This window comes from Dioscorea cayenensis, unplaced genomic scaffold (genome assembly GCF_009730915.1).
Source record: "Dioscorea cayenensis subsp. rotundata cultivar TDr96_F1 unplaced genomic scaffold, TDr96_F1_v2_PseudoChromosome.rev07_lg8_w22 25.fasta BLBR01000230.1, whole genome shotgun sequence".
Classification (NCBI taxonomy): Eukaryota; Viridiplantae; Streptophyta; class Magnoliopsida; order Dioscoreales; family Dioscoreaceae; genus Dioscorea; species Dioscorea cayenensis.
The window spans coordinates 153504-225592 of NW_024086621.1; the positions used below are offsets into that span (position 1 = coordinate 153504).

The 72089-nt window shown below is 39.2% G+C and overlaps 1 protein-coding gene and 2 non-coding genes across 3 annotated transcripts; 1 reads left to right on the top strand and 2 right to left on the bottom strand.

The window, feature by feature from the left end:
- The first annotated feature begins 26295 nt into the window (after window positions 1–26295).
- On the top strand, window positions 26296–30372 carry LOC120253862. Its single transcript, XM_039262077.1, has 3 exons — window positions 26296–27094; window positions 29081–29319; window positions 29476–30372. The coding sequence occupies exons 1-3, from the start codon at window positions 26296–26298 to the stop codon at window positions 30370–30372; spliced, it is 1935 nt and encodes a 644-aa protein (XP_039118011.1).
- Window positions 26677–26783, bottom strand: LOC120253870. Its single transcript, XR_005534445.1, has one exon. It is a non-coding gene; the product is annotated as a small nucleolar RNA R71 (small nucleolar RNA).
- Window positions 30373–39045: 8673 nt separating the features above from the next.
- LOC120253868 lies at window positions 39046–39152 on the bottom strand. The gene has a single exon (XR_005534443.1). It is a non-coding gene; the product is annotated as a small nucleolar RNA R71 (small nucleolar RNA).
- Window positions 39153–72089: the final 32937 nt, after the last annotated feature.

Consider the following 72089-nt stretch of genomic DNA (forward strand, 5'->3'; position numbering starts at 1 on the left):
TATTATTACTTCGATAAACCCGTGCACTTATGGTTTACATGCAAAAAGGCATTGTCCAGTTTTTGGCGCCGTTGCCGGGGAATAGGCATTTTAGAAACACTTTGCACTTTGCTATTTTAGCTATTCATCATTTACTCTATTTCACATTTTCTTATTCTTCCATCATTCTGATTTGATTTTCTTTCTTTGGTTACAGCTCCAGGTTATAACCCAAGGGAACCCTTCGACATTGGTTAAAGGAGATCCTAAACTTGAACGAACACTTCGTAGAAGGGGAAAAGAACCTATGCAAGAAAAGTCAAATCAAGCTGAGGTAGAAGGTGAAGGGTCAGAAAATATGGCAGAACAGAATGAACAACAAAGGACACTATCAGATTATGCCAGACCCGCAATTCTGGGCACACAGTCTATTATTATACAGCCATCGATTACAACTCAAAACTTTGAATTAAAGCCAGCATTCATCCAGATGATACAGAGGTCGCCACAATTTAATGGTTCGGCCGATGAGGATTTGAACAACCACATCAAGAATTTCTTGGAAGTGTGTGACATGCTTAAGATTAACGGAGTTATGAATAATCGTATCAGATTAAGGGCCTTCCCATTTTCCTTAAAGGGAGAGCAAAGTAGTGGCTACATTTATTACCTAGAGCATCGATTACTACTTGGGAGGAGATGGTAGAAGCTTTTCTTGCCCGATATGGGTTCCCCGAGTGGATGATCATTCAGACTTTCTATAATGGGTTGAACCCGAGCACAAGACAGTTACTTGATGCTGCAGTAGGAGATACCTTACAAAGCAAGACCCCTAAAGAAGCCCGACATCTCATTGAAGAAATGGCTATGAATTGTTATCAGTTGAACACACGAGACAGAAAAAAGGTAGCTAGACTTCATGAGATCGATGCAGTTACTTCATTGGCGGCCCAAGTTGAGTCATTGAGCAAGAAGTTAAATACTCTAACTTCTCCTAAAGTGGCAGCCTTGACTAGTTGCACTAGGTATGGGGGAGGACATGCTTCGTCTGATTGCCCAATTTCTATTCGTGGTACATCCTTAGTTTAACAAGTGGATTTTGTGGGTAATATAATGAGAAGCCAAGGTAATCCATATAGCAATACCAACAATCAGGGTTGGAGGAGCCACCCGAATCTTTCATGGAATAATCAAGGGCAACAAAAGGCCATGACACCACTGGGTTTCCAACAACAGCAACAACAAGCCCCAAACATGAAAAATCGAGTTTCAGGCTTGGAGACGAGGATGACGGATCTGGAGAAAGCTTTGACCAAGTTCATCCAATCGTCAAATACAAGGTTTCAGTCGGTCGAAGCTACACTTCACAACCACACCGCTTCATTGCACAATTTAGAGAATCAAGTGGGGTAAATTGCGAAGTCGTTATCGGAGAGACCTCAAGGAAGCTTGCCTAGTAACACCAAAACTAATCCGAGAGAACATGTGAAGGCAATCACTTTGAGACGTGGTCGTCAGGTTGAGAATAGGCTTCCGAGTGAGAAGACCGATGTTGATGCACCTGAGGTCGTGGTGGTTAAGGAGAGAACTAAAGGAAAGGAGGTGGCACCCCCATCTTACGAGCCAAAAATCCCTTATCCTTCAAGGTTGAAGAACGACCAATACAAGAAGTTCTTGGGTCTATTCAAACAGTTGCACATCAACATCCCATTTGTGTACTCGTTGTCTCAAATGCCTCGGTATGCAAAGTTTCAGAAGGACCCCTTGACCAACAAGCGGAAGTTCGAGGAAAGCGCATCTGTGATTTTAGATGCTTCATGTTCGGTGGTATTGTAAAAGAATATGCTGAACAAGATGAAGGACCCCGGAAGCTTCATCATCCCGTGCAATATCCAAAATTTGGGTGAAGAGAAGGCATTGGCAGACTCAGGGGCTAGCATTAACATCATGCCTTATACATTATTCAAAAAGCTAGGCTTGTGAGAGCCTAGGCCGACTCGGATGATATTATAATTGGCAGACCGAATGGTTAGACATCCGAGGGGCATCATTGAAGACGTACTTATGAAGGTTGACAAGTATATATTTTCTGTAGACTTCGTAGTGTTGGATGTTGATGAGGATGCCAATGTCCCATTGATACTTGGAAGGACCTTCTTGCATACTTCCAAAGCTCTTATTGACATGGACAGCGGGGAATTGACTCTACGAGTTGGGGATGACAAGCTCACATACCGCCTCGCCGAAACCAGGAGACATTCTCTAGACTTTGATGATACTCATTACTTTCTTGACACTACCGATGCACTAATAGATGAATATGTGCAGAAAATGATGAATCCGGACCCATATGAAGGGGTGCTAGATCAAAGAATGGTGAATGAAGAAGTCTTAATGCTTGGTCTAAAGGACAAGGTGCAACCTACCCCGGGGATCATAAAGAAGATGATCCAAAAAATAAAGCGAGCAAGGAAACACCATAAGAAATACCCTAAGGCTACTGGGGGTGTGCACGAATGGAGTAAGGGTGACGGATACTCATGTGGTAACATGCTCTATAACTCATCCTCTACCCTCAAAAGATTATGCTCATCATGCTTTCAGGTTATGGGTAAGAAGGAAACCTTCATCCATGAACCCCCGTGTGGTAAGAAGAGGTACATCAAGCTAAGTGACGTTAAACAAGCGCTTCTTGGGAGGCAACCCAAGTCTTTACTATTTTTCTAGGTTTTAGTTTAGTACTTACATGAATAACGCTTTGAGTGTTGGTGTCTTGATTTTTTCATGCAATTGCTGTGTTTTTCTTGTGGATTATCAGAGTATTCGTGTACTTAATTGTGATTGACAAAGTTCTTGGTTGTTTGAGTGTGTTTTTCATGATTCTCTAATTACATTTGCATAATATAGGAAGGCTTTGAATAGATGTAAATTCTTCAAAAATTTTCTGTGAAGTCTGTAATTTTTCTAAGTCATCCAGAGAAGACACACGGCAGTGTGGAAATTCCACACAGGTGTGTGTTTTCGTTCAGAGCTCATCCCGAGAGGACACAGAGACCGTGCTGCTTTCACGCCCTGTGAATCCACATGGGCGTGTGTTATTTCCACACGACCATGTGGATTTTTGTAGTATTATCCTGTGAGTTTATTTGATCGATTCTAATTTTAATTTTTGTAGGTATGACTCCTAGAACAAAAAAAGCGGCAAGCAAGCGTCTTAGAGAGCATTTTCTTGACCCAAAACACATAGAGTTTGTTGTTCCCGAGCATTAGGCTCGCTTCGAGCGTTTGTCCAAGCTGAAGTTTGGACAATCACGTTTTCCAAATGTGAGCGCGCTGAGAGAGGTTCAGCAAGGCGATGAGATAGCCGATGAGATTGAGGAGCTGTCGGCCGTGGGAAGCTGGAGGTGGTTATTATCGATTCATGAGCCAGTTATTCGCACATTGACGCTGGAGATATTAGCCTCTTTTGAGTTCAACCAATCATATTCAAGATTTGACAGTGTTAATGCCATATAGTTCAGAGCATTTGGGCATCATTACAGTATGAGCGTCACATAGTTTTCAGTGCAGCTTGGATTATATGACTTGCCTTTTACTGACACTAAGGAGTATGAGCGACTGCCTACCGATTATCTTGGCAACTTGACTCCTTAGAGAGCATATAGGGTCTTAAGTGGTCATGGTCAGTATGAGCCAGGAGTGTCGAAGGCCACTTGCCTTTCCCGTATAAGCTATAGATACGTCCACGCGGTCCTAAGAAGATCAGTGAGCGGCCGCAGTGACAGTACCAGAGTTCTGAACCGGCTGGAGTTACTTTATCTATATTCCATGGTATAAAGCGAGCCACTGCATTTGGGACACATTGTGGCAGATTATTTGAGGCACCAGGGCCAGTACGATAAAGTAGAAGCATTGTTCTAAAGCCCATATATCACCAGACTCATCATAGGAATAGGTATGATAGACGCCATTCGAGGGGCCGAGAAGACAATAATTTCATCTCCACTCGGCATAGGTACAGGCCGGGCATCTACGTTATGGTCATGTCCCCACCAGAGTCAGTAGAGGCCGAGGGAGATGCAATAGAGAGCTCATAGCCAGCGTTAGAGCCACATCATGAGCAGGTGCATACAGAGGCACCCCTCCATAGCATAGTAGCCATCTCTAGTGGGGATCATTTCACTGACTCGAGACCATGATCACTTTGAGAGGCTCGAGAGTGCCGTAGGGGTACTCTTGTCTGATTTAGCTGAGGTTCACGCTACACAGGCTGCGAACCACATAGAGGTTATGGCGTGTCTCAATATCTTATAGCAGATCCTAGTGTGAGACAAGACATCTACCTTTGTGATGAGACCCCGTACTCCTCAGGCATCTCCAGCACCACCATCATCAGGTTCACCGACACCATTTGATCTAGCACCAGCAATAGCAGAATCAACCACACACGACACTAACGCCTGATGCATCTTTACTTTTTTTTGTTCTTATTTTTCATATTTTATTTTCGTATTTTGGACTTGTATTACTCAGAAAAGATCTTCCTTTTTAATTTATCTTTTATTTTTATTTTGTCTTTAGTTGTATTTCATTGCTTTATCTTTATATACTCGAGCTTTATTTTGTTTTTGTTGGACTTCACTGAACCTCCTTGTGTATACGTGCAGATGGTCTTCTGAGTATGGAATTTGAGGACTAATCATAGACACGGTCAGTGTGATTTTCACATGGTGAGTGTGATTTTCACACTCAACTCTTAAATGTGTGTGTGTGTGGGGTGGGGGAGTTCACATTACACATGTTCTTTATACAAGTTTTGACTGAACATACATGCTCATGTAGCCAATGGTGATTTGACAAGATCCCCTTGCGTATATCCCGCAAGTGCATGAGTTTGTCGAAGTAATAATCCCGGATGAGCGGGTATCAAATCTACAGGGAATAGGGAATAAAAATACTTAATTCGATTCTTTGCTATGTGAAAGATCAATGATGATAAGTGTGACAATGATTCAATTCTCAACAATAAAAACAACAAGTAAGAGAGCAAAAGTAAAGAAGGGGGTAAAGCAATCAATAAAGATGGGGTACCCAGATAATGCTCCGCCTACAATAATTGTTTCAAGTGCAAGAACCCTCTATTATGCTTCCTAATCAATGCAATGGTGAGTCGTGGAAATCCTTAACTACATAGTACCAAATCTAAGGTCAACTAAGCCTAACTCTATACATGTCCCGGAGGAGAGATTAGATAACCTCTCAACCTCGCACTCGCATAGAGTTGCAATGAACTCTAGGGATTCCAAGTGATAAATCTCTTCCTAATTATAGACCTAACCCTTTGGTCCAGGTGGAAGATCCCTAACCACGATTAAGCCCTAGATACTAAGATCACCTCAATGCTTCACTTTGTTGCATGCGCAACTAAGCCCCAGCGGAAGTTCATCCCTTAGACCATTCACTCTATTATGGCCATAAACAACTCGAGGAACGGAGGTAGAATCTATCACGTCGGAGGGGAAAGGGGACGCTCCTGTAACTCTCGACTCACCCTCTCAACCCTCTCCAACCTAGCTTTGTCTAACGCTTGTGGTGTGTTACTCACTCACAAGGTTACCAACGAGAACTCTCAACCCTAGTGTCACTCTAGGGGAAATGTTCATACAATAAAGCATTCATGGTTGGAACTCACAATAAACATCAATTAATTGAAAGCATAATAAAGTGATTCAAAGAAACGAATACATCCTAGGGTTCACAAATACCCGAGTACCCACTAGGGGTTTAGCTCTCCATGGAGCTAAGTACAATCAAAGAAATAGAATGTAAAAGCAATGAATCCATAAAGAAAGCCCCTCGATAGTCATGTCGATGGTCTTGTGGAAAGTCCTCTACTCGTCGTCCAAGGATTCCCTCGTCCGGTATAGGATACACATCGACAGAAGCTCCCCTACCAACCTTTTTCCTAAGGAATGATGATATCGGAGCCATAGAACCTCTCCAAAACCTTGGCCAATACCCCTCAAAACCCTAGTCGAAGCCCTCTCTCAAGTTGGAGAAAAGATGGAGAAAAGAATAGTAAAATCGGGGCTGATTCGGCTTTAAATAGGGCTGTAATCGGGCGACTACACGGGCGTGGATGCTTCACGTGCCCATACAGAATTTCCACACGGGTGTGGATAATTTCGACACGCCCGTGTGGATTCTCTGAACTCCTGTTTCCTCGGCCGGCTATGAACAGTAATACTATAGTACTTGCTACATTGCTCTGCTACAGTATCCGGCCTGAATAGCATCCCGAATCCAAACTTTCATCGGAGTAACGCAAACGGGCATATGTTCACGTCGTGGATCACTTGCTTCTTCAATGATAGGCAAGTTGGTGGAGCTCTTGTTCTATGTGCATAAGTCGGAATGCTCGAGTGTGACTTCCTTTGTGCCCCTCCAAATGGATGTGCCAAACTTGAAGACGAGGAGGTTGGCACACACTTTAGCATCTCACATCCGACCTATGTCTTCGCGTTTGAACCTTAGCAAGATTTCCTCCAAAATCGGTGCATTGTGATCCACATTGGCTTCTTTCCTTCATACTCGGCCTCACAACCCTACCTACACGAAAGTAACCTAAAAACACACATATTAGTGTAAAAACCTGAGAAAAGTAATGCTCAACATAAGGAATGAACGCTTCTCATTCATATCGCACAAGCACTTATCACGATTCATCTTAGTTGTAATGGATGTATTCTTCACTTTAGGAGAAGATTCAACATTGAATGTTCTCATGCTCTAGTTTTTACTTGAATTTCTAAGAAATTTTCCGATTGACATTTGTTGTACTACTCGCTCATTAAACCTTTTTTGGAAACTCAAGTTTGATGTTTAAGGGACTAGTTAATTTTGATTCTTGTGTTAATTTTACGGAAAAAATGAAGAAAAATAAAAATATATACTTGTTTTGGTTGTCATTTGGGGTGGAAAGGGCAATCATGTATGAAGTATGAAGCTATTCTCATAAGTCAGGTACTAGTTATGCCCTAATGAGAGAACAAGCTATCTCATGGGATGAGTGAAAGCTACTACCCCGGTAGAAAGAGTTACCAGCTCGAAAGTGTGAAAGCCACCTTAGCGGCCGCTTCAGAAAGGACTACCTTAGAGGATGTATGCAGGTACTACCATCTCTTTGTTTCATTTTGTTTTGTATATAAATAAGTCCTTTATACTTACAACTTTGAGGAGTATACGTTGGGTTGACTTGAGTGAGTTTACACACACTTATATGATTTCGAGTTTGTTGTCCATTTTAATTCGAGTTTTTAGCTAGAGCAATGATTTTTCGTATTTAGTATTATATTTTTCCTTGCTTGTCGATTGCTTCCCTTGCATGCTTTTGGTGAACCTAAGGCCAAGCACTTTCAATATTTCCTTCTTTTATGCTTCAATGTTTTATTTTTGCTTGAGGGCAAGAAAAACCATAAGTGTAGGAGAGTTTGATAATTGCTTGTGTATTATTAATATGAAGTATTCTTTTCTTATTATGAGCAATAATTTTCTCAGATTTTATCGGTCATTCATGTGTATTTGCGTTCTTTTGTGCATGTAGGGTTGTAGAGACAAATATAGAAGAAAAAAGCCAAAGTAGATTGCGAGTGAACTTGGTTGATGAAATCTTGGAGTGAAGAAACGAGAAGGCACAAGTTGTGCTCAAAGACATGTGAGTGTGTGCCAACCTTCGGCTGTTATGTTCAAGGAAATATGTAAATTGGAGGGGAACAAAGGCAGTTACACTCATGTGTTCGGACTTGCGAAAAGCTATCAAGATTGTCGTCAAATGTGTTTTATTTGAAGATGCAACACAATCTATAGCATAGACGTGTGTCCGTTTATGTTGCCTTGATGAAAGTGTGGATTCTGGAGTAGTTTGGTGGAGTATTGTAGCAGATACTGTAGCAAATCACTGTAACAATTTAATGTAGTATTTACTGTTTAAAGGCCACTGAAAATTGAATTTCTGCAGATTCACATGGGTGTGTGGAAATTCCACAAGGCCGTGCGGATACCTGATTCCAGCTTATTTAAAGCCGCGATTTTAGCCGATTTGGGGATCTTTCTTTCCATCCTTTCTTCATCTTTTCCCCCATCTTTGGAGGCACCCGCTACTAGGGTTTAGAGAGTCATTAGCAAGGTTTTTGGAGTGGTTTTATGGATTTCAACGCTGCGTTCCCTCAGAAGAGAGTTATTAGGGTAGCTTTCATCGGTATTGATTCGGCGAGGTGTACCCTAGGCTTGATGAGGGAACCTTTGAAGAAGATGAGGCTGCTCCACAAGACCATCGACATGAACACCAAGGGGGTTTTATTCATGGATTGCATATCTTTACTTTTGATTTCATTATTGATTGTATTGTGCTTCATGAAGAGCTAAACCCCTAGAGGGTACTTCAACTTGTAAACCCTAGGATGTTATTCTTTCATTGACCTTTTATTATGCTTTTTTTATTGATGTCTTTAATTGAGTTCCAATCTTGAATGCTTGTTGAATTGATTTTCCCTTAGAGTGACACTAGGGTTGAGAATCCATTTTACTAACCTTTGTGGATGAGTGACACACCATGACGGTTAGACAATACTAGATTGGAGAGAGTTGAGAGGATGAGTCGAGAGGTAGCAGAACGTCCCCTTTCCCCTCCATGTGATTTATCCTACCTCCACGTTCCAAAGGCTTTTTGCGGTCACAATAGAGTGAAATGCTAAGAGACGACCTCCGTTGGGGCTTAGTTACACATGCAACAGAGTGAAACGTTAAAGTGATCCTTAGTATATGGGGCTTAATTGTGATTAGAGATCTTTTGCCTGGACCAAAGGGTTAGATTTATATTAGGGAATAGGGTTATTACTTATAGTCCCTGGAGCTTATTACAACTTTGCACAGTGTGAGGTGTTGAGACTGAGTGATTTCTCCGCCAGGATATAGTGTAGAGCTAGTCATGGTTGACCTTAGGTTTGGGACCGTGTATTTTAGGATTTCCCCGACTCATGAAGCATCAGTTAGGAGACATAATGGCTAGTCTTCCACTTGAAGCAATTGTCCTAGGGGGAGCAATGTCCGGGTACCCCAATTTCTATCAATTTCCTTTCCTCTCATTTTTATAGCATCTCTCTTTCGTCTTCTTTCTTTATTTCCATTTTTATTGACTTTGTTCACACTATTATCAATTCATCTTCATTCTAGTTAAATAGCAATCTTGGTATTTCTGATCACTATTCCTTGTGAATAATACTACCCACTCACCAGGGTATTATTACTTCAACAAACCCGTGCACTTGTGGTTCACAAGCAAAAGGGCATTGTCAATTATCCATTATTTTATCTTGATTAATTGTGAAAATATAATAAAACCCTTGTGTGGAAAAATTATAACATCAATAACAATTAATCACATCTTGCTACATGAAAAAACTAGTGAATAGTTAATTTTTTTAACACTTATGGGTGACTTAAGAAATAAAAGTATCATAGTTTTAACTATTCAAGATTGCACCGAGGAGTTTGTAGAGAGACCTGCCCCTTTTGGCATGTTAGGGTTTCCCCTTGTTCCTAACAAGGCTTTCATCTCCTTATTTTGTTGGAGTTCCGCATCTTCTAGTATGGACTTCCTCTAGAGAACTTATCAATTATTGATGATGAAGAAAGAAGGTTAGACTTAGGTAAGGATGTCTCAGATGCCCCCTCATTTGATCTATAACTTTGTGTGGTGGGGAAATTTTTGATAGATAAACTCATCAACTTCAATGCCATGAAGAACACTCTTACTTCACTATGGAAACCTGTCAAAGGAGTATGTGAAGGAGCTCGGTCCAAACCTATTTCATTTTCTATTCTTTCACTTGTTAGTTCTATAATGGATGCTTGAAGGAGGGCCTTGGACAATTGATAATCATCTCTTGCTAATGAAACATTTGGAGGAAAATGACCAACCAACCAAGGTACCCCTGCTGCATGCTCTGTTTTGGATTCAAGTTAATGACATACCTGTGGTATTAATGTTTTAGTGTGTAGCAAAAAACATAGGCAATTTCATAGGAGAGTTTTCAAATTCTTATAAATCTAATTTCGATGAAGTATGGCAAAATTATATCCGTATTAGAGTCCTAGAGGATATTCATATACCACTTAAACACCAAATGAATATTAAGAAAAATGGAGGGAATGGTGTTGTATAACCTTCAAATATGAGAAATTACCCACCTTTTGCTTCATGTGTGGCAAGTTGGGACATGGGGAGCATTCTTGTGAAGTAAGGACTGAGAATCCAAATAGTGATATTGAGAAAACCTACGGACTATGGATGAGTGCCCTAGACAGAGACAACGTCTTCAAATTGGGGCAAAATGGCTATGAGATGAAGAGTTACTAATCTCTAATGTAGCTGACAGTGTTGGTGATAGGTTGCAACTTGATATGGAAAGGGCGGGTTATAAGGAAAGCACTAAGCTCATAACAAGTAAGGGGGGAGGATAGTAGTGGATGTTGTGGCATTATAAGCAAGAATTAGAAATTACTTGAAGAAGGGAAGGCTATAGAAATAAACCACCAAGCAATGAGTAAGTGTGATCGACTTGATGAAAAAGGAGATGAGCTTATAATAGCTAAGATGAAGCGATGTTAGATGAATATTGAAGAGCCTAGTACTTCTATGGATAAGAAGCTATTAGAATATTCAGATGATCAAGTATATAGTGATAAAAAACTTTTAAATGGTAAGCTCTTGTATCTAGGCTTGCCAAGAGTTATGAATATTCTAAGATGGGGCAGCCATGTGATGGGAAACCCATCTGCCATTTAAGTCCTAAAGGACATAGTACAAGCCCATAAGCCATAATTCAAATTCCTAAATGACCCTATGTACAAGAGCTAGGCTTGAGCAGATGAGGGTCCAATTGTGTTATGAAGGGTTTTCTCTATGGATTGTGTTGGTCATAGAGGATTGGCTTTCTTTTAGAGCTATAAAGTAGGTGCTACTCTTCTTGGATTTTCCACAAATTTTGGGAATTGGAGGCTTACAGGTTTTTATGGTTTCCCATAATGCCATCGATATAAGGAATAGTTATGTTGTCTTCATCATCTTACCTTGATTTCCTCTTTACCATGGCATTGCCTTGGATATTTCATTTGCATACTGCATCCAAATGACGAATTTTGTGGGTCTTTTATCAACAAAAGCCGATACAGGATTTTTAATTAGCTCTATCGGATAGTGTTTTTATAGATCTAGAGATGAAAGGATCTATTTTCACATAGGAGAGAGACAGAGGATGACAAGGTTGGATCCAAAAGAGATTGGTTAACTGGATTTCCATGTTTCAATCATGCCATGTGAAGAACCTAGCAGAGACATCTTTAGATCACACTTCTCTCTTGGTGATCGCTCAAGATAAATCTGGCCTCAAGTAAACAAGCGCTTCAAGTTTCGGGATGCTTGGTTACTTGAGGATTGCTGTACCCAAATTGCAGAGCTTAGTTGGAAGTACTACAGGATAAAATTAATGCTTGTGTGCTTGATCTACATAAGTGAGCTTAACTGCTCCTGGCAGATTCGAAGACAAACTTAATCAATTAAGAAGACGTATGAACTTACTCAAATTGAATACATATATTTCTTGTTTATTTGAGTTTTGAGTTGCTAAAAATGACTATAATGATGTATTACAACAACAACAACAACAACAACAACAACAACAACAACAACAACAACAACAACAACAACGATAACTATGACGACGACAACGACGGCGATTACGACGACGATGACAATAGCGATGACAAAAAGACTTTTGGAAGCAATGGGCCAAAACTTTCTAGTCAATAGAGACTGATACTAATTCCAAATATTTTCATTCGCTAGCTTCAAAGCACAAAAGGCATAATAGTATTTTACAATTAAAAGATGGCCATGATAACTACTGTTCCAGGAGAATGGTATTTATAAGGTTATGGTTTGTTATTTTTTGAACCTGTTCTCTAGTGGCCATATTATGGTTAATGAGGTGAATGATTGTATTAATCCTCATATTTTAGAAGAAACAAACCAATTTCTTTTTGCTGACCTTACTGAGAAGGATGTGAATGAAGTGATTTTTAGCATCCACCCCGATAAGTCCCTAGGATTGGATGGCATGAACCTGATGTTTCTCCAAAGATTTTTAAGTATTATTGGTAAGGGTGTGTCTTTAGTTGTGTTATCATTGATAAAGTGTGGCTAATTTCCTACAGAGATACATGAGACGGTGATTATTATGATCCCTAAGAAGCCTAACTCATGTGTGATGACAAATCTAAGATTCATTGCGTTATGCAATGTTATCTACAAAGTTCTCTTCAAAATGTTAGCAAATATACTAAAGCCTTTTATTTTCTTAATTATCTCTACTATACTCAACCTTCTTTTATTCCAAATCATCTAATATCTGATAACATCTTAGTGGTGGCTGAGATCTTGCATTTCTTAAAGAGGAAAAGACAAGGAAAGATGGGTTATAGTGCTTTGAAAATAGATATCAGCAAGGCATATGACAAAGTTGAGAAGCAATTTTTGAAGATGGATATGCATCGTGTGGGTTTTCATTCTCAATGGATTACTCTTATTATGTTATACATCTACTCTGTGGATTATAAGGTGGTTTTTTATCAAAATATACTTTGTCCTCCTATCTACCTTACTCATGGGTTATGCCATTGAGATCCTCTATCTCCATATTTATTCCTTCTCTTCTCAGATGGTTTGACTATCCTTATTAGTAGGAAAGAGATTGCTAGGCTCCTCCATGATTATAGAGTGGCACGGGCGGCCCCAAGTGTAACCAATGTATTATTCACCGATGATTGCTACATCTTTTTCAAGGCTATAGATAACAAAATAGATTACATCCTTCACATTCTTCATCATTATTCAAAGGCCTTTGGGCAATCTATCAATTTGGAAAATTATGTTGTTATGTTTAGTGCCAATGTTAATGTGGAGTTAAGAAACTCTTTAGGCAACAAGTTGGGTGTATCTCAAGTGGAATCTTAAGACTATTTCCTGGAATTACCTTCTTTTATTGGGAGAAACAAGAAAGTAGTCTTTTATTTTATTAGGGACAAGATAGGGAGAAGGCTTCAAGGATGGAACAGAAAATTTCTATCTCAAGCAAGGAAAGAGATAATACTAAAAATTGTAGCACAAGTAATTCCCACATAGGATATGATTGTTTATCTTCTCTCTCTTAATTCGTGTGACTCAATGGAGAAGATGATGAATTCCTTATAGTGGGGGTCAAAGAGTAACAATAGAGGTGGAATTAATTGGATGTGATAGAGCTGTTTGTGTGTCTATCGAGATTGTGCTGGGATGGATTTTTGGCTGTTAAAGGATTTCGATCTGGCTATACTCGGTAAGCAGCAATAGAGGTTCTTGTCTTCTCCAATCTCTCTAAAATCTAGAGATTTCAAAGCTCGCTACTTCCCTCATAGATCCTTCGTTGATGTAAATCTTGAGAGTAACCCTAGTTTCATTTGGCAAAGCATTTTTACTGAGAAGGACTTGCTAAAACAAGGCTTCTAGTGCCAAGTTGGGCATGGAAAACATATATATAAAAATCTGAACTGAACCATGGATACCAAACCTAATTCATCCATATTTTTCAACTCCTATTTTACAAGGCCTAGAACATCTAACTATGGATAACCTGATTCTTATTGAAACTGATTATTGCAATGTTGATTTTATTTGTACAATATTCAACATGGAGAATCAACTTCTCATCCAAAAAATCCCTCTAAGCATGAATCATATTGGGTATGGATGGATTTCACTTCATGACCATAAAGGAATCTACACTATTGAAAATGGATATAAAGATTGTACAACATCCATAGCTCTTCTCATCCTCCAACCCCTAGCTGTTTATGGTGGAAAATGTAGAGGTTACAAATTCTACATAAAGAGAAAAATCTTATATGCCATGCAATTCATAATTGCCACCCAGTAGAGATTTTCTTCTTCAAAAAAATGTTGGTATTTCTCTCATGTGCCCCGTCTGTGCTTATGCCTCTGAATCTGTGATCCATATTTTTGTGGAGTGCCCTTTTTCCTAAGGAGGTGTGGCATCATTCTTCAATTGGTTATATAAGGGGCATGGCTTCTAAATTTCAAGATTGGATGGACATGATTTTCCATAGTCAATATAGGGATAATTTGTTTGGGTCTTTGGAGCAATCAAAATAATATTGTTTAGAATGGCAGTATTCAATCAACTAATAGATTCTTTATCATGTTTCCCATTACTAGCAAAAATGGTAAAGTGCTCAGGACAAAAAACAATCTCTAACAAATGTTGACTCTCTGACTCAAGCTCAACAAATTGTATGGTGCAAACTTTACTAAGGTTTGGTCAAATTGAACACAGATGTAGAAATTTTTAACACCGAGAAACAGGTAGGTATTTGCTTGATACTTAAAGATGAGAATGTTGTGGTGATTGTAGCAGACCATAAATTTGTTTCAGGCATCAGTGATCTCTTTATTTCTAAAGTGTTGAGTATTTGAGAAGGTTTGAGCTGGATAAAAAGCAAAACTTGGTCTCAGATAGTGATAGAATCGAATGCTTAGGTTGTACTTTGCATAATAAATGGTAAGTCATCTTCACCTGTTATTTAGGTTTACTAGTAAATGATTGTTGACAATTTAATGTTTCTATTCCCTTATTGTCATTTGTGTATGTTAAGAGATCTTCGAATCAGACTGCACATTCCATTACTGGGTGCTTGCTTCAATGTCTAACTCTGTTTTGTGGGAGTTGTATTTACTTTCTTTTATTTCTTATGTTATTTTAATTAACTTGCAGTCTTAATGAATAAAAAACAAAAAAAAAAGTATTTACTATTCTATCCTAACTAATTATGGAAAACATAACAAAATCTCTGCGGGAAAAATTTATTACAATAATCATAACTAATTACCATTTGATAAAACTAATTAAAAATTAAAGTTTCTTAATACATGTGGGTGACTTAAGAAATAAAAATCATTCATTATTTTATCTAAATTAATCATGAAAAATACAATAAAATCCCTATGGGCAAAATTATTATGTCAATCATGATTAATTACAATTTATGTCATTAAATCTTTATGTCATTATATATACACTATTATTGTGTGATTTTACATAATGGTGATAACTCCACAATTAGTCAAATACACACAATGACATGACATCCAACTTTATGTATACATAAGGTTCAATAATTGTGCACAAAATATAAACTTATTTATCGCAGATAAAAATATCTACACATGTTATTAATCTAAATATAATTATGTAGAAACTCTTAATGCATGGTTTTTCACTGTAGCAATTCTGCTGTAGCAGTGTGGGACCCACACGGAGGAGACAGAGAGGTGTGCGGCCGCACACCAGCCCGCACACACACATGTAAAACCCTTGTTTTGAAGTTATATAAGGCAACCTAGGGCATTTTGGAGAAGCTCTTTGGCACCATCTCTTCCACCATTCTCCACCATCTCCTCCATCATTCTTGACCGTTATCGCCATCATTTTCCACCACCATCGCCTGATTGGAAGACGATTTGAAGAGCAAGAACTCAAGGGGAGAAGAAGGTTGTACTCAAGGAACACATCAAAGAGCTCAGCTGCGTGGATCCAGCGAGCCTTCGTCACCACCTTCTTGCCTACATCCGAGGGAGTTTCTTATGAGCATTTTCATTGATTATTTTGTGTATTCTCTCCTTTGATGTGGAACTAGCCTCCTAAGGCCACCGTACTCCTGTGAACCTTGGGAGAGGAACTCATTTGTATGGATGATGATATTTGTTTATAAATGTATGTTGGCATGTATGTTAGTTTCAATCTATTGTTTTGATGTTCAACCTACAATGGATGGATTCCGTATGTTTTGATTCATGAATTGTACATGTTGGCAGGATGCTTGCATGTATTAGGTCATACAATATTTGACGGGGGATTCAATGTACCGGTACACCGGAGATTCTGAGTGCCGCTAGCTCCCAGCGTGCATTATTATAGTTCTAGCCAAGAGCGAGCATTAGAATTACCCTATGCAAGACTCTCTGTTCCCAAAGACATCGTAGGGGTATCTTCCAGATGGAGGAACCTGTATTGGATTAGGACTACACTATGGAGGTTCCGGGGTAGTCGACATTCGAGTCTAGCGGACCAACTCTAACCAGCCTTGTGCTTAAATTTCCATATTCATCCTAACTTGTTCTTCTCCCGAGGGGTTCCTCGTCTGAGGTCTTTAGTTCTTATTGCTATGTGCTCTTTAGATTGCTTGTATGGTGTGCCTTAGTCCATTTTGTTTATAATTCTTTATTTTATTTATTTTCATACTTATGTTTTATAACAACAAAATCCTTGCTTGATTGATTCGATAGTGATACCTAGGAGAAATTAATAGCTGATCTTGGGCCCTTGGGAATACGACCCTCTCATGCTTGCGCAAGATGTTATTACTTGATGACCCGTGCACTTGCGGCAGGGGAGTCGCGTGCTCGCTTTTTAGAGTGTCGTGCACTCGCTCATCAGTTAACAACACAAAATATAAGCTATGTTTAATGCAATCAAAGACTAAACATTAATTACAATTAATAGGAATTTATGTCATTCAATACAGATGTTATCCTATAAGGACACTTTATGAACAATTATTTATAATAATAGGTGTTGCGGTAACTCCATAATCAATGAATATGTATGATCACATGATAGATAATCTTATACACCTTATACACATGAAAAGTTTGACAACATAAACAAATCTTGATGCAAATAAGGTATCGTTATTAATTATAATTAATTACAAGACATATGTCATTAAACCTACATATGATGTTATAAAGCCTTCATGTATAAGCTGCATGATCACGGATGTTGTAATTATTCTAGATCAACCAAGATATACTATCATGTGCATATAACAATATAGATAAACAAATTCATTGTAAATAAAAACAATTAATTACAGTAACTATAATTAACTAATAACTTTATTTATGAAAAATTCATACCAACAAGTAAACATCTTCTATAATGGAATTTAATATCAACATGCAAAATCACAATTACAAATTATCAAGAGTAAATTCAACAAAACCCTCTCTAATTTGTAATAAATTAACAATGACCAATATGTAAGAATATCCTTTAGAAATAAAATAATTTTGCATCATGCAAAACAAAAAGCATATATATTTAATTTATGCATGTATAACTAAGAGTTAATAATTAAAAACTCCCAAAAGGATTTTTGCATATACAAATAAAGGCAAATATGTAAAAACACCCTCTAATTTATTAAAAAGACTAGTCATGCTAAAGTTCTCTCAAAATAAATAATTTGCATAGGCACCCTTGAATTTATGTTATTCTATTTTTTTTCAAAATAGTGAAAAGATTAAATAAAATAAATAAAATAAAAAAATAAAATTAGGTTTCCACCCTAGCTATACTTATGATAACAGTAGTAGGGCCACACCGGCCATTAACTTCTCACGGCCTAAAGCCCGGAGCTTGCACCCCACACAACTCCACTATGCAACGTTATTTGCACAATTCAAATAATGGCATGTTTATGTCTAATATATAAACTAAAAAACAAAAACCCAAATATGATCATACAAAACAAAAACATCATGTAATCATAAAATATGTTTCAACTATAAACAAAGGTATAGATGCTCATGTAGGATTACAACTAACAATCATGATCATGCAATTATACAATATCTATCAATTAAAATAGAATGTCAAATAGGATCATAAAAAATAATGATCTATGATAGGCAAAGGTCAAATAAAGCTCTAGTACTATTAGAAATAACAAAAGAATGGCATATAACACCTAAGCATGTAAATATGTCATATTATAAAAACCAAAGTAAGACATATAATATATCACATTAATTAAATAGTTAATAAACATTTGAAGTAGTATAGCTTACCACCAACCATAGTAAATTTTATAGAACAATGAAGAGATTGTCATCTACAATAAGAAATGGAAGGCTGCACTTGAAGAAACTAAGGGCTCTTCCAATTTATCCGTTCTCTCTACTGATGGAGCTAGGCATTCACAAGAACGTTATATCTCCTTTCCACAAAAATAAGTAACTCCATTTTAAATTTTAATGTAAATCATTAGCCAAAATACCTATTAGGATTAATATAGGATTCAAATGATAATGTATAGATTACTATAGTTATTTAAATCTACTAAATTTAAATTATCACCAAGATAATTTATATCCAAATTAAATTAAAACTACTAGACTTCATTAAATGGGGGTGCTTGTTGCCTATTTATTATAAAAATAAAAGAAAAGAAGAATAGTTAAATTTTAATTAAAAAAACAAGGAAAATAGAGGGTTATTTGATAAACTTTATTTCATTAAGGAGGAGAAAGGTCAAAAAAAAGGAAAGAAAGATATATAATAACATAACTTGCTAATTATATCCTTGTTACCAAATAAAAAATTTACTCATTCTTTTGGTTAAAAGAAAAATCATAGACATAGGAATCTCATCTTTTGAATGAGATTGGCAATGAATGAGATTGGTAGTTCTACACAGTGAACCCTATGGGCTAAAAGAATTGGATTAAGAAGTTTCAAGCGGAAAAGGATGAGAAAAATGATGTTTTTTGTAATTAATTAATGAGGAATTCCTCAAAACATCCTTCCTACTTTCTCAATGCCCATAAAACCCTTTTATTTTTTCATAGGCACACAAAATCATTCCTTTTTTAGGGAATTACCTCTTAGTGCAACGGCTGCTTAATGGCTTAAACCTGGGTAAAATGACTATGTCACCCTCATTTGGATCTCTGATTCTCATGGTTTAAAAATTGGGAAGTTATTAAATAACCATTACATCCCCATCTTCATCTTCTCCCTAGAAAATCCTATTAATTTTACCTTCCTACTTTACAAGAAGAAATTGTTGCCGGCGTTCAAGTTGCTACAACTAAATAGAAGAAGAAGGAAATGGCGATAGCATCCATACCCTCTATGTGCCCTGCCGCAAATAGGTATGAAAGCCAGTTGCATTGGAGGCAAAGACCTTTTACTTATTTTACTTGAGCATTTTTATCTTTTCTTATTGATTGTTATGGAAATTATTGTGTATTGTTTGACAAATTGGATTATCTTTGTGAACAAACCTTGTAATTCCTCTATAAAGACTTGAAATTTCCATGTGCAATTAGTTTGTGCCCTAATTTGACTTGAAATCAATAGAATTGCATGGATTTATGAAAGCTAGTGTCTTTTGTGTGTAGAATCTCTAGTGATGTTGTTGTCATCATATGGAATGTACTTTAGGTTTAGATTTTACAAATGTATTTGATTTCAAATTCTATGTAAACAATCTTGTTACCCATGTAATTGCCTTCTTCTGTTATATATGCTATCCATATATGGTTCTTTCAAAACACATATTTGGTTGGTTCTATTCAATCTTGTTATATATGCTATCCATATATGATTCATTCCTTGTGTGTATCTTTGGTATGTGAGTTCTCTTGGTTGTCTTTTGGTGTTAGGATCCTAGATGTGGTCAAGTAAGTGCAAGAAAGGGGTGGGAGAAACCCATAGAAGTTAGCCCAAGGCCTTGTGGCCTCCCTTGGGGCACAAGGAAACCCACAAAGCCTCTTTGGAAGCTCATGACCTCCCTTGCGGCCTCAAGAGAGCCCTTGAAGGGAACCCGATAGTGGGGTTTCTAAAGCCTTCTAGGGCTTTAAAAAGCCCCTTTTGGCTCTTTCTTTTCCCCTTCTTCTTGTTCTTCTTTCTCCCTTCTCTTCTCCTTTTTAGAGCTTCTTTTTCCCCTCTTTTATTGTCTCTTTTCTTGGCTTGGATTTGGAGTTAGAAGCTTGGAGATCTCATCCCTCCCCTCTTGTGAAGGTGTTTCTTAGAGTTTTGAGGAGCTTGGAGGTATGGTTTTTCTCCTTCTTCTTCCCTTCTCTCTTGTGGTGTTTCTTTGAGGTTCTTTGGTAGAAAATCCTTGGTTTTTGTTGGATCTTGAGTTTGGAGTCTTGATCGGTTGTATTTCCTTGGTTTGGTGAAGGATTGAGAGAGATCTTTCATCTCCTAGATTAGAGTTACTGTAGCACCAGTGAGTTCTCCTTGTTTTCTTGATTTCTTTGGCTTAGAGTAGACCTAATCCTCTAGATCTTCATTAGTAACCTGAGGTTTAGTTTGAGCAAACCCTAAAGTAGATTAGGATTGTTTGGTAGAAGGAACCTAGGGTTTCTTTGCTTGATTTTTGTACTAATTTTTTATGTTGTTTGTTGTGCTTTGGTAAGGAAAAGAAGCGTTGGATCGAGGTATAGGGTTAGCCGAGGATTAGCATGTGAGAAAGCGAAATCATCAATTTTGTGAGTGGGACTAATTAGCATAATTATATTAGAAAAATGCCAATAGCTATATGTATATATTGTGGCTTAAGTAAAGCTTTATTGGTTTATACTTGTTTTGCATCTTGTTGAATGATAGTTATTATTGTTAAAGATCTTGAAGGTATTATTCGGTGTTTGAATGTTCATGTTTGACTTGTAATTGAGACCCTTCAAGGAGTTTGAGGGATCTTTGTATTTGTGTTTGAAGAGTATAGTGTTTCAAAGTGGTTGTTTTGTGAAACTTGGGATTCCTTGTGAAAATATTTGATTTTTGTGAAACATAATTTTGAAACTCATTTTTGGGATATTGAAAGGTAAGGATTTCTAATTTGTTTCTTGTGTTGAAGTTTGTGAAAGATTTGTGGCAAAAGCTTGAGTTTTGCTTGTGCTTTTATCATTTCCTTATGGAAATGGTTGAGATGTTGTTGATTGATTGTTATTGTTGATTATTGTACTTAGTGTGGGGTTATGCTTATTGGTGAGATTTTTTTGTGATATCCTACTCAAGTAGGCAATCTCCAAGACCAGCCTTTTGAGGTGGTGTGTGATAAGTGATTGAGTAGACATATTTTTCTATATGTTTTACATGCATTGAGCATCACTTTTACTATGGTTTATGTCTCATATTGTATATTAGGTGTTCTTTTGTGCAATTAGGTTGTAAATGTCTTGAAGGATTAAAAGGGAGCAAAGATAGGCTATAAAGGCACAATTTTGAGAGTTCTTGTGTAATTCAAAGACGAAGACATGAGAGGAGTTCATGAATGTGAAGATGTGTGCCAACTTCCAAGGAGATTCAAGTCAATTCACTAGTTGGAAGGGCACAAAGGCAGTCACATCTTAATGTTCCTTCTCTTTGTGAAGATTGCAAGATCTCTCGAACACGCATCAATGAACAAAAGTCTGATATCCTACCACATGATCGTGTGCCGTACTATGTGGCCTCATGAGGAGAATGTTTGGACCGCGTGTGTGAAAAGTACTGTAGCAAAGTACTATAACAAAACATTATAGCAATTTTACTGTAACAAAATTGTTGTTCACGTGCCCGCGTCGAAATTCCACGCGCCCACGTGGAAATTTCTACAGCCCATACGGGCTCATGAAAAATCCACATGGACGCGTGGGGGCACGTGACAGACGTGGTTTACGCTTATAAATAGCCCTCTTGCCCTATTCTTTGACATATTTTGTGCGGCTCTTGAGGGGTGAGATGGCTAGGGTTTGGAGAGAAGGTCTTTGATGATTTGTAGGGTGTTCTTCACCAACTTTGATAGTTTCCTTCGCTGTCATAGCACTTGGGAAGCCACCGGCGACCTAGCTTCGGAGAGGAATCCTTCAAGAAGTTGAACTACCCATCAAAGCCAATCATCACGAATTCAAGCGAGTTTTCTCTACAACTTTTGTTGCTTTTCATTGTATTAATTATTATTTTGTAACTTGTCCCATGGAGGGCTAAACCCTAGTAGATTCTTGGGCATGTGAACTCTAAGATCTATTCTTTTGTATTGATTTGCTTTATGTTCCTAGTTAATCCGAGTTGATTTTAGTTTTAACCTTGTGATTTCATTGCTTGCATGTGTTATTAATCTTTGTGATTGATCTACATTGCATGATTTGTTACTTTGATATGAGAGGTCTCCATTATAGTTAGAACTTCAAGGTTAAAGAGGGTTGAGAGGGTGAGTCATGAGATAGTGCAGCGTCCCCTTTCCCTTCCGATTGAGTGTTTCCTATCTCCGTATTCCCTAGACTCTATGCAACCATATTTGGTGCGAGGCATAAGATTGAGAGATTTCTCCACCGGGACCTTGTAGGGGGTTAGGGATCCTTCGCCAGGAATTAGGGTTGGATCTATCTTTAGGAATCGGTTTCACTCTTAGGTATCCCTACAGCTTATTGTGGTCATATAGGGTGTGAGGTGTTGAGATTGAGAGATTTCTCTGCCGGGACATTGTAAGGGACTAGTACCAATTGCTTGGAGGTAAGGACCGATTGTTCTTGGATTATCTTGACTCTTTAGACTCGGTTTAGAAGCATTTATAAAGTCTTGAACTTCATGTTAGATCCTAGGGGAGCATTACTCGGGTACCTTATCTTTATTGATTGAGATCTCCCTCTATTTTACCATCGCATATTCGTCTCCAGTATTTATTTCTTCGGACATTAGATCACCACACCTTTCCATTTATCATTAGGCTACAAAGCAAAGAAGAAGTTAGTACTAGTAGCCCTGTTCCCTATGAATTCGACTACCCGACTCACCGGGTATTTTATTACTTCGACACCCATGCATTTGCGGTTCACACACGCATATTCGGACGTGTCAGTGTGGTAGACCGGCTTATTTTTACAAAGGTCAGTTCAAGTGGGAGCATAGAACCCTGACTTGATATTCATTAGGTAGCCGAAGCCACCATATGTTGAACCAATGGGTCAATGTCAAGGGCATGAGTACCTTGGGGCTCTGGACTTAGACTTGGCCATGACGAGGTTTAGAGAGTTTAGTTGTTCTCTTGCTTTTGAGTTTGAGATTTACAGTATTGTGTTTCTTTGTAGTGTCATCTCAAATTGGTGGTAAGCGGGTAAAGCCCCGTTGTTGCTCTTAGCAGGGCAGTTTCTCATAAATTCGATTTAGCGCTAGTATTATGATTACTTATTATGAAACTTATGCTATTTACTTTGTTATACTTATAATTGGAACTATTTTGATTTACATATTTATGGTGGAAGCTTTGCATCATGTTTAGGCTATTTTCATAATTTGGAACCAATTGTTCAGTATTTTGTGGTTTTGAAGTTGTAAAACCTTAATTGAGGTAGAATGCCTTCTTACTCTATCTTTTTGTTATACTATATTAAAGTTTGATATTATATGTATTCATGCTCTAAACTAGTTATCTTATTAGTTGATAAGTGCTTGTGTATTAGTAATACGAAGTATTCTTTTCTTACGATGAGCATTACTTTTCTCAGATTCTATTGCTAATACATGTGTATTTGTGTTCTTTTGTGCATTTAAGGTTGTAGAAACAAATATAAAAGAAAGAAGCCAAATTAGATTACGAGTGCACTTTGTTGATGAAATCTTGGAGTGAACAAATGAGTAGACACAAGTTGTGCTCAAAGACATGTGAGTATGTGCCAGCCTCCGTGGTTTTCAAAGAAATATGCAAATTGGAGGGGCACAAAGCCAGTCACACTCATGTGTTCCGACTTGTGAAAAGCTATCAAGATTATCGTTAAATGTGGTTTTGTTTGAAGATGCAATGTGATCTATAGCATAGATGTGTGCCCGTTTATGTTGTCTTGATGGAAAGTGTGGATTCAGGAATATTTTGGCGGAGTATCAGTTTCACTGTAGCAATCACTGTAGCAGTACTGTTGACATGCCTCAGAGCATTGATTTCCTAGAGATTCACACGAGCGTGTGGAAATTCCACACACCTGTGTGGATGCCCCATTCTAGCCCTATTTAAGTCGCGATTTCAGTTCAATTTGAAAATCCTCTTTTCCATCTTTTGGCTTTCTTTTCTCTATCTTTGGAGGCCCCCGCGGCTGGGGTTTGGAGAGAGTTGAGAGGGTGAGTTGAGAGGTAGCAGAGTGTGCCCTTTCCCTTCCGACGTGATTTATCCTACCTCCACATTCCAAGAGTTTTTTTTTGCAGTCACAATAGAGTGAAGTGCTAAGAGACGAACTCCACTGGGGCTTAGTTGAGCAAGCGACAGAGTGAAGTGTTGAAGTAATCCTTAGTATCTAGGGCTTAATTGTGACTAGGGGTCTTTCGCCTGGACCAAAGGGTTAGATCCATTTTAGGAAATAGAATTTATCACTTGGAATCCCTAGAGCCTAAACAACCTAGCACAGTGTGAGGTGTCGAGACTGAGAGATTTCTACACCTGGGTATAGTGTAAGGTTAATCATGGTTAATCTTAAGTTTTGCGACCGTGTGTTTAAGGATCTATGATAAGAGCCAAATGTATGTATTTATATGTTGGTTTTGGATATGCTTGCATGCTATTTTAGATTAATTAGTGCTCGTTTTTCGCTTAGATTGGTTATTTTCTTGTTGCAGGCCTCAAAGAAGTTAAATTGTGCTCGAGAATGCAATTGTAGTGAAATCAACACCAAAAATCATGTTCTCGAAGCAAAAACACTGTTGCGGCTATGTAGCAAGGAACCGGGGCCCTACTTGGATTAGGCTGTGAACCTCGCGAGCACTGCGCACCCGCGCACCGCCCGCGTGGGCCGCTGGAGAATTTGGTGCCAGTTACTGCAGATGATTCACTTTAGTAAAAATGCTGTAGCTGGTACTGTAGCTTAGCATTGTAGCACCGACCCGGGTTTTTGCGAGCGGAAAGACAGTGAGCCACGCGGGCGAGATGCGGCCCGCGCGCAGGCCGCGTGACTCGGGGTAGATGATTTTTATGTAAAGATAGGGCTTATTTTGGGGGATCTTCTTCTTTATCCATCATCATATCTCTTTCCAATATTGGAGGCTCTCGGCGGGGGCAACTTTACCGGAGCTAATTGAGGCCACAACCGACGTTCTAGAGAGGGAAAATTGAGGGGAGAAGCGTCATTGGGCAAGATCTTCATCAATTCCACCTATGAGATGCTTGGAGACGACTTGGGAAGCCGCCCCTATTGCGGCGTTCATGGAAGACATCTGCGGCCTTCCTCTTCCTCCTCCTCCTATTGTTCTCATTGTTTGAGGGACTTTTTATATGCATTTGTTAGTTGTTTTCATGAGCCTATCTTGTGTAGTTTCTTATATGGACGGCTAAACCCCCAAAGTCACTAGATGTCGGTGAACCTTGGGGTGAACTTGTGTGTTGAATGCTTTGATTCGGTTAATGCATGTGGTTTGTTCATGGTTTAAGCTTGGTGCACTTTTATGTGTTGATCTTGCATGAGAACTTTGTATTTCAACTTCTAGGTTGTACTCGGTGCGTGACCATCACCCTTGTACTAGACACACCTCGCTTAATGGGGATGTATGTATGAGCACGCCGTGACCATCGGGTGTCTCATACCCCTCCAACCATTAGGGCTACACCTAGGTTGAGTTTCGGCCCTAATTAGAGATTTCCCTGTGTGAATTGCAATCGTAGGAGGATTTGGACGGAAGAGATTCCGTACCAATACTTGTATGGGATTAGGGATCATTACCGTGACCATCGGGATAATCTATCTTTGGATCTCTCTTGGCCTGAACCACCACGTGCTTAGCACTTCTAGCATTCTTCTAATCCTTAGCAACCCCGGGGGGATCCACATTCGTGACCTCCCTCACTTCTTGATTTCCACTTTCTTAATCGGTCTTTCACAATTACTCGCTTAGTTTTATTTTTATCAGTAGCCTTAAGCATCAAGTGATTTGTAGGTTAGATAACGAGTAAAAAGGAAGTAAGGGTAGCTCCTTGGGCCCAGGGAATACGACCCTCTCGTGCTCGCACGAGAGGTATTACTTGACGACCCCGTGCACTTGCGGGACATTCATTAAGTTTTTGGCGCCGTTGCCGGTGACCCACAAGGAATACTCAGAAAACTCGTAGCTTGTTGATTTAACCATTGTTTATTTTATCCTCTTGTTTTCTATCTTTCTCTCTTGTAAATATTTCCATTTGCACACTTTTATCTTTTTACCCTAATCTCATGTTGCTCTTAACCACTGGCTGTTAATTCTGGTGCGAGGTACCTATCTTATGACAAGAGAAAGACCGACAAATCTGGTAGAACCAGACAGTGAGATTGATAGGACTTTCCACAAGAGGTTGAGAGAAGGAGCAGAAAGTTTAGGGCAGTAGGAAGTACAGATTGAACAGAGTGAACCATCAGTTATGGTTGAACCTAGGAAAACCTTGTCTGACTATGAGAGACCGCAATTCACCGGTGATGAGTTTAGCGTACAAGCCCCTACAGTTCCAGCAAACAATTTTGAGATTAAGGCAAGTACAATTGGGATGTTCCAGAACTCTGTTCAATTCGATGGTTTAGCCGATGAGGACCCTCATGCACACCTGTCTCGTTTCCTTCAAATCTGTTCAACTTTTAAGATTAACTCTGTCTCAGATGACGCGATTAGGTTGAGATTGTTTCCGTTTAGTTTACGGGGTGCAGCATACCGTTGGCTCACTTCACTGGCCCCCGGGTCCATCACAACTTGGAAGGATATGGTTAAGAAATTCCTCGCTAGATATTTCCCACCGAGCAAGGCAGCCCGATTGAGACAAGAAATATCTTCTTTCCGACAAGGTGACTCAGAAACTTTGTTTGAAGCTCATGAGAGGTTTAAGGATCTCTTGAGACAATGCCCGCACCATGGTTTTGCATCTTGGATTATAGTGCAGATATTATTTAATGGGCTAAACTATCAAACCCGACAACTCATTGATGCCGCGGAAGGGGGTTCATTGAGCAGTAAATATCCTGAGGATGCAGAGCAGTTGATTGAAAGCATGGCTAGCAATGAATCTCACTGGAGCACTCGAGGAAGACCACAGAAAATAGTGAGGATTTATGAGGTAAATGATACCACCGCCTTGGCCGCGAAGATAGAAGCACTGACTAAGAGGCTTGATCAGTTATTATGGGATGAAGCTCAAATAATGGAGCAGTCCTGTCTTGTGGTACTTGTGGGTTTGCACATTCAACTGTACAATGCCCTATCTCTATTTCCTCCACAGGGCTCGTTGAGGCAAAGTGGATTATGTTGGCGGTGGTCGGAGGGGCCAAGGAAAGCGACACGGTCCCACATTTAATTCAGGGTGGAGGAATCACCCCAATTTTTCATGGAATAAGGGGCCACAGCAACAAAGACTACCACAACCTCTGGGACCTCAGTTTCAACCTCAGCAAGATCAAGGGAAGAAATTTACCACTGAAGACGTGCTGCCAAAGTTTATGATCAACACTGAGGCAAAATTTCAAAATATCAATAACCAGTTAACTCAACACAGTGGTTGATAAGTGCTTGAGTAGACATATTTTTATATATATTTTACATGCATTGAGCATCATTTTTACTGTGGTTTATGTCTAATATTGTGTATTTGGTGTTCTTTTATGCATATAGGTTGTGAATGCCTTGAAAAGTAAAAAGGAAGCAAAGATAGGCTATAAAGACACAATGTTGGGAGTTCTTGTTCAATTCAAGGACCAAGACACGTGAGCAGTTCATAAACGTGGAGATGTGTGCCAACTTCCAAGAAGATTCAAGTCAATTCACTATTTGGAAGGGCACAAAAGCAGCCACATCTTCATATTCCTTCTCTTTGTGAAAAGTACTGTAGCAATTTCACTGTAGTGGTACTGTAACAAAATTACTGTTCACACGGCCGCGTGGAAATTCTTGCAACCCACGCGGGCGTGTGGAAAATCCACACGGGTGCGTGAGGGCACGTGACAGACGCGATCTAACGCCTATAAATAGCCGTTTTGCCCTATTCTTTCTCATCTTTTGTGCGGATCTTGAGGGGTGAGATGGCTAGGGTTTGGAGAGGAGGTCTTTGTGGCTTTGGAGGTGCTTCATCACCAACTTTGATTGATTCCTCCTCAGTCATAGCATCAAGGAAGCCACCGGTGAACCTAGCTTCGGAGTGGGTCCTTCAAGACGTCGAAGCTCTCGATCAAGGCCATCAGTTCATATATAAGGTGGTTTATTTCTATGGTTTTAATGTACTTTCATTCATTGATGGTGTGTTTTGTATGTTGCTCCATGGAGAGCTAGAACCCTAGAGGGTATTTGGCTTGTGAACCCTAGGATTCTCATCTTTTGTGGATTTGCTTAGTGTTTCTATTTAATCCTAGTTTGATTAAGTTTTAATCTTGTATTCTCATTACTTGCTTGTTTAATTAATCTTTGTGGTTGATTGGATTTGCATGATTTGTTACTTTGATGTGAGAGAGGTCTCCATTAGAGTTAGAACTTCAAGGTTAAAGAGGGTTGAGAGGGTGAGTCATGAGATAGTGGAGTGCCCCCTCTCCCTTCCGATTAAGTGTATTCTATCTCCGTTCCTTAAGCTCTATGCAACCATATTTGGTGTGAGGCGTGAGATTGAGAGATTTCTCCCCCGGGACCTTGTAGGGGGTTAGGATCCTTCGCGGGGAATTAGGGTTGGATCAATCTTTAGGAATCGGATACAACTCTTAGAATCCCTAGAGTGCTTTGCAGTCATATGTGGTGTGAGGTGTTGAGATTAAGCAATTTCTCCACCGGGACCTCATAGGGGACTAGTATCGGTGATCGGGAGGCCGGATCCGATTATATTTGGATTTCCACGACTTAACTTACTCATCATAGAAACACTTTGCTTATTCGGTACCTAATACCTGAATCCTAGGGGGAGCATTGCCCGAATACCCCACTTTTACTGATTGAGATCTCCATCCATTTTACGCTTGCATATTTGTCTCCGGTTTTCATTTCTTTGCACATTAGATGACCACACCTTTCCATTTATCATTAGGTTAAAAAGTAGAGAAGAAGTTAGTACTAGTAGCCCTATTCCCTGTGGATTCGACTACCCACTCACCGGGGTAATTATTACTTCGACACCCGTGCACTTGCGGTTTACACACATATTCAGACGCGTGTCATTGGTCAATTCAACGAGATAACCACAGTGTTAAGGAACCTCCAAGCATCGGTCCAATCACTCGAAAATCAAGTTGGGCAACTAGCCAGGGCAAATGCTGAGCGACCACAAGGTAGCCTCCCGAGCAATACAGAGCAGAATCCAAGGGAGCACCTCAAGGCCATCACTCTTAGGAGTGGGAGACCGTTGGAGACAAGAGCCGAGGATTTCTCAAGTGCCAAGAAAGATGGGGTGACCATTTTGGAAGACCCCGAAGTGGCTGAGCCGGTAAGTGGGGAGAATAATGACAACCAAAGTGAGGAACCCGCTAAACCATCAACATCGAGGGTTCCCGAGTACAAACCCTTTGTCTCTTACCCAGCTAGGTTGAAACAAGAAAAGGAGGATGCTCAGTACATAAAGTTCCTCAACATGTTCAAGTAGCGGCATATAAATATTCCACTCGTTGAGGCATTAGCCAGAATGCCTAAGTACGCCAAGTTCATGAAAGACCTTCTTACCAATAAGAGGAAGCTTGAAGAGCTTGAGATAGTGGCACTCCCTAGGAATTGTTCCGCAATGATTCAGACGAAGCTTCCAAAGAAGTTGATTGACCCTGGGAGCTTCATCATCCCTTGTATGATCGGGGAGGGCATGCAACAGAAAGCACTGGCCGACTCCGGGGCCAGCATTAATGTAATGCCATACAAGTTGTTCTTGAAGTTGGGATTAGAGAATTTGAGGCCCACGAGAATGATGGTGCAACTTGCAGATCGATCAATAAGGAAGCCCAAGGGTGTTGTTGAAGATGTACTTGTGAAGGTGGATAAACTCATCATTCTTGTGGACTTTGTGATACTTGATGTGGATGATGATGTTGATGTCCCACTGATCCTTGGGCGCCCATTCCTTAATACTTCTAGCGCTCTCATCGATGTAAAAGGAGGGAGAATGATTCTCAGAGTGGGAGAGGAGAAAGTCATTTATACACTTCGTGAAGCAATGAGGCAAACCTTGGATCATGATGACCCCTTATATTTTACCGATGAAACTGATATGGTTATCTCTGATTGTATGCAGGAAGTTTTGGCTATGAACCCATTGGATGAATATCTGGAAGAAGTGGACAACAAGGAGGATAAGATGAAGGTCCCTGTTTCCCCTCCAATGCAACATGTAAGCTATGTGGGAACAGATCCGCCACCAAGTCATAAAAAGAAGAAAAACATGAAGAAAATGTGGTGCAAGGTGAACAAAAAGCTAAAGGAGGGGACGACAGTCAAGCTAACGCCACCAAGGGAGGTAGACCGTCTTTACTTTGAGGGGAAAGGCATGTTTTGAGTATTTTCATGCCTCTCAATGAGTTTTCCATCATGGAACACGTCTCTTGGAATTGGAGGTAACTCAACTTCTTTTGATCCACCTTGAGCACGAGGTAAGGTAAGCCGAGCTAACGACGTTAAACAAAGCGCTTCATGGGAGGCAACCCAAGGTCTTATATTTGTCGTTCTTCATTTTTTGTTTTCTTGAATTTTGATTGGTGTGTTGCTTATGTTCTTGTGTTTGTTATTGTGTAATCTGTGTTTGTGTGTTTGTTTATTAGTTTGATGATTATCCTTGCTCTCTTATAGTCTCTCTTTGTTAAGTGTTTTGTGATTGTGTTTCATGTTCAATTCAGTGAGTGAAATGTTGTATTTGAATTGTTTTTGCGGTTGCAAAGGGGACATTCTTATTTTTTTATGAGTTTCCAGGTTTGCGCGGGCCACGTGCGGCCCACGTAGGCCACTGTCATTGGATCCCAACCCCTCGCGGGTGCCCACGTGCCAGCCTGAGCGCTACGTGGGCCGCGTGCACCCCGCGCGGCTTGCTGCCTGCGCACGTCCAGGTACTCACGGGAACTGGGCGCCCGCATAGTACCCGCGCACTGTGCAGGAAATGCCTTAAATGGCTACCCCTTCACTCCTTCTGGCCACTATTCATCTTCATCTTGTTTAATTGAGTTCTCTCTCATTTCTCCTCCGATTCCCCTCATTTTTTCACCGTTCTTTTTCATTTTCTCTCCTCTAATCTTCTCTCCTCCCCTTTGTATCCCGAATCCCACCATTTATTTTGAGTTTTACCGACTTTCTCGCCAGATCTACTCACCAAGGTATTTCATGCCCTAACTTGAGGCAGGCTTCATTTCACACTTAATCCATAGATTTTTTTTTTTTTTTGAATGGGCTGAAAACTTTGTGGAATGTGTTTCAATTCTTCTTGTGAACTTCTAGCTTGAATCTAAAGCTTTGTAAATTTTGATTGCCACTTTTACAAGAAGAGACTCTTGCAATTTTTTTCCCGAAATTACTGTAGCAATGACTGAATTTCAGCATTCTAACTTCATTATGCATTGTTTTCATGGATTTTTGGTTTGATGGTGCACGTATGGTCTTGTAGGGATGCTGACCAAGCATTTGGCCTCCAGAAGAGCAAGGAGAAGCTCTCCACCACCTGTTAGTGAGCCAAGATTTACAAATGAAGCCCACAAGACACGATATGCCTTTTTGTCAAGGAAGGGATTCGGCACCATTAGAAGAAATTATTGGGGAAGTTTCTTTACTCCGTCCCTTTGTTTTTGTTACATATCTAGCACCATGTATTGCTGATTATTGTACATTGAGGGCAATGTACAACTCTAGGTGTGGGGATGGGGTATTTTATACCTTTGCATGCATGGCAACCAATGATAGCTTTGATCTAATGTTAAGGACTTCCTAGCTGAAAGAAGGATAGATATGAGTTGCTATTTTTGTTATGATTTGTGAAATGAAGCTTTATTCCTACTTTAGTGCTTTTGGTAAAATTGTCTAGCACACGCTTCTACCTTGTTCATTCCAACTAACCCATTGCCATGACTTAAGATGTTAGGTTGTTAAACTCTACATTCTATGATCAACCAAGAGCTCCTAGCACTCATGTATTTTTGCTTTTAGTCATAAGTGAAGTTTTGCATGAAGAAGGTTAGGATAAATAAACTAAGACTTGTATGCATTTGTAAATAAAAAAAAATAAAGAGTCTATGTCAGTATTCCTCTGCTCGTGTAGCATGAATGCGTCTATGCAGCTTGTAATCGAGTAAGTTGGGTGGCTCTTGTGCCTAATCAGCATGTGCATCCATCTCTATCCTCATGTTATTCATGTTTTGTTTGCTTGAGGGCAAGCAAAAACTCATGTGTGGGGAAGTTTGATAAGAGCCTAAATGTATGTATTTATATGTTGGTTTTGTATATGCTTGCATGCTATTTTAGATTAATCAGTGCTCATTTTTCGCTTAGATTGGTTATTTTCTTGTTGCAGGCCTCAAAGAAGCTAAATTGTGCTCGAGAATGCAATTATGGTGAAATCAGCACCAAAAATCATGTTCTCGAAGCAAAAACACTGTTGCGGTAATGTAGCAAGGAACCGGGGCCCTACTTGGATTAGGTTGTGAACCTCGCGAGCACTGTGCGCCCGCGTGGGCCGCTGGAGAATTCGGTGCCAGTTATCGCAGATGATTCAATGTGGTAAAAATACTGTAGCTGATCCTGTAGCTTAGCACTGTAGCACCGACCCTGGTTTTTGCGAGCGGAAAGGCAGTGAGCCACGTGGGCACGACGTGGCCCACGCGCATGCCGCGTGACTCAGGGCAGATGATTTTCATGTAAAGCTAGGCCTTCTTTTGGGGGATCTTCTTCTTTCTCCATAATCTTATCTCTGTCCAATATTGGAGGCTCTCGGCGGGGGTAACTTTACCGGAGCTAATTGAGGCCACAACCGACGATCTAGAGAAGGAAAATTGAGGGGATAAGCGTCATTGGGCAAGATCTTCATCGATTCTACCTTTGAGAACCTTGGAGACGACGTGGGAAGCCCCCTTATTGCGGCGTTCATGGAAGACATCTACGGCCTTCCTCTTCCTCCTATTGTTCTCATTGTTTGAGGGAGTTTTTTATATGCATTTGTTAGTTGTTTTCATGAGCCTACCTTATGTAGTTTCTTATATGGACGGCTAAACCCCCAAGGTCACCGAATGTCGGTGAACCTTGGGGTGAACTTGTGTTGTTGAATGCTTTGATTCGCTTAATGCATGTGGTTTGTTCATGGTTTAAGCTTGGTGCACTTTTATGTGTTTATCTTGCATGAGAACTCTGTATTTCAACTTCTAGGTTGTACTCGGTACATGACCATCGCCCTTGTACTAGACACACCTCACTTAATAGGGATGTATGTATGAGCACGCCGTGACCATCGGGTGTCTCATACCCCTCCAACCATTAGGGCTAGACCTAGGTTGAGTTTCGGCCCTAATTAGTGATTTCCCTATGTGAATCGCAATCGTAGGAGGATTTGGACGGAAGAGATTCCGTACCAATACTTGTATGGGATTAGGGATCATTACCGTGACCATCGGGATGATATATCTTTGGATCTCTCTTGTCCTGAACCACCACATGCTTAGCACTTCTAGCATTCTTCTAATCCTTAGTAACCCCGGGGGGATCCACATCCGTGACCTCCCTCACTTCTTGATTTCCACTTTCTTAATCGGTCTTTCACAATTACTCGCTTAGTTTTATTTTTATTAGTAGCCTTAAGTATCAAGTGATTTGTAGGTTAGACAACGAGTGAAAAGGAAGTAAGGGTAGCTCCTTGGGCCCATGGAATACGACCCTCTCGTGCTCGCACGAGAGATATTACTTGACGACCCCGTGCACTTGCAGGACACTCATCAATCTCCATGACTCATTAAGCATTAGTTAGGGAACATAATAATTTGTCTTGCACTTGAAATAATAGTCCTAGGGTGAGCAATGTCTGGGTGCCCCATTTATCATCGATTGCCTCTCTTATCTTTTATTTGCGCCTCCTTCTTCTTTTCTTATTTCTATTTGTATTGATTCTTATTCACATCATTATTGATTCATCTTCATTATAGTTAAATAGCAAATCTTTGTGTTTCTAATCATTATTCCCTATGAATTTGACTACCCACTCACCGGGGTATTATTACTTCGACAAACCCATGCACATGCGGTACACACGCAAAAGGGCATTTGTCTTAGTAAAGTATCATTTTGGAGATTTATTTTATTATTTTTGGTATATTTCTGTTAGAGTTGTGCTAACCCTCCCCCCATGAACTTTAGCTGCTCAACCCTCTTTCCACTTTCCAGGCTGTTGTAGGTAGTCAGTGTGGCTGTGTGGCAGCCTGTTGCACATTTACTACTATTTAATCTTTTGTGTATCTTTTCAATTCATGTATGTTATTTTGGTCATGCACATGTTGTTGATTGTTGGGTCCACTAGTATACAGAGAACTCTATTGTATGGTTTTGTATCTAACCAACTCTTAAACTCTTGGTGTATTAGTTGTGTTGCTATTGTTAGTGTTGCTTTCCTATTTATTTATGAACCTCTCTATTTCTATTTATCGTTGTTGTTGTTGTTATTGTTGTTGTTGTTGTTGGTGTATCATTGTATTTCTCTAGCATGTATCTGTGGTAGATATTGTTGATTTCAGGTTTTTAGTTAGCCTTGCGACATCCCGAAGGTTAAGTGGTGGAGTGTCCCTCCTTGGGATCATCGCTGCGGTTGTTACGTCCCGTAGGCCCACGGGTCAGGGCGTGACATTAACATTCAGGGTTCACGGCTTTTTATTATGAATGGATTCAAATTTGTCATTTTTTCATTTATTGAAAGTAATTGACTAGAGTATGAGTTCTTGTTCACATTATTTGCAAGATATACAATATGGTGAAAATAGTGGTTTTGCCCTTTGCTATTTATCGACTATATACCATCTGAACAATGTGTTTTTTTTGTGTGATTAGGACCATTGTGACCAACCATTTAGCAAATATTCTAAATAGACGTTGCTACTTAGCACCATTTGTGGATACCATACGCCATTTGAAGGAAATGATGACGTGAAGGCACTAGGAGATACTTTGATGGACACCATTTAGCCAGCATATGGACATTGTGCCCATAGTCCAAGAACGCAGTATACTAGATGCGTTAAAGCAAGTATTTGATGAGAGGAGTAAAATATTCAATTTGGGGGATAGTCATCTGTAATTCAAGGTTAACGATGTTTTATTGATATTAGGATTACAATGTGATGGCACCGCAATAGACTTCAAAAGAAAAAAGGAGCATTGCTCATTTAAGGAGGAGTATTTGACCAAAAGAGTAGACTAAAATAGGGGATGCCTGGTGAGGTCTTTTATGCATCTGGTGCTCAAGGAAGAAAGTGTGAAAGAAAAAAATTTTGTGAAGCTTTTATTAGTGTACGTCAGGGGATCGCTATTTTTCCACAAGTTTTTGTTCGGCACCAAAATTGGGATGACCTATTAATACTAAGGCAATACACATAGGCACCTGTTACTCATAATTGGATCATGGATGATGTATCCATCACAGCTGCCCATGTGAAAGACAAGTTATCTGGGAAGAAATCAAGGAAGGGATACCTAAAAGGTTGTATTATTGCTCTCAACATTTGGTTTTATAAAGTAATAGGCATTGGGAAGAAGATTCACTTTGAAAGCTAGAACACCATGCATCCTCTGTTATGGTGAAGGTATCTTTAAGAAACAAGCTAGTGTCAGTGCCTTGATTGAGTTACTAGAGGGGAAGGAGGTATGTATATTATAGAATGTACTTTATACTATTTGGCTTTCTATTCTAATATTACAATATACTGCTCACAGCTAAGTGTATGAAATCAATATCCATAAGTGTTGTTCTATAATACATCTACTTGTTTAAAATTTATAATAATTGTTTAGTATGTTGTATACCTATTTATTTTGTGGAATAATTATTTTCTATAATTTTCTTTTGTACATGATTGTGTTAATGTTTGTTGTCTTTTTCTAGTTCGTTCCCATTGTGGCAGAGAGATAATCTGAAGTTGACCTCATTGGCTATGGAAAGGTTGACAAAAAAAACACAAGGATGGTTTTAGAGTCATCTGATGCTAATGAAGAACCCAAATTTGTAAGGACAAGGCCAAGAAAAAGAGATGAAAAATTGAAGGAGAAGCCCTCTCACATGAAGGTCAACATAGTAGGCAGTCAGAGAGCACACACAAGTAGTCTACCTGAAAGTCACTTTCCTTAAGTCCCATGAGGAAGGCCATGAAAGATGAGAAATATGAAAATTTGATGGATGTGTTGATAGCACTTCTTGAGAAGGCTAGTGTTCTTGAGGGGAAGAGGATGCGTCTAAGGGGAAGGATGAGCCACTAACACTTGAATGTACAAATTATATTGGCCATTCAATTGGTCCACCCAAATACAAACTTCTGTTCCCCAGCCAAAAAGGATTAAGAAAGTGGTCACCAAGACACAACTAGCTAAACCCCCAATGGGGGAAGTGTTAGAGGGTCCCAATATGAGAAGCCTATTATGCATGCATTAAGGGTAATTGCATCCTCATACCTAGCACCTGCTTCGTCAGTAAAAAGTGTCCCTGATAAGTGCTTGTGCAATAAGAATGTGAAGCGTTCTTTCCTTATGATGAGCATTACTTTTGTCAGGTTTTAGCGCTAATACGTGTGTATTTATGTACTTTTATGCAGGTTGGGTTGTGAGACCGAATATTTGTGAAAGAAGCCATTGTAGATCGTTTTACTCATTATTTGGAGGAGATTTTGAGAAGGCTCAAATGTGGAGACATGAGTCGGGCTTAGAATGCTAGAATGTGTGCCAACCTCCTTGTATTCGAGCTAAGGCAATGATTCGGAGGGGCACGAAGGCAGTTACATCCTAATATTCCGGCTTGTTCATATTTAGCAAGATCTCCAACAACGTGATCATTTATTGAAGAACCAAGATGATCTACGACGTGAACGTGTGCCCGTTTACATTACCCCGATGAAAAGCATGGATTCGGGAGTATTCCGGGGCATTACTGTATCATGATACTGTACCAATTACTGCAGCAGGTATTGTTCACTGCCGGCCGGAGAAGGAACAAAACAGGCGAGCCACATGGGTGTGTGGAAATTCCACACGGCCGTGCATTAATTCCACAACCCCATGTGGAATATCCATAGGGGTGTGTGGAATCCCGATTCCAACCCTATTTAAGGCCGATTTCAGCCCGATTTCAACATTCTTTTCTCCATCTTTTCCCCAACTTGAGAGAGGGTTGCGGCTAGGGTTTTGAGAGGTACTAGCTAGGGATTTGGAGAGGTTCTACAGCTCCGACATCGTCATCTCTTTGGAGGAAGGTTGGTGAGGGAGCCTCCGCCGGATTAATTCGGCAAGGCATATCTTATACCGGATAAGAGGATCTTGTGACGAGTAGAGGACTCTCCACAAGACCATCGCCACGACTATCGAGGGGGTTTTCCTATGGATTGTTTTCTTTTACATTTGATTTCATTATCATTTGTATTGTGCTCCATGGAGAGCTAAACCCCTAGTGAATACTTGGGTATTTGTGAACCGTATGATGTATTAGTTTCATTGAATTTTTTTATTACGCTTTCAATTAATTGATGTTATTGTGAGTTCCAATCTTGAATGTTTGATTGTTTGAATACTCCCTTAGAGTGACACTAGAGTTGAGAGTTCATGTGGTAACCCTTGTGAGTGAGTGACACACCACGAGAGTTAGACAAAGCTTGATTGGAGAGGATTGAGAGGGTGAGTCGAGAGGTACAGAAGCGTCCCCTTTCCCCTCCGGTGTGATAGATTCTACCTCTGTTCCTCGAGTTCTTTGCGGCCATAATAGAGCGAATGAGCTAAGGGATGACCCTCTGCTGGGGCTTAGTTGCGAGTGCAACGGAGTGAAGCGTTGAGGTGATTTTAGCATCTAGGGCTTAATTATGGTTAGGGACCTTTCTTCTAGACCAAGGGTTAGGTGTACAATTTGGAAGAGATTTATCACTTGGAATCCCTAGAGCTTAATGCAATCCTTCTTACAAGTGCGAGGTTGAGAGGTTGTTCAACCTCTCCTCCGGGACATGTAGAGGATTAGGTTTGGTTAACCCTAGATTCAGGGCCATGCATTAAAGGATGTCCCTTACTCACCATTTTATTAGTTAGGAAGCATAATAGAGAGCCCTTGCACTTGAAATGATTTTCCTAGGAGGATCAATACCCGGGTACCCCATCTTTATCGATTGCCTTACCTTCTCCTTTACTTTTGCTCTCTTTCGGGTTGTTTTACTTTTTGAGAATTGAATCTTGTCACACATATCACTATTTATTATTTCATATAATTAAGAAGCAAATGAAGTATTTTTATTCGTTTTTCCCTGTAGATACGATACCCCACTCACCTAGGATCTATTAATTCGACAACTCCGTGCATTTGTGGGAGCCGTGTCAAGTTTTTGGCGCCATTGCAGGGGAATAGGCATTTAGAAATACTTTGCGCTTTTGTTTCCTTAGCTATTCCTTTATCCATTCTATTTCACATTTTCTTTTCTAACATCGTTCATATTTGTTTTCTTTCCTTTGTGCAGCTTTAGGTTGATGACCCGAGGGAATCCCTCAATATTGATTGAAGGAGATCCCGAGCTTGAAAGAACACTTAGAAGAAAAGAGAAAGGACCTGTGGAAGAACAATCTAATCTAGCTGATTTCGAAGTTGAAGGGTCAGATAATATGGCAGAACAGAATGAGCAGCAGAGGGCACTCTCTGATTATGTTAGACCCTCAGTTTTGGGCACACAATCGAGTATTGTGCGACCCCCAATTACAGCTCTGAATTTAGAGCTAAAGCCGGCATTCATCCACATAGTTCAATGTTTTGGTCGATGAGGATCTAAATAGTCACATAGAGAACTTTCTCTAGGTGTGTGATATTCTCAAGATAAACGAGGTGATGGATGATGCCATCAAGTTGAGAGCCTTCCCATTTTCCCTAAAAGGGAAAGCAAATCAATGGCTACACTCATTACCTAGAGCCTCAATTACTACATGGGAGGAGATGGTAGAAGCTTTTCTAGCCCGTTATTTCCCTCCTAGAAAATCTGTAAAGCTTAGGAATGAGATCTCATCCTTTGTACAGTCAGAATTGGAGTCTCTCTTCAAGACATGGGAAAGGTTCAAGGAGCTCCTTAGAAAGTGCCCATAACATGGATTCCCAGAGTTGATGATGATTCAGACTTTTTACAACGGGTTGAATCCGAGTACAAGACAACTCTTGGATGCAGCAGTAGGAGGTACCTTATGTAGCAAGACCCTCGATGAGGCCCATCAACTTATTGAAGAAATGGGTTTAAAGAGCTACCAATGGAATGCCAAAGAGAAGAAAAAGGTGGCCGATCTTCATGAGATAGATGCAGTAACTTCATTGGCGGTGTAGATGGAAAATTTGAGTATTAGAAGTTAGATCTTCTAACTTCAAACAGAGTGGCGGCCATGAGTACTTGCACCGGGTGTGGTAGAGGACATGCTCCCTCTGATTGCCCAATCTCTATTGGTGATGCATCTTCGGTTGAGAACGTCGATTTTATAGGTAATGGCATGAGGACTCAAGGAAACCCATATAGCAATAGCTACAATCTAGGTTGGAAGAATCATCCCAATTTCTCGTGGAGCAACCAAGGTCCACAAAAGGCCATGGGCCACCGGGTTTCCAACAACAAGGCCTGAACACGGAAAACAGAGTTTCAGGTTTGGAAACCCGAATGAATGATTCGGAGAAGGCCTTGACTAGATTTGTGCAATCTTCAAATACAAGGTTTGAATTAGTTGAGGCTACACTTCGCAATCAAAAGTATAGAGATGTAATCCATGAATGAAAACCCCCTTGTGTTCATGTTGAAGGTCTTGTGGATCGGCCGCGCCTTCTTCAAAGGTCCCCTCGTCAAACCTAGGGCACACCTCGCCGAATCGGTGCCGATGAAAGCTCCTCTAATACCTCTCTTCCGAAGGAAACGCGGTGTGGAAGGCCGTCAAACCTCTCCAAAGCCTTGCCAAAACCTCTCCAAACCCTAGCCGCTGGCGCCTCCAAAGATGGGGAAAGGTGGAAGAAAAGATAGGGGAAAAGATGGAGAAATCGGGGCTGAATCGGCTTTAAATAGGGCTGGAATAGGGGATCCACACGCCTCTGTAGGCGCCATGGATTTTTTAGCAGGCGTGTGGAATTTCCACACGCCCGTGTGGATTCTCTGTTCTACAGTTTTCTCGACCGGCTGTGAACAGTTCTGCTACAGTACTTTACTACAATACTCGGCTACAGTACCCGCCTGAAATACTTCCTGAATCCATACTTTCATTGAGGTAACATAAACGGACACACGTTCACGTCGTGGATCGCTTTGCTTCTTCAATGATGGAAACGTTGGTGGAGATCTTGTTCTATATGCATAAGTCGAAATGCTTGAGTATGACTACCCTTGTGCCTGTCCAAATGGTTGTGCTAAATCAAATACGAGGAGGTTGACACACACTCTAGCATCTCACACCCGACCTATGTCTTCACGTTTGAACCTTAGCAAGATTTTCTCTAAAATTGGTGCATTATGATCCACATTGGCTTCTTTCCTTCATAATCGGTCTCAGAACCCTACCTACATAAAAGTAATATAAAAACACACATATTAGTGTAAAAACACGAGAAAGGTAATGCTTGACATAAGGAAAGAATGCTTCGCATTCATACCGCACAAGCACTTATCATTAGCGTAGGAATTCTTTAAATGCATATTTATTCTTTAGTCTGATGGCTCCTTCTCGATTTAATTCTTTATTTTATGATCCATAAGAACCCAATTCAAGGGGGATTGTATGTCTAGGTCCTTTGATTATTTTTTATGGATCTTGATTGTTTAAATCAATAAATCTTTCTAGTTTATTTAATTCATTACATACTCCTTGATTGAAATTCTTGTTAATGAGGATAAGGAACACATGCCCCTACATTAAGAATAGACATGCGCTAAGAAATTAGCCATAGATAGCTTTTTGGATTAGGGATTGATTGCCCCTTAGGCTGAGGTTTTGATTTGTCCCTTCTAGAGGAATTCTCGTACTTAAGGCAAACATAGGAGGCTGGGGTAGGAAGAGATTTCACCTTAATTTCCTAGTGATTTACACCTAGTTGCCAAGAGGTTGAGACTAGTAGACCTTCGAATTACCCTAGTACAATTATAGAATATGATTGTCATGCTCAACGCCTATCATAAATATCAATCGAGATAAGTATCATACAACCACCCAAGCTCCTTCCAGTTGTGCTTAACGATTCTCCAATTGTATTACATTATATATTGTAGAAATAAACTAAAGAAAGAATGCAAACATTTAGGCTATTGGTTAAGTTAAAAGGACGTAATAAGAGCCTCTCACTGTTCCTAGGAAAATAAGACCCTCGTGCTCACCCATGAGGTATTACTTGATGACCCGTATACTTACAACATTCACAAACTTACATTGATATTATTTGCGTATTTAATGCAGCACATCACACGTCCATCAAGTTTTTGGCGTCGTTGCCAAGGAGAGTTCTTAGTCGAGAGATTCTATGAAAACTTGTAGCTTAGTGTTTTAGCCAAATTATTTTTTATATTACTTTATTTTTTCTCTTAAAATGACAATAACTTTTTCTGGCTACTCTCTTCTGTATGTGATTGTTCATGATTAGAGCTAATCCTACTAATCTAGTGGAAAGAGATAGTGAGGTTGAGAGAACACTATTGAGAAAGCTCCATAGTAAGGCACAAGTGGAAGCAGACAGCAATAGTAATAACACAGAATCTGCTACCATGGATGAACCAAGAAGGACACTTTTAGAATATGAGAGGCCACAATTTATAGGAAAAGAGTATAGTGTGCAAGCCCCAGCAATGGTAGCTAACAACTTTGAAATAAAAACTAGCACTAAGGGGATTATTCAAAACTCCTATCAGTTCGAAAGCCTAGCAGATGAAGTCCCAAATGCCCATCTCTCAAAGTTTCTATAGATCTATTCGATGTTAAAGATGAGCATAGTTATAGATGATGCAATCTAACTGTGACTCTTTCCTTTTCAGTTTGTGAGGTTCGGCATACCAGTGGCATACTTTTGTAGAACCGAAGTTGATCAAGACATGGAATGCCTTGGTGAAAAATTCCTTGGACGTTACTTTCCCATCAAGCAAAGCATCAAAGATCAGTCAAGAGATTTCAGCGCTTAAACAAGGAGAATCTAGAACACTATTCAAGGTAAATGAAAGATTCAAGGACCTTCTTAGGCAGTGTCCACATAAATAGGTTTTGTTCATGGATGAGATTGCAGATTTTGTACAATGGATTGAACTACCAGACCATACAAATCATTGACACCGCAGCAGGAGGGTTATTGAGTAATAAATACTCTGAAGAGGTAGAATAGTTATTTGAGGGCATGGCTAACAATAAGTCAAATTAGAGTTCAAGAGGCAGATAGTGAAAGGTGGCCGAGTTACATGAGATAGACGCAGATACTGCTTTCTCAGCCAAAGTGGAGCTGCTCAAGCAGAAGTTAGATCTACTCGTTAGCGATGGTCGGAGTATCAGTTGAATTCCAAGGCCGTTATGTTTTGTGAGACTTGTGGAGGAGGACCAGTAGTAGCTCCTATGGAATAGGTTGATTATTTGTGGAGGTTAGAGGAACCAGAAGAACCCATATAGCAGTACCTACAACCAGGGGTGAAGGAGTCATCCTAACTTCTCTTGGAATCAAGATTAGTAGCAGAGGCCTCCTCAGTAAGAAAATTATTAGTATTAGTCATAACAGCAACAGTTTGAGAGTAATTTCTCCATAGAAGATGTTTTGGCCAAGTATATGACAAGTAATTATACGTGGATGGATAAGTTTGGTGTTACATTAAGAAATGTCCAAGCATCAATCAAGAACTTGGGGAATCAGGTTGGGCAGGTGGCAATAGCTAGTAGAGAAAGACCTCAGGAAAGCCTCCCAAGTAACACTAAAGCAAATCCGAGGAAGAAACTCAAGGCTATCTCACTCCACAGTGGTAAGACCATCGAGGCTAGGATGGCTCAGGATCAAAGTACTAAGATGGAGAAGGCAGCCATATATGATGGCCCTAATACCTAACATGAAACCATTGAGGAGGATGAGTAGATAGTTAAGGAAAAACCTATAGAAACACCACTAGCTTGACCCATAGGTTAGGAATACAAAGCTTGAGTTCCTTACCCTTCTAGACTGAAAACCAATAAGGAGGATGTGTAATTCAAGAAGCTTATGACTATCTTCAAGCAACTCCACATAAACATCCCATTGTTGAAGCATTGTCCAAGATGCCGAAATATACCAAATTCTTGAAGAACTTACTCACCAATAAGAGGAAGTTGAAAGAGGTTGATACGGCGGCTCTAAAAGGAAATTGTTCTACCATTCTAGACAGAAAGATGCCAATGAAGTTTTGAGATCCTGGAAGTTTCGTGATAGCATGCTCGTTAGGTGATGTTGTGGGAAGAATGCACTAGCCGATTCTGGGGCTAGTATCTCTGTGATGCCATATACTATTTACATGGAGCTCGGTTTAGGGTAGTTGAGGATGACAAGAATGACCTTATAGTTATCCAACAGATCAGTGAGAAGACCACGGGGAATTGTGGAAGATGTGCTTATGATCATTGAAAAGCTTGCTTTCCCATGGACTTTGTGATTCTTGACATAGATGAGGATATAGAGACCCTACTTATCCTTGGAAAGCCTTTTCTAAACACATATGGGGCTCTCATCAATTAGAGAGATGGAAAGATGACATTGAAAGTGGGAGATGAAGAAGTGGTATACAAACTCCCAGACACCATGAAGCACTTTGTAAACCAAGACGATGAATGCTACTTTGTAAATGAACCTAATTTTTCTATTTCTGATTCTGTGAAGGATGTGTTCATGGTAAACCCTCTTCTCAAATAATTCAAGGGGCAGCTTGAAGAAGAGTTGACACAAACCGCAAAACCACAGCTTTAAAGGAGTAATAGGAGTAGTGTGAGAGCTACAACAACAAAGAAGCTATGAGGGAAGATAAAATTAAAAGATGAATGCGCTACTGAGGTAATAAACTCCACCACTTGAAAACAGGTAACGAAGAAACATCCTCCTTACTTATTCCAATTAACCCAAAGTCATCTTGAGGTGAGAGCAGGTATGTAAGGCTCATGACACAAAACAACTGCTTCTTGGGAGGCACCCCAAGTAGTTTTTAAGCCTTAGTTCTTCTATATTCAGTTTTAGATTTTTATTTATTTTATTAAATGAATAAAGAGTGGTGTTTGATTTAATGGTGTGAAATTAACTCATCTTGATTGAATCTTATGGACAAAATTTGTTTGTGGAGTCTAGTTTTATTATTAGGAATTGTTTCATGTCATTTTATAAGGAGAGTCATTAGTTTTTCACTGTTTGTATCACAACGGCCGTGGTCTGACCATTATACACCTATTGTGATGCACTGGCAGAGAGTTGTGTTTTTTGAAAATTTGTGTAAGCCTGTCACAGGCTCACCATACCCATGGTTACGGCCATGGTAATTCATTAAGCTCGTTCTTCAAAGCATGTGATAAGTGCTTGTGTATTAGTAATACGAAGTATTCTTTTCTTACATTGAGCATTATTTTTCTCAGATTCTGTCACTAATACATATGTATTTGTGTTCTTTTGTGCATGTAGGGTTGTGGACACAAATATGGAAGAAAGAAGCCAAAGTATATTGTGTTTGCACTTTGTTGATGGAATCTTAGAGTGAACAAATGTGAATATATAAGTTGTGCTCAAAGACATGTGAGTATGTGCCAACCTCCATTATGCTCAATTGAATATGCAAATTGGAGGGGCACAAAGGCAGTCAAACACATATGTTCCAACTTGTGCAATGCTAGAAAGATTGTCACCAAACAGATTTTTATTCGAAGATGCAACATGATCTACAGCATGGACGTGTGCCCGTTTATGTTGCCTCGATAAAATTGTGGATTTGGGAGTATTTTGGCGGAGTAATGTAGGAGGGCACTGTAGCAACTCACTGTAGTAATTACTGTATACAGGCACGCTGAAAATTGAATTTCTGCATATTCGCACGGGCGTGTGGAAATTCCACACGCCTGTGTGGATACCCGATTCTTGCCCTATATAAGTCACGATTTCAGCCCGATATCAGGATCCTTTTTCCCATCTTTTGGCTATCTTTTCTCCACCTTTGGAGTTGCCCGCGGCTAGGGTTTGGAGAGGCTTGAGCTCGGCTTTTGGAGATGTTTGACAGCCTTCAACACCGTGTTCCTTTGGAATAGAGTTATTGGGGGAGCTTTCGTCGGCATCAACCGGAGAGGTATGCCCTAGGCTTGGCAAGGGAACCCTTGAAGAAGATGCGGCCACTCCATAAGATCATCGATAGAAACACCAAGGGGGTTTTATTTATGGATTCCATCTTTTTACTTTTTATTTCATTATTAATTGTATTGTGCTCCATGGAAAGATAAACCCCTAGGTGTGCTTGGACTTGTAAACCCTAGGATGATGTTGTTTCTTTTACCTTTTATTATGCTTTCTTTAATTAATGTTTTAATTGAGTTCTAATCTTCAATGTTTGTTGAGTTGATTGTCCCTTAGAGTGCCACTAGGGTTGAGAATCAACTTTGGTAATCCTTGTGGATGAGAGTGACACACCATGAGGATTCGACAATGCTAGATTAGAGAGGGTTGAGAGGGTAAGTCGAGAGGTAGCTAAATGTCCTCTTTCCCCTCTAGTGTGATCTATCCTACCTTCACGTTCTAAGAGTTCTCTGCGGTCACAATAGAGTGAAGTGCTAAAAGACGAACTCCTCTAGGGCTTAGTTGCGTAAGCCACAGAGTGAAGCGTTGAAGTAATCCTTAGTATCTGGGGCTTAATTGTGATTGTAGGTCTTTCGCCGGGACCAAAGGGTTAGATCTATATTCGGGAATAGGGTTTATCATTTGGAATCCCTAGAGCTTAAAGCAACCTGGCATAGTGTGAGGTGTTGAGGCTGAGCGATTTCTTCACCGGGGCATAATGTAGGGTTAGTCACGGTTGACCTTAAGTTTTTAAACCGTGTGTTTAAGGATTTCCATGACTTATTAGACACTAGTTAAGAGACATAATAATTGCTCTTACACTTAAAACAACAGTCCTAGGGTGAGCAATGTCCAGTGCCCCATTTACCGTCGATTGCCTCTCCTATCTTTTATTTGCACCTCCTTCTTCATTTTTTATTTCTATTTGCATTGATTTGTGATAAGTGTTTGTGCTATAAGAATGTGAAGCGTTCTTTCCTTATGATGAACATTACTTTTATCAGGTTTTAGGGCTAATACGTGTGTATTAATGTACTTTTATGCAGGTTGGGTTGTGAGTCAATTTATTTGAGAAAGAAGCCATTGTAGATCATTTTACGCATTATTTGGAGGAGATCTTGAGAAGGCTCAAACGCGGAGACATGAGTCGGGTTTAGAATGCTAGAATGTGCGCCAACCTCCTTGTATTCGAGCTAAGGCAATGATTCGGAGGGGCACGAAGGTAGTTACATCCTAGTATTCCGGCTTGTGCATATTTAGCAAGATCTCCACTAACGTGACCGATTTTTGAAGAACCAAGATGATCTACGATGTGAACGTGTGCCCGTTTAAGTAACCTCGATGAAAGCATGGATTCAGGAGTATTTTGGGTGTTACTGTAGTAGGGTATTGTAGCAAATCACTGTAGTGGGTACTGTTCACAGCCGGCCGAAGAAGGAGCAAAACAGAGGAGCCACACGGGCATGTGGAAATTCCACACGCCCATGCATTAATTCCACAGGCCCGTGTTTAATATCCACAGGGGCGTGTGGAATCCCGATTCCAACCCTATTTAAGGCCGATTTCTGCCCCGATTTCAACATTCTTTTCTCCATCTTTTCCCCAACTTGAGAGAGGGTTGCGGCTAGGGTTTTGAGAGGTATTGGCTAGGGATTTGGAGATGTTTTATGGCTCCGACATCATCATCTCTTTGGAGGAAGATTGGTAAGGGAGCCTCCGTCGGATTGATTCGGCGAGGCGTATCTTATACCGGACAAGGGAATCTTGCGACGAGTAGAGGACTCTCCACCAGACCATCGCCATGACTATCGAGGGGTTTTCTTATGGATTTTTTCTTTTACATTTGATTTCATTATCGTTTGTATTGTGCTCCATCGAAAGCTAAACCCCTAGTGTGTACTTGGGTATTTGTGAACCCTAGGATGTATTAGTTTCATTGAATCTTTTTATTATGCTTTCAATTAATTGATGTTATTGTGAGTTCCAATCTTGAATTTTTGATTATTTGAATACTCCCTTAGAGTAACACTAGGGTTGAGAGTTCATGTGGTAACCCTTGTGAGTGAGTGACACACCACGAGAGTTAGACAAAACTTTATTGGAGAGGGTTGAGAGGGTGAGTTGAGAGGTACAGGAGCGTCCCCTTTCCCCTCTGGTGTGATAGATTCTACCTTTGTTCCTCGAGTTCTTTGTGGCCATAATAGAGCGAATGAGCTAAGGGATGACCCTCCGCTGGGGCTTAGTTGCGAGTGCAACGGAGTGAAGCGTTGAGGTGATTTTAGCATCTAGGGCTTAATTGTAGTTAGGGACCTTTCTTCTGGAACAAGGGTTAGGTCTACAATTAGGAAGAGATTTATCACTTGGAATGCCCAGAGTTTAATGCAATCCTTCTTACGAGTGCGAGGTTGAGAGGTTGTTCAACCTCTCCTCCTTGACATGTAGAGGATTAGGCTTTGTTAACCCTAGATTCAGGCCATGGATTAAAGGATGTCTCTGACTCACCATTGCATTAGTTAGGAAGCATAATAGAGAGTTCTTGCACTTGAAATGATTTTCCTACGCGGATCAATACCCGGGTACCCCATCTTTATCGATTGCCTTACCTTCTCCTTTACTTTTGCTCTCTTTCGGGTTGTTTTACTTTTGAGAATTGAATCTTGTCACACATATCACTATTCATCTTTCATATAGTTATGAAGAAAATTAAGTATTTTTATTCCCTTTTCCCTGTGGATACGATACCCCACTCACCTGGGATTTATTACTTCGACAACTCCATGCACTTGCGGGGAGCCCTGTCAATTTGTATTTACATCACTATCAATTCATCTTTACTCTAGTTAAATAGCAATCTCTATATTTCTAATCACTATTTCCCGAGGAATCGACTATCCACTCACCGAGGTATTTTACTTCAACAAACCCATGCACTTGCGGTTCATATGCAAAAGGGCGTTGTCAAGTTTTTGGCGCCGTTACCAGGGAATAGGCGTTTTGGAAATACTTTGCACTTTACTATTTTAGCTATTCATCACTTGTTCTATTTCATATTTTCTTAGTCTTCCATCGTTCTGATTTTTTTTTTCTTTCTTTGGTTGCAGCTCCAGGTTATGACCCGGGGAAACCCTTCAACATTGGTTGAAGGACATCTTGACATTGATTGAAGAATTCATAAAAGGGGGAAGAACCTGTGCAACAATAGTCAAATCAAGCTAAGATAGAAGGTGAAGATTCTGATAATATGGCGGAAAAGAATGAGCAGTAGAGGACACTCTCGGATTATGCTAGACCCTCAGTTTTGGGCATGCAGTCTAGTATTGTGCGGCTACAGATTACATCACAAAATTTTGAGCTAAAGCCAGCATTCATCCAGATGATACAGCAGTCTGCACAGTTTAATGGTTTGGCCGATGATGATCCGAGCAACCATATTGAGAACTTCTTGGAAGTGTGTGACATGCTCAAAATTAATGGAGTTATGAATGATGCTATCAGGTTGAGGGTCTTCCCATTTTCCTTGAAGGGAGAGCGAAGCAATGGTTATATTCATTACCTAGAGTATCGATTACTGTATGAGAGGAGATGGTAGAAGCTTTACTATATGAGAGGAGATGGTTATATTCACTGTAGCAGTTACTGTTCCTAGGCGCGCTAAAAGTTGAATTTCTGCAGATTCTGAAGGGCGTGTTGGAAATTTCACATGCCCGTGTGGATGCCCGATTCTAGCACTATTTAAGTCATGATTTTAGCCCAATTTCAGGAACTTTTTTCCCATCTTTTGGCTATCTTTTCTCCACCTTTGAAGGCGCCCACGGCTAGGGTTTGGAGAGGCTTAGTCTAGGCTTTTGGAAAAGTTTGACGGCCTTCAACACTGTGTTCCTCCGGAAGAGAGTTATTGGGGGAGCTTTCGTCGGCATCGATCCAACGAGGTATACCCTAGGCTTGACAAGGGAATCCTTAAATAAGACGCGGCCACTCCACAAGACCATCAACACGAACATTAAGGGGGTTTTATTTATGAATTGCATCTTTTTACTTTTCATTTCATTATAATTGTATTGTGCTCCATGGAGAGCTAAATCCCTACAGGGTGCTTGGACTTGTGAACCTTAGGATGATGTTATTTCTTTGACCTTTTATTATGCTTTCTTTAATTGATGTTTTAATTGAGTTCCAATCTTGAATGCTTGTTGAGTTGATTTTCCCTTAGAGTGATACTAGGGTTGAAAATCCATTTTGGTAATCCTTGTGGATGAGTGACACACCATGGGGGTTAGACAATGCTAGATTGGAGAGGGTTGAGAGGGTGAGTCGAGAGGTAGCGGAACATCCCCTTTCCCCTCCGATGTGATTTATCCTACCTCCATGTTTCAAGAGTTCTTTGTGGTCACAACAGAGTGAAGTGCTGAGAGACAAACTCTGTTGGATCTTAGTTGCGCTAGTAACAGAGCAAAGCGTTAAAGTAATCCTTAGTATTTGGGGCTTAATTATGGTTAGGGGTCTTTCGCTTGAACCAAAGGGTTAGGTCTATATTCGAGAATAGGGTTTATCACTTGGAATCCCTAGAGCTTAAAGCAACCTAGCACAGTGTGAGGTGTTGAGACTAAGCGATTTCTCCACCGGGGCATAGTATAGGGTTAGTCACGGTTGACCTTAAGTTTTAGGACTGTGTGTTTAAGGATTTCCATGACTCATTAGACCCCAGTTAAGAGACATAATGATTGGTCTTGTACATGAAGCAACAGTCCTAGGGTGAGCAATGTCCAGGTGCCCCATTTATCATCGATTACCTCTCCTATCTTTTATCTGCGCCTCTTTCTTCTTTTCTTATTTCTGTTTGCATTGATTTGTTTTCACATCACTATCAATTCATCTTTACTCTAGTTAAATAGCAACCTCTATGTTTCTGATTATTATTCCCTGAGGATTCGACTACCCACTCACTGGGTATTATTACTTCAACAAACCCGTGCACTTGCGGTTCTCATGCAAAAGGGCGTTGTCAGCATGCTATGTCTCTTGATTTTCCAGAGGTTAGACATGGACTTACCATGACTCTGGTAAATCCGTGGTGAGCATAAAGAGCCCTAGAGCGGCTGTTGTTAACACTTAGAAACTTTTGAGCCCAACTGAGTTGACAATGGTCCCATAACGAGCATGTAACGGCCGTGGTACCTCAGGGAATTAAATTGATGAACAACGGTCATTATCGGGTTATTGTCAAGGCCGTTACGAGGTGATATAGGGTTTCTTCCTGTCGACCCTTATCCTTTCTCACTCAAAAAATAGTTTCCTCTCTTTCACTTCACTAGAGAACCCTCACTGTTGATCGTTTAGTGATTCTGAGAAGCTTTACAACTATGCCCGAACAATTTATCACCAGATCTCTTTGATTTTCACCATGGAATAACCCTCTCTTCTTTGCTAGTTTTGTAAGAAATCTTTAAAACCTTTTAAATTGTGATTTTATTATGTATAAATGTCATGAACTAGTTCAAGGATGCTTTGGTGAATGTTTTTACATGAATTTCAATAAAAACAAACCATTATATAAAACTTTTTCACCATAATCGGGCTTCACAATGGTCATTTTAGGATGAACTACAACTATTATGATGACTGTTGTGTTCAAATTCTAAACCAAGGGTAGAATAGCCACAACAAATGTTGTGGACCTGTTGTAACATTGTTATGGAATTTTCTCACTCATATTGCCTTGGCAACAACTAGCAACGGGGGCTGCCCATTGTCAACTAGTTGTTACCTCATTTTTGTACATAACGGACTTACCACGGGCGTTGTGCTCCCATTGTGGCCCTGGAGAAGTACATGACAGAGCTGTTGAATCACACAACAGTCCGCCATGGGGTGCAGTTCCGAGTGGTCCACTTCCACCAGCTCTTAAGGAGTGCATCACCCGTCTCGAGGAGAATCAAGTGAAGATAGAGGGTCCACTCTGATAGATCTTGGCACATCTGCAGCGCCAGAACCCTTTGTCCACTTCGGTGCCTACTTTACCGATAGTTCTAGCTCCAATGGCACGGAGTCTCCTCCCACTTCAGTGACACCACCTGTCCTCCACTGATCATACACAAAGACAGTATTCCCATGTCGACTTTAGTCATTTTGATTTTCAATCACCACTTTTGTACTTTTATTTTCAGTTATACATTATACATTTTATTTCAGCAAGAGAGATTTACCCTACTACTTCTATACTCATTTAGATCATAGTGGATTTTATTTTATAGTATATTTACTTTATTCATCTATTTAATTACTTCATTTATGTCTTGATCAGGGTTTGAGGTGATTGGGTGCTGTTTTGGCCACCATAATTTGGAGCCTAGACAAGGGTAACTTCATTGTCCTCGTTGGCCCAACTAAGAAACCAGGGTAGTACTAGTATACATACACTCTTTCATTTTCTTTACTATTATATTTCACTACACTTGTAAACGCATGCACACATTGGGGACAATGTACATCTTTAAGTGTGGGAAGGGAGTGTATGATTGCTTTGTTTTGCGCTATATTATGCATGCTAGTGTACTTTATATGCGTGCTATATTTATATGCATGCTAGTGTTGACCTTTATATGCATGCTATATTATTTGCGCTATATTTCAAAAATGGTGCTTGTACTTTACATGCATGCTAGTGTTGACCTTTAAAGGCATTTCACTTACTTGTTGGAGTTTCTTTGATTTAGGGACATGATATGTTAGATTACCATTTTTTTCTTTCTTTTCTTCTCAAGAGCTTGACTACTTTGCGAGTTTTTGCTCTATATTCTGTCCCTCTTGAGTACACCTTGCACCTTATATCTAGAAAATGATGTTTAATAATAGGCATGTCATTAGTTAAGTCATTTTCTTGTTTTAGTTAAAATAAGTTGATAGCAGAAAATGCTATCTCCTTTGTAGTGTGTAGTCACTCCCAACAAGTCGAATACAAATTGTATGCCCTAGTGGAAGAGTGTATTGCCTCTTGGGAAGTGTAAAAGCTACTGACTGTGAAAAAAAAGAAAAAAAGAAAAAAAATAAGAAAAAGTGTGTTCATGTATAAAGATTTATGAAAATTACAGAGATAGTTTGAATGAAACCTGAAAAGTTTTTACAACACAATTTAGAGTATAAGATAGTGGACCAAGAGACTAGCACCTGCGAGAGTATTTTTCACTGTAGAGTAGACTACTCTTTGTAGAGCATGTCAATGTTATATAGCATTCGATTTTTCCCTTGTGCTATTAAAACTCCATCTCTTGTTGCCTGAGGTCAATCACTTATCATGTCATTCATTTTCATCTTTTCTATTGGCTTGGGAACAAACAAAAGCTTTAATGTCGGGGTATTTAATAAGTGCTAGAAAATTGATATTTTCTATATCATTTACACTACATTTGATATGGAATTTGACATGTTTAGCACCTAATTAATACAAAATTTCATTCTTTTATTACCACTGCATTTATTTCTATTTTAGGGAAAATGAAGTGAATTCGGGTGCGTTTAGAAGCAAATATGTTAAGTTGTTGAATCAGAGCTTCACCAAGGCTTACAACGACATAGGTGACATCTCACCATGGCCGTCGTCTACACTCACAACAACTATTATCAAGCCATGACAGCATAGAACCATTGGAAGCAACACACAAGCCACAAGGACCTCACAATGGTGGTTGTGAAAACCCATCACGACCTTGATCTCGCCGCACAATGCCTAGAGAGCCATTCCAAGACATGACTTGGAGCCCAAGTAATAACTTACTCAGTACTGGCATCACAATGCCCGTGGTGAGGTCGTGGCAGATTCGATTCTATAAATACCCTAGTTTTCTCTGAATTTGGGCAAAATTCTTTTGCTGAGTAAGGTAGGACGGTCAAGGTTCTGTAGATCTGAGTGGCTGGAGACAAGTTTCAAGCATATTTCAGCAAATTCTGGTGAGTTTCTCAAGGGTAATTTAATGATCATCGTTAGAGGATGGTGCGCGAAAAGATTGACGCCATCTTGTCAATCTTGGGATCCTCTCACCCTCAACTTTCAGAGACCTATTGGAGGTAATTAGCTTAGGAATTCTTTAAACACATATTTATTCTTTGGCTTTATGGCTTTCTCTTGATTTAATTCTTTATTTTATGATTCTTAAGAACCCACTTTGAGGGGAATTGTATGTATAGGTCCCTCGATTGTTATTTATGAAACTTTATTGTTTAATTCAATAAATCTTTCTAGTTTATGTGATTCATTGCATGTTCCTTGATTGATATTCTTGTTAATGTGGATGAGGAATATATGCCTCTATATTAAGAACACACATGCCATGATAGATCTATGTAATCATGAAGAAATTAGGCATAGCTAGGTTTCTGGATTAGGGATTGATTTTCCCAAAGGCTTAGGGTTTGATTTATCCCTTCTAGAGGAGTTCTCGTATTTAAGGCAAACATAGGAGGCTGGGGTAGGAAGAGATTTCACTTTAAGTTCCTAGTTATTTAGTCCTAGTTGCCAAGAGATTGGGACTAGCATGCCTTCGAACTCCTCAGGTCCAATTCTAGAATACGACTTTCATACTCAATGTCTATCATAAATATAAATCAAGATAACTATCATACAACCACCCAAGCTCCTTCCAATTGTGCTTAACGATTCTCCAATTATATTGGGTAATAAATTGTAGAAGTAAACTAAAGAAAGAACATAAATCTTAGTTTATAGATTAAATGAAAAAGAAATAATAGAAGCCTCTCGTTGTTCTTGTGAAAATATGACCCTTGCGCTCACCCACGAGGTATTACTTGATGACCTGTACACTTGCGTTATTCACGGACTTACTTTGATATTATTCATATCTTTAACTCACACACATCACACGTCTATCAAAAAGCAGGGAGAAATTATTTGTAAACTAGGAGGAGAAAGAAGTAGGTCCCAAAGAGAAAAATATGGGCGTTCCCATCAATATAGATGCCACATAGATACAAATCACAGAAAAAAAAGCTAAAGGAACCTCTAACAAATTTTATTCCGCAGAAGAAGTGACTCATAGGTTTTGTGCCCCAACAAAAGTTACAACAAATTCCTTTGAGTGTATTCCTCAATACCGGAATGGATGAGTAAGTACCTCAACAAATGTCTTACGTCATGGGTAGCTAGTTGAATTTTATATTTACACTTCACTTTCATGGTGTGCTAGTTGAATTTTATATTTAGAATTTAGGTTCAGATTCTTGTTGTAGTGGTCAAAGTTTAGTTTTACACTTTACTATCATGGTTTACTACATGAATTTTATATTTATACTCCGCTTTCAACATTTTACATGTTAGTATTACAACTAAGTAGTTGCATATTGTTGTAATTGTTTGCTTTTATAGTTAAGTGTTTAGAATTTCTTGTTAATATTCCGTATTTGGACTCTTCATTTATTTTTACCTCCACAAAATGTTAGTATAAGTAGAAAACTTCCTTGATGGATTGGATAGAATGATGTCTCCAACTTTAGAAGATTACCAAAGAGTGGAACTTATTCTCATGCCGATTGTGTCATAGAAACATTATCATCTTCTTCTCCTTGACAAAGAAAAGAAGGACTACCTTCAATATTCCTCTGTCAGTAGTCCATTTTATGATCAGATAGAAAGTGCTATGGTAACCTCCACACAGTAACAAATTTATCTCGACTTCGTGCTAATTTTGGGTATCTCTCTTTCATTTTCGTAGTGTGCCTAATTTGAAGATTACTTACAGAATAAGCTCAATATTGGTAATACCACGTCATATGTGTTGAGCCATGTACGCAATTGTCCACAGTAGAGCATGGGAAATGTGGATTGCTCAATTTACCTAATGTGATTCATGAAACAACTTCTGAATGGTGAAAGACTCCATCCTCCCCACTCTGATGTTGCCCATTTGTGGTGATGAACATCCCGCAAGTGAATGGGGTTGTCAAGTAATACCACTCGTGCAAGCACGAGAGGGCCGTATAAGGAGCTACCCTTACTTCCTCTTTACTCGTTGTCTAAATGATCAACTTAAGTTTGGGAACTATAACTACTAATTAGATTAGAACTAAGTGAATTGATGTCTACATGCCAAGTGAGAGGGTGAAAATTAAGGGATGAGGGTGGTCACGGATGTGGATCACCCTGGGGTTACTAAGGATTAGAAGAATGCTAGAGTTGCTAAGCAAGTGGTAGTTCAGGCCAATAGAAATCCGAAAATAGACTACCCCAATGGTCATTGAGGTAATCCCTAATCCCATACAAGTATTGGCTTAGAATCTCTTCCTGCTAAATCCTCCTACAATTGCAATACACACAGGGAAATCTCTAATTAGAGTCGATACTCAACCTAGGTCCAGCTCTAATAGTTAGAGGGGTATGACATACCCGATGGTCAAGGCATATTTATACATGAATCCCCATCAAGCTAAGTGTGTCTAGTACAAGGATGTTGGTCACGCAACCAAGTACAACCTAAAAGTTGAAATACAGAGTTCTCATGGAAATCAACACATCAAAGATCACAAAGCTAAAACCATGAAGCAAACCACATGCATTAAACAACTCAAAGCATTCATCAACACAAGGTCACCCCAAGGTTCACCGACATCTGGTGACCTTGGGGTCTAGCTGTCCATATAAGCAAATATACAAGACAGGGTCATGGAAATAACTATAAAAAGCATAATAAAACTCTCTTAAATGATGAAAACAAGAAGAGGAGAAGGAGTAGCGCGGATGGCTTCCACTGATACCGCAATGGGGACAGCTTCACTTGTCGTCTCCAAGCTTCCCAAAGGTGAAATTGGTGAAGATCTTGCCTAAGAATGCTTCTCCCTTCGATTCCCCCTCTCTAAATCATGGAAAATGGCATCTAAATGCTTTGGTGAAGTTGTCTCCTCTTAGGGCTTTTCGGATGTGGAGAGAATAATCCCAAGCTTTTAGCCCTAAGTTTCTTTTAAAAGAGTTCCGCCCGAGCCTCACGGACAGTATACAGGCCTCATGGATCCCGTGAGGCTCACTGTCTTTTATCATGTGGCTAGAGTATGTTACATATATCTTGGCTAATGGCATCATATGGAACCCTCCAATGAGACATGACACTACACTCATAACTAGCAAAGATTTAATAGCTGATGATATCCCAAAACATGGTTCCAAGGTAGCAATGTGCACAGATGCCTCAAAGGTCACCATAGGAGCTAAACCATTGACAGAGGATGCCCCACCAAAGCCACAAAGGAACTGATTTATATACAACTGGTAAGCCACCTATCCCAGTAAGGAATCAGGAGGCACAGTCGAAGGGTGGCTCGGCCGAACCTTCAAATGCCTAGAAAATGTGAATGCCCTTAGTTTGAACATTATCTAGACTAAGAATTGCCATTAATGAAGTACTGTACTTATTTTTGCTTTACAACTCAACAATAGCACTTAGTATCTAGTTTTCCGTTTTATTATTGTGTGTTAATGTTCATATATACCTTTTACTGGTTGCTTCCATGTGTTTGACTTTATTTTTGTATATTGTAAAGTAATACATTTAATTCCACTTTAAGACTCAACAATCATACTCAGTATGTATATTTATTGTTTACATTTGTATGATAATGTTAACATATGTTTTTACTATTTACATTTGCACGTTTATGAACAAGTATGTAAGTTTGGAATTACTATTGGTAGATGACATTCAAAACATGTACCCTTATTCATTAGCCAATAAAAGCATTCACTGCACATAGCCAGACTTTGATTACTTCACTACATGTGTCCCTTTTATGACCGGTTTTGTGAAAATGACTATATAGTATTCCACATACGTGAAAGGGTTTAAATTCAATCCTCCTGAGCCTCAATCAACTAGGCCTTTTCTTTTAGATAGGTAGTTGAATATGGAATTGACGTGACTCATCCAACATTTTATCATTGTCTAGCACAGGAAATATTAGGCTCTCATATATCGCCTTCTATAATTCAACAATGTAGTAGACCTCAATGAAATGATGGACATTTGTATCGGTTTTCATAATCGGCTCACAAACTTGTTTACATTGAATTTTGTACACCTCCCAATGACGATAGGAGCATGTTTGATCACACAAATTGACAGAATTACTCTGGTGGTGAACAACAACAAAATATTCCCCATCGAAGCAACCTATGGTTAAACACCTGCTTTCTTTGACTGTCACTTTGATCTTCTTGCATATCTCAGGTCAAAGATGAGTTTCCCATTTTAGGTAATACTGACAATGATTGTGTATCAGGTTCATCAAATTGAACCTACAATCTTGAAATAAGGATTGTATTAGGTGCATGTGAAACATACCATTAGGTTGATAAATACAGAATCTAGGTGTACTACCTGCAAAAATAAAATATAGAATATATTACCTAAATTCTAAACACTAAGAACAAATACTAATTGGAAAAGCAATAAACAGAAGGAAAACATCACATAAGAAACATAAACAAAAAATACTAAGTGGTTCAAGCATGATCGCAACAAGAAACAATAATATTAACAGCAAAAATTGAAAATAGAAATAAATACTAAAAATTAAGCAACAAATTTATCCATTGCATGAAAGACGATAGGAATTAAATTAATTGATTGTATATGAGTAACACCTTATTGGATCAACCATTTTACACACAAGAAGGTGTCGTGCCTCTCATATCCATGCATTAAATGATTCTGGGACATCCGAGTACATCTCACCCTATCGTTGGCCTCTAAATAAATAATTGCACCAATGTGGCATGTCTGATATCTGGAACAACCAGATGTGTTCTCATCTAAATATGGCCAATAGGGCACCTACAACTTCATCATATTCTAAAGACGTACACACATATGCAATCTTCATAATCAAACTCTAGTGCTTACCTCACCAAAGCCACAAAGGAACTGATTTATATACAATTGCTAAGCCACCTATCCCAGTAAGGAATCAGGAGGCACAGTCGAAATGCGACTCGGCCGAACCTTCAAATGCCTAGAAAATATGAATGCCCTTAGTTTGAACATTATCTAGACTAAGAATTGCCATTAATGAAGTACTGTACTTATTTTTGCTTTACAACTCAACAATAGCACTTAGTATCTATTTTTCCGGTTTATTATTGTGTGTTAATGTTCATATATACCTTTTACTGGTTGCTTCCATGTGTTTGACTTTATTTTTGCATATTTTAAAGTAATACATTTAATTCCATTTTAATAATCAACAATCATACTCAGTATCTATATTTATTGTTTACATTTGTATGATAATGTTAACATATGTTTTTTATTATTTACATTTGCACGTTTATGAACAAGTATGTAAGTTTGGAATTACTATTGGTAGATGACATTCAAAACATGTACCCTCATTCATTAGTCAATAAAAGCATTCACTGCACATAGCCAGACTTCGATTACTTCACAACATGTGGCCCTTTTATGACCGGTTTTGTGAAAATGACTATATTGTATTCCACATACGCGAAAGGGTTTAGACTCAATCCTCCTGAGCCTCAATCAACTAGGCCTTTTCTTTTAGATAGGTAGTTGAATATGGAATTGACGTGACTCATCCAACATTTTATCATTGTCTAGCACAGGAAATATTAGGCTCTCATATATCGCCTTCTATAATTCAACAATGTGGTAGACCTCAATGAAATGATGGACTGATAAGGTCCCCTTGCTTATATCCCACAAGTGCACGGGTTTGTGAAAGTAATAATCCTGGGTGAGCGGGGTCGAATCCACAGGGAGTAGGGAGTAAAGACACTTAATTCGATTCTTAGCTATGTGGAGTATCAACAATGATAAGTGTGGTAATGATTCAATTCTCAGAATTTAAAAGCAACAAGTAAGAGAGCAAAAGTAAGGACGAGGCAAGGCAATCGATAAAGATGAGGTACTCAGATGATGCTTCACCTAGGATAATCGCTTCAAGTGCAAGAACTCTCTATTATGCTTCCTAATCAATGCCATGGTGAGTCATGGAAATCCTTATATACATAGTCCCAAATCTAAGGTCAACTATGCCTAACTCTATACATGTCCCGGAGGAGAAATCGAACAATCTCAACACCTCGCACTCGCATAGAGTTGCAATGAGCTTTAGGGATTCCAAGTGATAAATCTCTTCCTAAAAATAGACCTAACCCTTTGGTCCAGACGGAAGGTCCCTAGCAACAATTAAGCCCTAAATACTAAGATCCTCTCAACGCTTCACTCCATTGCACGCGAAACTAGGCCCCAGCGGAGGTTCATCCCTTAGACCATTCCCTCTATTATGGCCGCAAAGAACTCGAGGAACGGAGGTAGAATCTATTACATCGGAGGGGAAAAGGGACGCTTTTGTACCTCTCGACTCACCCTCTCAACCCTCTCCAACCTAGGTTTGTCTAACGCTTGTGGTGTGTCACTCACTCACAAGGTTACCAACAAGAACTCTCAACCCTAGTGTCACTCTAGGGGAACTGTTCATACAATCAAGCATTCAAGGTTGGAACTCACAATAAACATCAATTTATTGAAAGCATAATAAAGAAATTCAGTGAAACGAATACATCCTAGGGTTCACAATCATCCAAGCACCCACTAGGGGTTTAGCTCTCCATGGAGCTTAGTACAATCAAAGAAATCGAATGTAAAAGCAATGAATCCATAAAGAAACCCCCTCGATGGTCATGTCGATGGTCTTGTGGAGAGTCCTCTACTCGTCGTCCAAGGATTCCTTCGTCCGGTATAGGATATGCCTCGATCGAAGCTCCCCTACCAACCCTCTTCCTAATGGAATCATGATGTCGAAGCCGTAGAACTTCTCCAAAACCTTGGCCAATACCCCTCAAAACCCTAGCCGAAGCACTCTCGTAAGTTGGGGAAAAGATGGAGAAAAGAATACCAAAATCGGGGCTGAATCGGCTTTAAATAGGGCTTGAATCGGGAAACTCCACGGGCGTGGACGCTACACGCGCCCGTGTGGAATTTCCACATGGGCGTGGATAATTTCCACACGCCCGTGTGGATTCTCTGTCTCTCTGATTTCTCGGCCAGGTGTGAACAGTGCCGCTACAGTAATTGCTGCAATGCTTTGCTACAGTCTTCGACCTGAATAACTTCTCAATTCCATACTTTCGTCGGGGTAACGCAAACGGGCACACGTTCATGTCGTGAATCACTTGCTTCTTCAATGATATATGTGTTGGTGGGGTTCTTGTTCTTGTATGCATACGACGGAATGTTCTAGTGTGCCTGCCTTTGTGCCCCTCCAAATGGATGTACTCACTCGAATGCGAGGAGGTTGGCACACACTCTAGCATCTAACACCTGTCCTTTGTCTTACAGTTTGAACCTTAGCAAGATCACCTCCAAAATAGGTGCATTATGATCCACATTGGCCCATTTCCTTCATACTCGGCCTCACAACCCTACCTGCATAAAAGTAACATAAAAACACACATATTAATGTAAAAAAACTGAGAAAATTAATGCTCAACATAAAGAATGAACGCTTCGCATTCATATCGCACAAGCACTTATCATGGACATTTGTATCGGTTTTCATAATCGGCTCACAAACTTGCTTACATTGAATTTCGTACACCTCCCAATGACGATAGGAGCATGTTTGATCACACAAATTGACAGAATTACTCTGGTGATGAACAACAATAAAATATTCCCCATCGAAGCAGCCTATGGTTAAACACCTGCTTTCTTCGACTGTCACTTAGATCTTCTTGCATATCTCAGGGCAAAGATGAGTTTCCCATTTTAGGCAACACTGACAATGATTGTGTATCAGGTTCATCAAATTGAACCTACAATCATGAAATAAGGATTGCATTAGGTGCATGTGAAACATACCATTAGGTTGATAAATACAGAATCTAGGTGTACTACCTACAAAAACAAAATATAGAATGTATTACCTAAATTCTAAACACTAAGAATAAATACTAATTGGAAAAGCAATAAACAGAAGGAAAACATCACATAAGAAACATAAACAAAAAATACTAAGTGGTTCAAGCATGATCGCAACAAGAAACAACAATATTAACAGCAAAGATTGAAAATTGAAATAAATACTATAAATTAAGCAACAAATTTGTCCATTGCATGAAAGACGGTAGGAATTAAATTAATTGATTGTATATGAGTAACACCTTATTGGATCAACCATTTTACACACAAGAAGGTGCTGTGCCTCTCATATCCATGCATTAAATGATTCTGGGACATCCGAGTACATCTCACCCCATCGTTGGCCTCTAAATAAATAATTGCACCAATGTGGCATGTCTGATTTCTGGAACAACCAATTGTGTTCTCATCTAAATATGGCCAATAGGGCACCTACAACTTCATCATATTCTAAAGACGTACACATATATGCAATCTTCATAATCAAACTCTAGTGCTTACTCCACCAAAGCCACAAAGGAACTGATTTATATACAACTGCTAAGCCACCTATCCCAATAAGGAATCAGGAGGCACAGTCGAAGGGTGACTCGGCCAACCTTCAAATGCCTAGAAAATATGAATGCCCTTAGTTTGAACATTATCTAGACTAAGAATTGCCATTACTGAAGTACTGTACTTATTTTTGCTTTACAAATCAACAATAGCACTTAGTATCTATTTTTCCGTTTTATTAATTTGTGTTAATGTTCATATATACCTTTTATTGGTTGCTACCATGTGTTTGACTTTATTTTTGTATATTGTAAAGTAATACACTTAATTCCATTTTAAGACTCAACAATCATACTCAGTATCTATATTTATTGTTTACATTTGTATGATAATGTTAACATATGTTTTTTTTACTATTTACATTTGCATGTTTACGAACAAGTATGTAAGTTTAATGTTACTATTGGTAGATGACATTCAAAACATGTACCCTCATTCATTAGTCAATAAAAGCATTCACTGCACGTAGCCAGACTTCAATTACTTCACTACATGTGGCCCTTTTATGACCGGTTTGGTGAAAATGACTATATTGTATTTCACATACGTGAAAGGGTTTCAACTCAATCCTCCTGAGGCTCAATAAACTAGGCCTTTTCTTTCGATAGGTAGTCGAATATGCAATTGGCGTGACTCATCCAACATTTTATCATGGGCTAGCACAGGAAATATTAGGCTCTCATATATCGCCTTGTATAATTCAACAATGTGGTAGACCTCAATGAAATGATGGACATTTGTATAGGTTTTTATAATCGGCTCACAAACATGTTTACTTGAAAGTTTGTACACCTCCCAATGATGATAGGAGCATGTTTGATCACACAAATTGATAGAATTACTTTGGTGGTGAACAACCACAAAATATTCCCCATCGAAGCAGCCTATGGTTAAACACCTGCTTTCTTCGACTGTCACTTTGATCTTCTTGCATATCTCAGGGCAAAGATGAGTTTCCCATTTTAGGCAACACTGACAATGATTGTGTATCAGGTTCATCAAATTGAACCTACAATCATGAAATAAGGATTGCATTAGGTGCATGTGAAACATACCATTAGGTTGATAAATACAGAATCTAGGTGTACTACCTGCAAAAACAAAATATAGAATGTATTACCTAAATTCTAAACACTAAGAATAAATACTAATTGGAAAAGCAATAAACAAAAGGAAAACATCACATAAGAAACATAAACAAAAAATACTAAGTGGTTCAAGCATGATCGCAACAAGAAACAACAATATTAACAGCAAAGATTGAAAATAGAAATAAATACTAAAAATTAAGCAACAAATTTGTCCATTGCATGAAAGACGGTAGGAATTAAATTAATTGATTGTATATGAGTAACACCTTATTGGATCAACCATTTTACACACAAGAAGGTGCTGTGCCTCTCATATCCATGCATTAAATGATTCTGGGACATCCGAGTACATCTCACCCCATCGTTGGCCTCTAAATAAATAATTGCACCAATGTGGCATGTCTGATTTCTGGAACAACCAATTGTGTTCTCATCTAAATATGGCCAATAGGGCACCTACAACTTCATCATATTCTAAAGACGTACACATATATGCAATTTTCATAATCAAACTCTAGTGCTTACTCCACCAAAGCCACAAAGGAACTGATTTATATACAACTGCTAAGCCACCTATCCCAATAAGGAATCAGGAGGCACAGTCGAAGGGTGACTGGGCCAACCTTCAAATGCCTAGAAAATATGAATGCCCTTAGTTTGAACATTATCTAGACTAAGAATTGCCATTACTGAAGTACTGTACTTATTTTTGCTTTACAAATCAACAATAGCACTTAGTATCTATTTTTCCGTTTTATTAATGTGTGTTAATGTTCATATATACCTTTTATTGGTTGCTACCATGTGTTTGACTTTATTTTTGTATATTGTAAAGTAATACACTTAATTCCATTTTAAGACTCAACAATCATACTCAGTATCTATATTTATTGTTTACATTTGTATGATAATGTTAACATATGTTTTTTTTACTATTTACATTTGCATGTTTATGAACAAGTATGTAAGTTTAATGTTACTATTGGTAGATGACATTCAAAACATGTACCCTCATTCATTAGTCAATAAAAGCATTCACTGCACGTAGCCAGACTTCAATTACTTCACTACATGTGGCCCTTTTATGACCGGTTTGGTGAAAATGACTATATTGTATTTCACATACGTGAAAGGGTTTCAACTCAATCCTCCTGAGGCTCAATAAACTAGGCCTTTTCTTTCGATAGGTAGTCGAATATGCAATTGGCGTGACTCATCCAACATTTTATCATGGGCTAGCACAGGAAATATTAGGCTCTCATATATCGCCTTGTATAATTCAACAATGTGGTAGACCTCAATGAAATGATGGACATTTGTATAGGTTTTTATAATCGGCTCACAAACATGTTTACTTGAAAGTTTGTACACCTCCCAATGATGATAGGAGCATGTTTGATCACACAAATTGATAGAATTACTTTGGTGGTGAACAAAAATAAAATATTCCCCATCGAAGCAGCCTATGGTTAAACACCTGCTTTCTTCGACTGTCACTTTGATCTTCTTGCATATCTCAGGGCAAAGATGAGTTTCCCATTTTAGGCAACACTGACAATGATTGTGTATCAGGTTCATCAAATTGAACCTACAATCATGAAATAAGGATTGCATTAGGTGCATGTGAAACATACCATTAGGTTGATAAATACAGAATCTAGGTGTACTACCTGCAAAAACAAAATATAGAATGTATTACCTAAATTCTAAACACTAAGAATAAATACTAATTGGAAAAGCAATAAACAAAAGGAAAACATCACATAAGAAACATAAACAAAAAATACTAAGTGGTTCAAGCATGATCGCAACAAGAAACAACAATATTAACAGCAAAGATTGAAAATTAAAATAAATACTAAAAATTAAGCAACAAATTTGTCTATTGCATGAAAGATGGTAGGAATTAAATTAATTGATTGTATATGAGTAACACCTTATTGGATCAACCATTTTACACACAAGAAGGTGCCGTGCCTCTCATATCCATGCATTAAATGATTCTGGGACATCCGAGTACATCTCACCCCATCGTTTGCCTTTAAATAAATAATTGCACCAATGTGGCATGTCTGATTTCTGGAACAACCAATTGTGTTCTCATCTAAATATGGCCAATAGTGCACCTACAACTTCATCATATTCTAAAGGCGTACAGGCATATGCAATTTTCATAATCAAACTCTAGTGCTTATCATTTAATGTCCTTCCTAGGAGGCCATTTAACTTAAAATAGCTTGCTTGTAGATATCGTAAGCAATAAACATGCGTGGTGGAAGAAAAAACATTCGTAATAGCATTCACAAGTCCTTTCGACTGATCAGAGATGAATGTAATGATCTTGTTATAGTCATCATCACCATATATTGCATCACTCAAAGTTGATATAAATCACGTCCGATTATCATCAATTTTCTAATCCACAACAGTTATGCTAAATGGATAATCCTTCATTGTCATCTTTGGTTGTTACACCTAGAAGGATACCACCATATTTGCCTTGAAAATGAGTTCCATCTAGAAAAAACATAAGTCTTCAACCCTGCTTGAAACCATCAAGAGAAACATGAAAACCAAAAACCGCACACTTAAATCATTCTCCATTCCTGTCAATAATAATAATGCTACCAGGTTAGTTTCAAAAACCTTGCCTCCATACCATATCAACAGATCATAGCTTGCTATATCACATCCATGAAGAATTCCCCTTGCCAAATCTTTACCCATCTAAGCTTCTTTGTATGCCAAACGAATACCATGGTCACGCAATATATCTCATTGTATATCAACTACTCGGTAAAGAGGGTGTTCTAATAATTTCCTTTTTACTTGTCTACTAACCCATTTCTTCAAAGTTCTTGGATGAGATGTTGTGTTAATTCCCCTACTACATGTGAAGGCATGCTATGCTATTTTGATTATAAACATGTGGAGGTTTCCCTCTCTTGAGACATGACACACCATTGACAATCTTCAGAAGTACATGTGATAGTTACTCTATCTTTGTCATTTTTTATGAACAAAAAATTTAAATTATGTTTGACTATCAAGTCACACAATACATCCATGGAGTATTTTGCATTTTCAAAATGATGAGCAATCATAGCAAACTCAGTTTCTGAATCTCTTAAAGAATTCAGTATTGTTATGGGTCCTCCATGTAACACTGAAGGCAGCATTGAAGATAGGCCCCTTTTTAAGATGAAATAAGTAAACTGATAGTATAATAAATAAAAAAAACAATTGAAATTTGAATACTTACTAGTAAAAAAATCAGAAAAAGGCAAAAAAACTAATCTACAAAAATGGAAGTTAATGACCAATCAATGTTAATAGATACAAAAATGGTTTAATGAGCACAAAAACAAAATATTAATCACCATATGACATGTGTACATCATCAACTTCCAATAGCAAGGTAATAGTTGTTATTGGTGTAGAAATCTAAAAATGTGAAAGTATAAATGGTATATGATATTTATGGTAGTGTTGATGAGCTAGAGGTGCCTTCTGTGTTACCGGGCATGGTTTCTAGCATCATATCCAACACATTTATCTTAAAGATAAGGTGAATGTTGCACATCCTTTGGAAATCATCTTCTGACCTAATGGAAGCCATTGTCTTGTGCTCATCGAGAATTACATACTTTGTGATTATCAAAGAAGCTTCAAGGGCGCAATATATGCATATTTCTTCCAATATTTACTACTATCCGGTGAAGATAGTGAAATTTAACACACAACCCTCTCCCTTATACTTCTCAACACTATAACATATAGCCATGGTGGCCTGCAACATTAAAAAACACGTTAGGTGAGAAACAATTAACGTGATGGTTAATAAAAATATGTTAATATGAACAAAAACTCCACGTTAATGTAGAGTTTCCTCAAGAGGAGTGATACACAATGCCTTGTTATGTCACAAGTGCACAGATCATACAAGTAGTAAAGTATACCAAATAAGATTGGGTAATTGAATCCACAAGGATTGGAAAGCTCTTAGTACTAATTGATCTTCTAGTATCTAACTGAAATAAAGGGTTGTAAAAAGTATCAATCAAAGGAACTAAAAAGGGGTAAAGAATGGATGGAGGGTGGAAATCAGTGGGGAATTCAAGTGGATAAGAGACACTAGAATGAAGCAACACCCCAGACTACTCCCCTATGAGGAATGTGTGTTGACTCCATACTTTGACTATCAAGTTCATCCTCTTAGACTAAAGGATAAGTCCTAATTCGGATGGCTCAACATCATATGCCCTATCTCTGAAGATGCACTTGATCCCAATCCTCTATGTGTGCACCAACAAGAAATGATTGCAACTATGGCAATTATTAACAATGTTATTGCAAAGTATGATTAAACATAGAAGAATCCAAAAAACAAAGGCCATAGTCAAAGTTAAAGAGTAAATCAAACACATAACATCTCAACGGTCATAGATCTGGGGCACCAGAGAATAGTTTAACCCTCATAGGTACACACGACATATAAAATATAGAGAAAACAAACAAGCCATATAACTCCCTTTTGCTTCTCTAATCTTCCCAATCATGCTCTAAGGACCTTCTCACTGACTTAGCTCCGATCCAATCGGTACTCTAGAATCTCAGGTCTATTCTCTTTTCAGATAGTGGTGTAGTTTGTCTAGCAGCCACTATTTAAAATCAAGAAGAAGTTCCCTTGAAACGCTAACTTTTGGAGATTAAGAAGACAGTTCGCGATAAAAGCACAGCGGTGCTTAGGTCGTGCTTATGCCAGTGCAATTTATAGGTTGGTCTAGGATTTCAGCATCAGCTTGGAAATCTTCTAGGAAATAATCTACACAGGCATAAGCACGCCTATGCTTGGATGTGCTTCAATCTACACCGCCATGCTCTAAGCTTTGTGCATGTGCTTCCCCTGAAGAGGTTTAGTTGAGTTCTTTTCATGCTGAATTTGCTACAAATCTTGTTCTTTTACTCCCAAAGCCTATTTAACTGAACACATAAGCACATATACCCAAAGTAGCATCTAAATATATGAATTGAATGCTAAAAGATAAGCTAATTACATAAAGAAAGTATGTAAAATGTCTATATGAAATGTACTCATCAAATACCCCCACACTTGAACATTTTCTTGTCCTCAAGAAAACACACTTAGCACACAATTAAAGAAGATGAGTGCATGACCTTTGATCTCATAATATTAGGAATTTCAAAAGCATAGAGAGAACTAGTGGTAAGTGTGTGTTCGAATGATAAAAAATAATAAGCTTCACTCTTGTGTGTGTGAATTACCCTAGACTATGTGTCCCATGTATTGTTGGATCAACTTAGCTAATCACAACCTTATTCCAAACTAAAAACTATGCGGGTATTATCTTCATGAGCCCTAGAAGTAGCCATTTCTCCTGATAGGTCATCAAGTAAACACTTGTGATGCTCAAAATCCAACTACCCGAGAGTGGCTTTTACACTTCTAAGGCGATAGCTCTTTCTACTATCTTTGCAACTAAAATTCAAAACTGACTAGTAGGGCATCCAAAAAGAATTTGACTTTCTTGGATTAATTACTTCTAAGTTAGTTAGTTTTTTTTTTTAAGAAGGAAAAGAAACAACACTAATGGTCAATTAGCTAATGTCTTTTCTAATCACAAGTGGCTCCACAATTAGGGTAAAGTGATAAAGACTTGGGTTTCTAAAGCAAGAGTGAATCTAACACTTAAGCATAATAAAAATTTATTAACACACTTGTGCCCCAGTAGACTTAGAAACTCCTATCCAAGATATCATAGATCGTCCTAAGTCATGCCCATTACAATGAATACACAAATAAACCCTCCCTCACACTTGAATCGTTCAATGTCCTCAATGTACTAAACTACATGCATGATAAATTGAATCAAGGACATATAAAATTTGGAAAAGCTCTTAGAGACTTCCTTGGACACAGAGAATGATGTTCTTGTCCTCAACTTGTATTCCAAATTCTAAACTAACCAACATCTTGAGAAGCACAAAATTACCCACAACTGAAATGCAAGAAAATGAAAGATAACAAAAGATTAAAATAAAATGTAAAAAAGTAACAACTGAAATAAAATGCTGGAAAAATAAAGCATCAATTTAGCAGGGGACTCCCCTTGCGAACTGCAAAAATAAACATGTTTAAAAAATAAAAACAAGTATAAAAATACAAATAAAAATATAATGGATGATGTCTCAAAATATCTCGCTCTCAGTCTCTGACTTAGAATAGCAGAGATTTACAGTATCTACCCCTATATGACAAGATGGTACATCTGGAGAAGGTGGCGGGGGTGATAGTTGCACAGCTAAGTGGTCGCCGATCCTCATCACACACCACCTCAGCCAACACCGGAAGTGAGTGAAACTCATTAGTGGCGCGGTGTGGCTAGAGGAGGCTCAAGCAAGAGGTGTCCTGGGCAAACGCTTAGCAGGTGGGGCTAGAGGAAAATCTAAGGTAGAGGTGTCACCAACAAATGCATCAATGGCATGATACTCGGTCCTGTGAACAATGCAGTAGCCGCGAGCATCCCTATCAACCTGAGGGTCTCCAGCATGATCGAGGCATATTAGCTCACAATCCTCATTTGGTGGGCCCCCTCTAGAAGGCCCGCCCCTGGACAAGTGGGGTGATGTAGGGACCCATGAAAAGGATGCCTGCCCTAGGGTTGGTCCCCTGGTGGTGGATGGAGAGGGCGACCTCATTCCCTAAGTAGAGGTGGAACTCATCCACCATACTCACTAGAAACTCGAAATTGTGCTAGTTGACGATGGTAGTGCTATCTCCTCGTCCCATTAGAGAGTGGCTCAAGATATATTGGATATACCTGAGGACAGGGGATATAAGCCTTGACTCCTCATCATAGATACCCTACTGAATAGCAAACTCGATGTAGCTCATTCTCTGAAGAGTGGCAAACACCTAAAACGGGATGGAGTTAGCATGATGGAAACTCACCAAGCTACATTTGAGCTAAAACGTGGCCAACACCTCGAGCATTATCTCTCAGTAGGTGGTACCCGTGATCTTAAGCAATTGGCACCAAGCTCCCTCATTGAGGTAATGTTGAACCTCCCCATGGCCCTATCTCTTGTCGGACCACCTAAAAGATCTCTCGGGACTCGCCAAATAGGCAGGTGGTAAGGTGGTTGTACCACTTATGGTGAGCCAGTATATCAAAGATGGGCTCTGTGAGAGTGTCCTGAGAGGTGTCCTCACCTGGGGGCCTTTTCAAAGATTACCCAATAGCAGTACTCTTCCTCGGCATGTTCCTAAAATAAAGAATTGAATTCTAAATACAGTTGCAAAGCACCAGAGAAACACGGTTGTGCTTCAAAGAAGCATGAGTGGGCATAAAGGAAGAACATGGTCATGCTTCACCAAAGCACAGCTGGGCATAAAAGAAAAGCACAGTCGTGCTTCAAGAAAGCATGCCATGCTTGGGGCAAATCACCTTCTGTGAAAACCCCAGATTCAAAACAAGTTTCTACATGCCCTAAGTTTTACAACAGATGGTCATACATGATGTTAAAACATGATTGCATACATTAAAATGAGATTAAAATGAGAACAAACATCAATCCTCAAAGAAAATCAAAGAAATCGAATTTACCTTAGCTTGAGGAATAAGAAAAGAAAGGGCAAGGAAAACAATGCTCGGATGAGACGAAATGGCACAAAAATCAGGCAAATGCACAAAAAATGCTAAAAACGAAGGAGGAAAAAGTGGAGGAGAAATTTTGGGTGTAAGTGCTCACCGGCGGCCGTTCTAAATATAAAGACCATTGGAATCTGAATGTTTGCACCATCCCTTATGAAACGATGGAAGATACAAGTTAGGAAAGCACAGCTGTGCATACCCCGTTCTTTTGGTCGTGCAAATTGCAGATGTTTTACAAAAATTTTAGAAAACACCACACACTCGTGTTAGGAACGTTGAGACCATACTTCTTGGAAGCACGGCCTAAGCAAGGTGGTGCTTTACCCGTGCTTCCTGCACACCCAAATTTTCTTAATTACTTGTAAAGTGCATGGCTTAAACACAGTTGTGCTTTGCCCATGTTCAGGACAAGAGTATTTCCATGCTTTTGTACTCCCCATTTTTGGCACTCTACACATTGGTGCTCGATCCAAACAACTACCAAGTGAATTTGCAATAAAAATACTCTTAAAAACTAAGAATTTCAATATGAAATAAAGAATCATAAGCCAAACACACACTTAAACTAATAACGAATGACCAAAACTAAACTAAGAAAAAAATATCAACAAACCTTGCACTGCCTCCCAATGAGCTCTTGTTTAATTCAAAAGCTCAACATACCTGTATGTTTATCATGGAGGTTCTCGAAATGGAATCCTCTCATGGCCTTTTGAAATAGAAGTGCAAGAATAGGAAATTAACAATTTAATCAGTTTAATCTCACCAAAACTTAGTGCCGTGGAAGATATTGGTGTTGGAGGTGCGTTAGGTGGCTTTATCCTCTTGATGGTAACGTGTTTTCACCATTTCTTTGCACTGGACAACTTCCCCTTATAGGGTTCCCATGCCAGAGTAAGTGTTGCAATCCTCTTCCACCACTTCATTCGGTTTATTTGGGGGTTCATCCTTCAAAAAATATGACATCTCATTTTTCACCCAAGTCTCCTGCACATAATTAGAAGCAATATCATCAATAGTATTCACATAGTAACAAGTATCGTCGAAGTCTATTGAATGTGGTATAGTGTCTAGGAGCTTCAACACAATTTTTCATCCTCCACTCTCAAGATCATCCGGTCATCTTCACATCTATCAAAGCTTGAGAATTGACCAAGAATGGTCTTGCGAGGATCAAATGAACCCCTACCTTATTTTTTAAGTCCAAGATCACAAAGTCTACCGGAAAAATGAATTTGACCACCTTCATCAGAACATCTTCGATGATTCCTCTTGGGTGTAGGGTGGACATATCAGCAAGCAGCAGAGTTATCTTGGTATTCTTTGGCTCTCCAAACCCCAATTTCTGGAAGATCTTATATGGCATGAGGGTGATGCTTGCCCAAGATTAGCAAGTGTCTTCTCATCAACAAGCCCATGAATAGTACAAGGGATGATAAATCCCCCCGGTATCCTTTTCCTTCTTCAAAAGTTTATTGGTGAGAATGGCTAAACATTCCTCACTAAGTCTC

Bases quoted from the DNA above. Each gene is read 5' to 3' on its own strand.
- LOC120253862 (XM_039262077.1), top strand. From the start codon at position 26,296: ATGGTTGAACCTAGGAAAACCTTGTCTGACTATGAGAGACCGCAATTC. The intron at 27,095-29,080 runs GTTTGCACATTC...AGATAACCACAG, and splicing joins CTGTCTTGTGGTACTTGTGG to TGTTAAGGAACCTCCAAGCA. The intron at 29,320-29,475 runs GTAAGTGGGGAG...ATGTTCAAGTAG, and splicing joins ACCCCGAAGTGGCTGAGCCG to CGGCATATAAATATTCCACT.